General features: G+C 33.9%; 1 long non-coding RNA gene across 1 annotated transcript; it reads right to left on the bottom strand.

Annotated features, from left to right (window-relative positions):
- Positions 1–15,970: 15,970 nt before the first annotated feature.
- LOC134262812 (uncharacterized) lies at positions 15,971–62,661 on the bottom strand. The gene is made up of 3 exons (XR_009991113.1): positions 62,529–62,661; positions 18,756–19,278; positions 15,971–15,985 (listed from the first exon to the last, which is right to left on the bottom strand). It is a non-coding gene; the product is annotated as an uncharacterized LOC134262812 (long non-coding RNA).
- Positions 62,662–72,089: the final 9,428 nt, after the last annotated feature.

Genomic DNA, 72,089 nt, shown 5'->3' with positions numbered 1-72,089 from the left:
TGGCGTATATAAGGGGGGGGGGGGTTATAATCCAAAGACACTTTCTCAAATTTATGTCATTAAATAACTTACAATGTATTGATAAATACACGTTATATATTTTCACTAATGTTTTAAAGGTATGTAAAAAGAAAAATAAAGGCTTCACAAACTACTAGTATTTGAACTCTCTCCAAAGCTCGTGATAGGTGTGAGACTGAATGCGTTAACCCCTATACGCTACGGTGTCTTCTTGATGGTTTTGTGTCAGTTTGCTTAAAAAAAATGAATTGTTTAGACAAATAATATTTTTCTACCTATTATTTAATTTTTCCTGGGTCGTTTTTTTTTTTGGCTTGCTTCTTTCACCCAACTGTTATACCTTTGTTTTTATACTAATTTTGATTACGAAATGCTCCGTTCACTTGATAAATACATAGGGCTCACAGCGAGTGTGACCGATCAACAAGGGATGCTTACTCCTCCTAGGCACCTGTTCCAATCTCTGGTATTCCGTGCGGGGGGGGGGGGGGTCCGTAATAATGCCCTGCTGACATATTTGTATTGTTTGTAAAATTTTCGACATAAATCAATGCTCATTATCCTCACTTTTTTAACATTCCAGAAATATTCGACTTTTAAATAGAATGGGTTCAGACTCCATTTAGAAAAAACCCACAATGGGTTTACTTTTCCGTAATATAAGCACAAAACTTAGGATAGAAACTTGAACCATTCATACTCAGAAATAAATTCTTATGGCTGGAATCATTTAATATTTACGTACCCATTTTCAACTAAATAAGTTTAAAAAACAATTTTCAATTAACATGTCTTTGAGTACAATACTATTATATGAATCAAATATGTGGAAGATGACATTACCGACAACATAATTTTAGAAAAATCAAACTGTTCCGTCATAGAGCAGGTGATTGTCCTGGCCTTATACACTTTCTCTCTCTCTCTCTTTTATAAATCTATGATAACGAGATTATAATGCAACTTTTGTAATATTTCACCTATTTTCACACTATCATCAGATATCAGAACTTCGTTATTTGTAAATGAACGAAGCGGCATTAAGATTTGAAGCTGAATGCGTTTTAATCATTATGTTTTCTTATCAAAACTTTGCATGCATATATATACCACTATTATTTACAAAACTATGTGTATATATCAAGTCAAAGAGTTGAAATCGATCTTTAAAATTGATTAAGATTTTACAATTTGGTAAGCGACATTAATTTTTTTACTTTGGTATGTTTTTGTTGATGAATGACTGTCCTAAGTTGATGGAAAAAATGAGAATACCGGTATATATATGGAAGAATGTAGCTTGTCCACCAATTAAGCCGACCCCCTTCCCAACCATAAAGTAGGGTATTTGTGTCGGGATCTTTAAATGTTACATGTATGGACAACAATGTAATCCCCTCCCCTTCCCAAAGAAATTTATGCTGGATCCATCCTTTATTCCAGAATAAATAAAATGGAACTAACCATATTAATTAACGGAAAAAAACGCCATTAGAGTTGTTTCCATTAGAAAATAAAAAAGATGCTTTCACGAAAGGCCACACTACTCTTTCTATAATTTAAACAAATACATGTGTATCACACTCACTGACTGAGCATAAAACAAATGTAAAACGCTCAAGGTTAGCATATGGCACATAGACCTCCTATGGACTGAGCCAATTTTGAAATGTAAGAGGAGTCGGGGGAAGAAAATATTGTACAAGACTGTTGTAAACACAAGGTAACGTCAATAAATTATTTTACTAGGGGTTCTGGTGTTAGGGCAGGACTCTATTGATTATATACTGAAAATACATGAATTCTTTGAAAATCTTCTTCTCTGCTCCTAGGTATTAAATAAACTAACTAAGTACATAGTTATGATGAGCAAGAGTGCGCTAAACCAACAAACAAAGGTAAACTCCAATTTTCAATGCCTATATTATATGTATATAATTTAATTCTGTTTGTATTCTTGTCTCTCATTGGTTGATTTCCGAAAAGGAACGCATAACATTTTGTATAATCTGGTTTGGTATGGGGACACACCCCCTTGACAACCAGCTGAATCATCTGTATCCATCAATCCCCTCATTTCCAGTCCTTCGGATTCATGAAAAATTCCAGATTTAATGAATGTACCTTTAATTTCAAACAGTTGCTCGATCTTACCTCATGTAAACAAGCATCATGGCTGCTAGATCTATGTATCAGTTTTTACCTCCCCTTGCTTCCCATCACTTCCGTTACTACGGTTGTATTATTGCGCGGTAAATTTGAACTAATAAAAACAATACAATTTTACATCCCCAGTTGTTTAATTATTTTAAAATTAAATTATAAGGAATGACTCTAATTCTTGGCCAGACTATCGAGTATAATATGGTTTGGGTCAGTTTACGCTTTTTTATAATCCGCTTCGCGGATTATAAAGCGTAAACTGACCCAAACCATATTATACTCGATAATCTGGCCAAGAATTAGAGTCATTCCTTAAATATTTGCAAAATATACGAGCCCTTGATTGTAGGTGGCGCAAGCCTCGTTGACGTTCAACACTTTTCGTACCTCCAAAGTTAGAGAGCGCGGATACAGATCGAACTTGTGTAGCAAAATATAAAATCTAGTTAATGATGGCGAATTACGGTTCGTGGGACCTGCCTGCATTGAAAGGCGAACTACGAAAACGCAATGCACGAGTGTCCGGGCGGAAAAGAGAACTCGTGGAAAGGTCTGAGTGCTTTTTCATTTCCGTTCGAATTTTCTCAACTAAAATGTTGATGCGCGATTCTTGAGTTTAAACGGCAATAACGTAAAACAATAAAGAAGTAATTCACTGAAAATTATAATTAACTGTTATCTTCTATGTTTACCTTTGTTAGAATCGTAGAAATCGGCAGATTTATCAATACACGAGAAAATAAAACACAAGTAAAATCAAAATTCGAGAAAACTCTTGATTCTCGCGTACAGATACATGTTATGTATATTACTGTCGATTCTTATATGCCCAGTAAGGTGTCATGAATCTAAAATTCACAAAAACTCGCAATATTACTTTAGGAACTAATTTAAATATATCTTAAATAAATATTATATATGTTTCAGACTTGAGGCATATGATAGAAACTTTAATTTTGGTGGTGAAAGAGTTGAAAGAGAGTACAGCATGGAAGTACCAAGTTATGAGAAATATAAAGACATAAATAAAGATACAGTGATCACAAGAATAAGAGAGGAAGCTGTATGTGCTTACTTGGGAAAGATGAATAAAGAAATAGATGCAAATGTAAAATACATTTATGAAATTTTAAAAATTTATAAACCTGGAAACGCAAATTTTTAAAGTATGCAAGATTGGCTTGTGAGGATGGACTATTCTTTGTGAAAGCGGAGTGCAAGGCACAGATGAAGAAAACAGTGTCGTACAAGATTGATGCAAGTTTTGATGTTGATGGGTGTGTGCAAGAATGTCAGTGTGAGTGTGCCGTAGGAATGGGTCCAGTAGCAGCGTGTAAACATGTGTGTGTACTTTTGTTTGCTCTACAGAAGTTCAGTGAGAGTGGTGATTTGATCACAGAAGAAACATGCACTCAAAATTTACAAACGTTCCACCATGTGAAGCCATACAAGGGTAGTCCAATCAAAGCTAAAGACCTCCCTTTAGCAAATGATGCTGATGTCATTTATGACCCAAGGCCACGCGAGTTCAGGAACATGCCTGGTTATCAGGACACTTTTAGAAATGTCTGGTTAAACAACCCATCTGTTAACAAATTGCCTATAACACAATTATTTCCCATTGCAAACACAGTTGGTATTGACTCAGATCATGATTATTTTCAAGATAAACTTTCAGAAATTTGGCTCAAAAACTCAAACATTACACAAATGTCTTGCGAAGAAATAATGAAATTTGAAATTGAAACCCGTGGTCAAAGCACCAATCCTCTATGGCAGTCTGAACGGTGCAAGAGGATTCACTCCTCAAATTTTGGCAGAATATGCAAATGTACAGAAAGAACTGATTTAAATAAGCTGGCAAATCGTTTGACTAAATATGTCCCACAAATCCATGCCCCATCCATACTTCATGGCAAATGCTATGAATCTGTGGCCATAAAAAGCTTCGAAGAAAAATTTGATGTTAAAACAAAACAATGTGGTACGTTTGTGTCCAAGTCGCATCCATTTCTTGCTGCATCACCAGATGCATTAATTGATGAGAAATCTATTGTTGAGGTAAAATGTCCATTCACTGCAAAAAATGAACAAATATCTGATGAAACTGTTTCATTTTTGAAGAGTGTAAACGGTTCATTAGAACTTGACACATCACACGATTACTACTATCAAATTCAGGGGCAGCTGTACTGCACAGAGAGAACCAATTGCATTCTTGTTGTGTACACGTTCAAAGATCTCAAAATCATTTCTGTGCCAAGAGACCAGAAATTCATTGGTAACATGCTTGAAAAATTAGAGTTGTTTTTTGATAAACATTTCAGAAGTACAGTGTTGAACAAATTTTATTTTCAAATTTGAATGTTTTGATAATAGCACTGTAAGAATGGGACACATTTTATTCTTGTTATAAGGACAGTTTTGTTTGAAATCCTTTACTGCATTCACTGACAACACTCAATTATTCTTCAAAAATTCAATTAAATATACATTTTTAAAAAGTATATTATTTTGTTGTCATTTTGATTATAAACTATAAAATATTACAAATAGTTTGTAGGCAAAACAGCAAATGCATACATTGTACTCATCTGTTTGCATATCAAACAAAATATGTACTTGTAGGTCATCAAAGCACAAAATTTAATATTTGAAATAAATGTCTGTGTTCTAGCAATGCTCACAATAACATCAACAAAAGTCTCAAAATATCCTTTAACTCTTTATATGTAACAGCAAAGGATGACTGCACTTAACGCTGTGTTTTGGGTCCTTTTCAGTTGCTTCTGTAAATCTGCTGCTTTTTAAATCTTATCCTAATCTCACTTTTATGTATTTGATATAAAGATCTGTCAATTAGACACCCAATTTAAATGTTGAAGATATTTTTAGACTGTAACACAATAACTAATCAAATGGTTTTTGTCATTCTGATTTTCCAAATGCAGAGAATTTATACTTATCTGCTCTTGCTTGAACATTATGTATGAGAGGAGGAGCTGACATCATATGAATGGATCTAAAATTAGACTGGATGAATAACAATATCTATCAAAAAATACGTCGAGATCTTTATTTTTAACCTTCCTATTTTTTCTGTAATACACAATTACATTGTTACAAAGGTTTAAAACATATGAGCCCATTCATGAAAGTATAGAATATTATGGAACGCCGTCACTGCCTTATAACAGAACACAACAGTTGCATTGCGTCAACCTTCCATTACATTATGTCAACACTTTATGACATTTACTCACACTACTATTGCATTGTGTCAACCTTACATTACATTATGTCAACTCTTTATGACATTAACCCATTATGCTATTGCATTATGTCAACCCTCCATTACATTATGTCAACTCTTTATGACATTAACCCACAATGCTATTGCATTATGTCAACCTTCCATTACATTATGTCAACTCTTTATGACATTAACCCACAATGCTATTGCATTATGTCAACCTTCCATTATATTATGTCAACTCTTTATGACATTAGTCCACACTACTATTGCATTGTGTCAACCTTTCATTACATTATGTCAACTCTTTATGACAATTACACACACTACTATTGCGTTATGTCAACTTTCAATTACATTATGTTTAGTCTTTATGGCATTAACTCGCACTTTAATTACATTGCGCCAATCTTCCACTGCATTATATCAGCTCTTTATGACATCAAGTCAAAACAATTTTACGTGGTGTAAAAATGTTTTTATATATTTTCAACTCATTATTACATTATGTGCACTCTCTACTATTTGGTCTAAGTAGTTCATTACATGATGTGAATTTATCTTTAACTCAATATGAAGTCGCTATAATACGATGTCAGAATTTCATTACATGATCTGAAAAAATTGTCACATGTGGTCAATTCTTTTACTACTTTATGCCTTCAATATGCTACATGACGACGTGAATCAATTTCATGATGTGAATTTGCCCTTACTTTTTGACAAATCGTTATTACATTATGTCATTGTGTCTTTACAGTGTGTCAAAAATGCTAAGCCTCTTGTCAGCATACATGTATCTTAGGCTATTTCATCTCATATCAGATGTGGAAAGCTCATGTCATACTGTGCGCACTCTTCTACATTATGTCGATTCACTATTACGTTATGCGAACACGGGTATCCTCGGCCTTTATATGAGCGTAACGTATTCTCCGCATTCCGAAAGCACTAAAAATGGCGGGAGAGAAAACTGTCATAAAATAAATTCTCAGCGATTAAATGATATAAAAACTTTAAGCGAAAAATTATTAACAACCTTGAAATGTGCAAAGCCTTAACACTGCTACTGTGAATTAAAGTTACGCGTCGAAATTCAATGGCGTTTACTTTTATCTGATAATTAAATAAATCAAATATGAGTCGTGCAGCATTTTTTTTCTTTTGAATTGCTTTTTTTTTTTAATAAAAATCTTAAACTTCTGATCTTACTCAGAACACTGTCATAAGTTTTTTTTATCAGTCTTTAACTCTCCTTTTTTAAAGTGTAAACACATCGATCGAATAACACACGTGCACTGGCGGCTTGGGGAAGGGGGGGGTCAGAAATCCCGCCCTACCATCTTTAGTCACCAAAATATACATAAAATTAATAAATTTATTAGTTTTACATTGTAGGACATTGCATTACTTTCACATTAAGTTTAGCTGAATTATATTGAAAATTTTTTTCTATTAAACTATCAAGCCTGCCGGAGAGTTTTTCTGCTTTCCCCCTTTGGTCACCAACTCTATACCGTCCCCCTTCTTTTTTCAAGATACCCATATGCGCCACAAATATGTGCCCATGCATGCTTATTAAGGCATATTCAACTGATTTAGATGAGGGACTGGTAGATTTTTATAACAGAATTCTGGTCTTGGAATGGTTGAAAAAATTACAGTAACTAATTCCGTGACATAGCATTTATTTGAAAGAGGATGTCAGCCAGAAAAAAAAAATTATTTACCCGAAAAAACTTGACAAGCCAAAAAAATTTGTCCAAGCCCGAAAATCATATTTCGGAGAGGGGGGGGTCCGACTTTGATTAGTCATATATTTTTTTCAGTTATACTACATTACCCCTAGTGGACTATACTTCAACAATAAGTGGGGGTGGGGGCTGTACTTTCAATGAACATTACATTTTCTAAAATAAGGTTATGTCTGGGAAAAGAGGGGGGCTGATATTATGTGTCTATAATTATTCGTCCTACTCAATCGCCCCCCCCCCCCCCCTCTTACCAGTCATTAAAATACAGTCGTCAACATTCAGTATTATACTAGATATACAGCTTTCAGATAATGTAAATGTATTTTCACATCAGGTAATGAACTTTTGGAATCAACATGATAAAGAGTTAACACAATATAAAGATATTTTTTAAATCACATAAGAGTTGACATAACGTAATTATATATCCACATCACGGAATGGAGTTTTGACATAATGTAATAAAGTGTTGATATAATATAAAGATATGTTCACATTATGTTATACACTTTTTATACCACGTAATAAAGCACTGACATAAAGGTAAGATGTGTTCTCCTCACATCATGATGCTCTCGCCGTAATATAAAGATAAATCCATATCACGTAATAATGCTTTGACATAATAGACATATACACTCTCAAAAAGGAATGGACTTTTGACTTCATGTAATGATAAGTTTAATTATAAAACACAATTTACTTGACGTGATGCAATTTTGACCTCACATATTAAAGAAATGAAATAATATAAAGAAACATTCATTTCACGTAATAAAGTTTTAACACAATGTAAACATATTTTCACTTCACATAATGAACTTCCGACTTCAAGTTATAAAGTGCTGACATAATGGAAGAATGTGTTTACTTCATGTAATGCAGCATTGACATGATGTAAAGATATTTTTACATCACCCCATAAAAAATTGACATAACGTAAAGATATGTTCACATCACGTTATGATAGATTGACATAATGAATGCATAGTTTTATGCTATAAGGCAGTGATGGCGTTCCATAGAATATTTTAAATTGATGACTGACTATTTAACATGTTTGACTGTGGAGTTTAGTATTCACAAAATTACCTGAGGAAAGATATCACATGGTGGATTATATTATTCAACGTGTCACAGCCTATGGTTACAATAGAGAAAATGAGTGTAAGAAGAAGCAGTTTTTTCTCTTTTAAACCACGAGCGCATGTTTGTCTATTAATCTCCTTTTAACACGACATTACTAAATGCAAATAAACAACTACTATTAAAAGGAGAATAATATACAAACATGCCCTGACTTATTTAAGTCGGTAAAAAAGTGGGTGTCCTTATTAACGTACAGAGATTGAAGAAATTGTGATGACCCCTGCCTTAGCAAACAGATTCGTACATCGTAAATACATGCTTTTATTTATTGTAATTAAGTAAAGTTGTTAATTAGATGTTGTTCATCACTGCAATTAAAAGAAAAATGTATGTTTTGAAAGTTGATTTTGACGCATATTCTGCATATCCTTAATTGCAGTCATCCTTTTTAAATACTAGTACACTTTCCAACACGCCAAAGTTAGCTCTAGAATTTATCTTTTGTGCAGTCAAGCATGTTTTGGAACAATACATTTTCGGAAATTGCACAAAGTGAAGCACACAAAGATAATTTCACTAGCTAACTTTGTCAAGGTGCTATTCAAAGGGCCCTTCAAGATTTTAAAAGTTTTGGCTAATCCGATAATGCGTTCTATGTGAACTCTCTTACTCGATATCTTACGATCTCGCAGCACAGTTTTTCCGGACATTCGATTTTTCTTTTTAAAAAATGTTGGGATATTAATGGTTACATCTCTTGAAGCAAATAAGTCCTGTACGTTAAAACCCTTATCTGACATCAAGGAATCACCAGGCTCGCAAAGATTCATCAAGGGACTGCGTTCCACTAGTTGGCGGTCACTGGCAGAACCTCCATAGGCTGGAGAGATGAAAGACACAAGACCGCCAGGTGTCGAGCCAACAAGAACCTTCACTGTATTTCTGTTCTTATAAGTCGAGAAAGTCAATTGTTGGGCAACTGGTGGCTTTGGCTTCTTGACTGCAATCTCAGTGCCATCGATAATGAGACGTGTTGTTGGGAACTTTGAGAAAAAATCCCTAGGTGCAAAAAAACTCACCAAGTCTCTGTCAGGCCAAAAATTTACCTCTCGCCATTGTCTGGACATGAAGTTGATCCATGTCAGCCACACGTTTTCCACGGTTGTTGTCGAGACTGAAAATAACCTACTAAGCTCAAAGTTAGTTTTATGCTGTCTCAATTTTATAAGAGTTAGAAATAGCTGGTTTTCGATAGTAAGATTTTGCACTTGATTGTAAATGTAATTAAGATGAAATGCAGCCTCGCCTAAACTATACAGAACATGCAAAAAATCAGTGTATGTTCCAAGTCCTGTGTAAAACATCAAACCTTCGCTATCGTTCATGAAATTTTCAATTGACATTATTGGTAATGATACGGTTTGACAAGAAGTATCAGTATATACTGGCATAACTGCAGCTGAGTATTCACCCAAGCTGTCTGTACACTTGGAACTTTCTCCATTTGAATCACATGTAATTGTTTCAACAAAATTACCCACATTTGAAATGATATCGGCTTGACACTGATCACTTTCATCCTCACAAATGATTTCTTTAGGGCTACTACAAGTTTCCTCAACTTTCTTTTCACGTAAGATGCGTCTCTGGTTTCTTTCATCATGTGACTTTAATCTGTTTGGACTTTTCCATGGAAAAATTGAAGGCACTGCATGTGGCTTCCTTTGTCTTCTGAGAGGATCAGCACCTAAAAAGTCCATTCAACCAGTCAAATATAGGCAGTACACACTTTTAGACATTTAAAGATTTACAGGTATAGATTACACTGCCTCTCTTAGAGTTTAAAAGTCATTATGATACAAGTCAATTTAAAAATTTAAATACTAGATCATTTCTTAGTTATAGCATGAGAATCAAAAACACAAGGTAACGTCAATAAATTATTTTACTAATTGCACTAGGCCTAATAGCTATATGTATACTCGAAAAAAGTATAGCTGTCATGACAACAAAGATAGCCTTCTGAATATTTTCTACGCAAACCTAAAATAGCTCCGGAAAAGTTGGGTAGGTGCATATTTGATGTGATTGTCAAGATATAAAGAAGACCTTGTGGTCAAATTTGATAGCTAACGTTTGATTAGGATTTATATGAAGCATAACAATAATTTTTATTGAAGTAATGTCAGGAGTCCATTCAAGTGACTGATTAGTCGAAAAATGACCATCAGATGCGTGAAAAATGCGTGCTACCGATGTTTGAGGAAGGGTGGGTGACACAAAAACATAATAATCTTTAAATATACCAAGAAGAAGTATCATATTGGTTGAAGTAGTTTTATTATTAGTAAAAATACTGTATATAAAAGACATTTTTTGTCTAAATGTGCAGACAGAAACTTCGAATGATCCAAACAAATATAGCTAGTGACCCAAATCAAGTGGATTTTCGATTAGCACTTTGTATACAGTGATACATTTTAAATCAAATTCTGACTGTCATGCATATTTTAGCAAAGGCACCGGATGCATGGATTGGGCTTAATCCCCCCCCCTTTTTTTTTTTTAAATTTATGACCGGAAAAATTGCATGAAAATGTGTGCATCCCCTGCTCATCACACCCATACATCAATTCATACAATTATTTTTTCATTTTGGTCGTGTTTTAAAAATTATTTATTTAAAGATATTTTATTAAACTGGGTTTGGACGATTGGATGTTTGAATACACGTATAAAAAATACGTAAAATTAAAAAAAATATATACTGCATTGCAATTGTCACTTATTTGACTAAACTATTTTGCACTAAAGTCGGAGATGGCTAATTGTCAATTTTAGTGTGTAGATCTGTTTTGTAGCAATTTCATTTTTACACTTTATACGTTGAAACACAGAGCGTGCATGTATGCATCAGTCATTACTTGATTGAGATAAGATATTTGAATATGAATTAAAAAAAATAACAAAAATAATTTCGCTACATTTTTTTATTAAATCGGTTGAACCATATCTAATGTGTAAATAGCTAATGTTTGTACACAAAAAGAAAAAACAAACAAACAAAACTATGCTATCCATTTTTTTTTATTCAAATGCTGAAAACAATCAGAACATTTCATATAAGTGACTCGTGAACTAATAAAATTATTCGTTATCAATACATGTAAAGGAAAGGATATACATATTATATATATTATATCATCTCAATGTACATGCATATGTTATAATGGATATCAAACAGTTAAAACGATATTCAAACTGTTCGTGCATATAAAATAAATATATAAATACATGTATATATATGGAAGATAATTTCGTCATAAATTAACACTGTTAGAATTTTTTAAAATAATAAAACAATGTTCCGGAAACTATAATAAGAGGGGGAAGTCTCGCTATGAATGGGGGAAGGCTGGCTATAAAGTGAGCCTTCCCCCGGAAGAACGGCTACCAGGGTATATAGTGAAACTTCCGTGGGGGAAGTCTCACTATACAGCCATTCTTCCGGGGGGAAGGCTCACTATATAGCCAGCCTTCCGGGGGGAAGGCTCACTATATAGCCAGCCTTCCGGGGGGAAGCCTCACTATGGGGGAAGTCTCACTATACGACAGCGGAACTATCATGTCCTCCGCCATGACCACGAGAACACGTGGAAGTGCCAGTCGAAGTCGACAAACTCGACGACGAACGTAAGTTAGATGGTGTCTTCTCCGAAGACGATGATTTGTTCGGGGCTTTTTTCTTTCCCTTGACCGATGCTTTATCATCGTCAGGGTTAGCATGGTTAGGAGCGTCCGCCATGACGCACGTGATTTGAACTTTCAAAACCGATGAAAAAATATCTGACCACGTCAGACAAAATCGCCCCCGAATACTGATCTGACCACGTCAGAAACGATAATGAACTCTGAAAAAGTTCTAAGAATATATTGACCTCGTCAATATGTAAAAATATATCAAAAATGATCGAGCATGTAAGACCACGTCTACTCGCTCCGGCTACTTGCAGTTCAATGACTTGGCGGCTGCGCAGTACTATTCACATTATCTCGGAAGTGACGTTTACGAAAAATAATTATCAGTAGGTAAGGTAGATTGAGTATGTCCTTAATTAATATCTTACCTGGACAAATTACCGCTAAGCACTCATTTTTATGCCCTTGTAATCGAAGATTCGGGGTATATAGTTTTTCCCTGTTCGTCCACCTATCTGGCTGTTTGTCCGCAAAAATATTAACCTTACTATAACTTTTGACTGGGTGGAGCTATGGCTTTCATGTTTCACAGGTGTATCCCTTGTGACAAGACCTTCTTTGGGCACCACTAAATTTGACCTTTACACTTTGACCTTGGAGTTTGACACACTTGAATTCCAAACTATTACTTGTGCCATAAGTTTTGAACAATTGGTGCTAGGACTTTCAATCATTACTTTATTTTTTGTGGCAAAAACTTTCATTTGATACCAACAACTTTGACCTTTTGACCCGTTGGAGATCGTCCTACTTTTAAAACCTGTAACACTGACCATAACTTTTGAACGGTAAGGGCTTGGGCTTTCATACTTCATATATGTAATACTTGTGAGAAGACCTTTCATTGGATACTAACAACTTTGACCTTGACCTACTTTTTAAATCCTTTAACCTTGGCCATTTACATTAACGGTTAGGGCTACGGCTTTCATACTTCAAATATGTAATCCTTGTGACAAGATCTCTCTTTAGAAAGCAACAACTGTCCCTTTGAATTTGACCCAGAGTTTGATCTACCTTTAAAAACCTTGAATTGATTGTGTGTTGTTTAACGTCCCTCTCGGGAATTTTTCACTCATATGGGGACACCACCACTTGCCGGTGGAGAGCTGCAAATTTTGTCCTATACTAGGCACTCAGGGCCATTGACCAGGGAGGTTTTTTTTTCGTACCAGTACCTACTGCGACACTGGTCCTCGGTTTATACGGTCTCATCCGTAGGTCCGGTCCCCACGTCTCACAGTGGGATTCGTAAAACCCTTTGAATCTTGGCCATAACATTTGAAAAGATGGTGCTAGGGCTTTCATATTTCACAATTGTATTTCTTTGCGAGAAGGGATTACTTTTGGCACCAACTTTGAGAAAATTTAACCTTTGATTTGTTGCCATGAAGAGGCATCGGTGTTTCACAAACACATCTTGTTTTCTATAAGGAACGGCCAACCCCAAATAATTTTGCCGATGTATGTACAAAACAACAAAACATAACTATATGCTTGTGCCCCCTCAATATAATTTTCTTTTGCTTTTTTGGAAGTTCATAGTGCCCCCATTGAAAATATAACCCCCCCCCACCCCCGAAATTGATTACTACGTGCCTGTAGGCCTACTGGCAAGAATAACAAACGCATAAAAATGATTACTATGAGTCTGTACTGGCAAAAATAACAAAGGCATAAGAAGCATCTTATTTTATTACTATGTTTTTTTTTTTTGTTTTAGCTAAATGAGAAAGTATTTACATTAAAATACATTTAAGCAATTACAGAAAACTAAACTCATATGGTCATGAGATTTTTTTTAAATGCTTTTGTTTAATAAAATACATGTCAACACTATTATAATAAAAAAAGAAACTGAAGAAAGCAACATAATAAAACCAAGAATAAGAAAGTATGTAAATATAACAATTGGTATAAAAGGGTCAACTTTCTTTTTCAGATCAAAATGACTTCACATACATGTTAGAAAAAGGGGCTTCGGGACATTGATGGTCATCTGAGTATAAAGAGTATCTAGAGCTATGATCAATTTACTTCCGATCGAAACTTAAACTGAATTTAGAAAGCACGTAGAGAACCCATAATTCATGAAAGCATGTCTCCTGAATCTTTCAGAATAAAGAACATGACACACTGTTTATTCATGATCAACTTAGCCTCCTCCCCAGTTCCGACTGCTATACCCATGACATTAATTTTATAATTTTGGAGAGTTACGCGGTACAAACAATTTGCTGGTCATAAATCCACAATTAAATACACATTTTCAAAGATTTGACTTCCTTTTCGACCATCCCTACTTTTGGTATATAACCAACTTTTTCATAACTTGGGAAGTTTAGCTTTTATTTTCATCATGAAAATAGCTTACATGCTAATGTCCATGAAAAGAAAAAAATTAATTTGTAATGCATTTTACCAACAAGGCCCAACCCTACCGCCTGACAAATAAAAAAAGTGTCAGTAATTTGAAATTGTTCAAGTACTTTAAGAAGTTCATGGGCTAAATGTTCACTTAAGCCACAATATACCTCTCCTTTCTTGACCAACCTTCTTTTACCTACATATTTTATGTCAAACTTAGAATACATACTACCCTCTGGCTCAGATGAACTAAATACTGTGGGATCACTAAATCCAGGAAGCATGAATTTTAACAATTTTTCAAAGGTGTAGCACACTTCCAATTTTGACAACAATTTCACTGTTTAATGTTCAGGGGTAAAGATTTTTTTTATGAAGATAGCAGTTTTTTTTTCATGAAGATTGCATTCAGTTTGGGCCACACGCCTCAAAATCCTTGGAGGATTCATAATTACTGTAGAGGCTATGTACAACAAGAGGCCCACAGGCCACATCACTCGCCTGAGTAACTGGCCATTCTGTTCTTTACCCGACCCCCCGACCCACGTAATACCTATTGTGACCCACCCTACCCCAGAGGGTCATGAATTGGACAATTTAGAATCTACACTACACCAGGTTGCTTCCATGTAAGTTTAAGCTTTTCTGGCCCAGTGGTTTTTGAGAAGAAGACTTTAAAGTTTTTCCCTATATACATGTATTTCAATGTAAAATTCGGATTCCCTGTTATGGCGTCTGCCCTACCCCAGCGGCCACGAAGGTTTCCTATATATTTCAATGTAAAACTTGGATCTCCTGTTGTGGCTCTGTGCAACCTCCAGGGGTTATGATTTTTACAATATAGAATCCACACTACTTCAGGATGCTTCCAAACAAGTTTCAGATTTTCTGGTCCAGTGGTTCTTAAGAAGATTTTTACTATATATTTCTATGGTAAACTTGGATTCCCTATTTGCCTCTCCTTCCACCACAGGTCATGATTTTAACAATTAAGAATCTACACTATTGATACTTTCACACAAGTTTCAGCTTTTCTGGCTCAGTGGTCCTTGAGAAGAAGATTTTTTTATGGCCCCATCTTTTTATTTTTTTTGATTATCTCCCTTTGGAAGGGGGTTTGGCTCTTCATTTTAACAATTTACATTCCCCTTTACCAAAGTATGCCTTGTACTAAGTTTGGTTAAAATTGGCTCAGTGGTTCTTCAGAAGTTGAAAATGTGAAAAGTTTACAGACGGACGACAGGTTGATCAGAAAAGCTCATTTAAACTTTCAGCACAGGTGAGCCAAAATGAAAAAGTTCAAAATGTTGATAAAATACATACTATGAAAACAGATAGCAAGGAGTCGCTTCATGACTCAGGTGATGTAAATAAAGCATTACGCTACTCACATAAAAATTACCATGTCATAATGCCCATCTGAATGAGCAATAATTTTAAATGAATTTATAGCAAAAAATGGTCACTTAACATGATATACATGTAACAGTTTTTTGCTATTGTCATCAGATCTGTAAGCACAAATGTGACCCATCTGAAAAATAGTAGTGTGTAAGATGTCCGAATTAAAATCATACATCTGTGTAGGTTGTCACATTTTGTTTGAATATCACAACCAGAAGTCTCTGTCGAGACTGAAGCTCTACTGGTTTGAACTTATAGCAAAGGAAGAGAAAAGTACTTAAGCAGCTGGGATTTGAAACTAAATAGAATAATGATCGTTGATAAAGTCTCTTTATGTTCTTAGTGTAGTCTACTTGTGTGCCAAGTTATACTGAAATCAGATCAAAACTGTAGGAGGAGTAGCATTTTGAAACAATTTTACAGACATTTCTATTTTTAGTAACCACGGCAACACCGTTCATCAAAATTAAAATTCGATATACAGAATTATGTATCTTAGTGTATTCTACTTATGTGCCAAATCAAGACCAAAACTGTAGGAGGAGTAGCATTTTGAAACAATTTTACAGATATTTCTATTTTTAGTAACCATGGCAACATCGTTCATCAAAATTAAAAACCGATACACAGAATTTTGTATCTTAGTGTATTCTACTTGTTTGCCAAGTAATACTGAAATCAGACCAAAACTGTAGGAGGAGTAGCATTTTGAAAGAATTTCACAGAAATTTCTATTTTTAGTAACCACGGCAACACCGTTCATCGAAATCAAAAACCGATACACAGAATTATGTATCTTAGTGTAGTCTACTTGTGTGCCAAGTTATAATGAAATCAAACCAAAACTGTAGGAGGAGTAGCATTTTGAAAGAATTTCACAGAAATTTCTATTTTTAGTAACCACGGCAACACCGTTCATCAAAATCAAAAACCGATAAATAGAATTATGTATCTTAGTGTAGTCTACTTATGTGCCAAGTTATACTGAAATTAGACCAAAACTGTAGGAGGAGTAGCGTTTTGAAAGAATTTCACAGAAATTTCTATTTTTAGTAACCACGGCAACACCGTTCATCGAAATCAAAAACTGATACACAGAATTGTGTATCTTAGTGTAGTCTACTTGTGTGCCAAGTTATATTGAAATTAGACCAAAACTGTAGGAGGAGTAGCATTTTGAAAAATTGTTTACAGACAGACGGACAGCTAGACAGACAGCTAGACAGACGGACAGACGCCGGACACATTACTATCGCATAAGCTCTTCTGGTCTCTGACCAGTAGAGCTAATAAAAAGTCTTCCATATTATTCAGTACAGTGTACACTTAGTTACAAGGAAATTCCTACCATACTTCAAATACATTCTGCAACATATAAGATAATTTCTTAGGCACAAACAATGAAAAGGTTGTGAAGCAGTAGTACAAATCATGCACGTTATAAAAAGTTAGTTGAAAACATAAAATAATCAGAAAAGCTTTTCATCACTTTTAGCCAAACTGAGAAAAGGTAACTAGAGACACACCTCCTTTCATAAACCTTCTCAAATATAGGCTGAAATTTAAAAAAATTACACTCAATAAATCTTTCCTTTGGTGAAAATGCACTCTTAGTATTCAAAATTAATATCGAAACATAATGTAAAACAAAAGCAAAGTACAACCCATTTTTATTGCATGCTTTTGCATATTTTACTTTTCTATAGCAACAGTACCCAAAAATGTGCTTTCTAATATGTTAACAGTTTACATGTACCTGTAAAGCAATTTTTTCACATACTTTTCATACACACTTGAAGTGTCTAAATGAGTAAAATTCACTAACCTTCTTTCCCTCCGACAAAGTAATGCACATTGATCATATGATGTATTCATGTACATTATATAAATAAACCTTACTGGATCAAACACAACATTAAAGCCCTCTACACTGTTCTCCAAAGTAACAATGAACAAGAAACTGAGAACACATTCAAAGGTAAATAATTTGCACTTTAAAATGTCATCACTAACAACCATGTTTTTCATAGACAACCATATAACTTGGACTTTCATCTGTAATAATGGTATAAAACATTTTTGACTCTTCAGATTTGAAAATCACTCCATGAAAACAAAATAACAACAACAAAAAAAACATAGCACCCCCCCCAAGAAAAGAAAAGAAATAATCTGAAGCCTCCTTTTTTCTAACCCCCCCCCCCCATACAAGAGCTCATCTGATTTATTCTAAAGTGACTCAGACTAAAGTGATACAGTTGCTGTCTCCAATCAATCTTAATTTTAAAGAAACAAATAAACATTCCTTCTATACCAACAATTTTCATTTAGACCATCTAAAAAATACTCTTTGCCTTCCTAAATACAGGGTGAAAACAAATTAGGGGTAGATATATTACTCAATTTTTTTTTCAGAAATTTTAACATGAATGCTTAATTTCAAGAAATTCTTTTCAAATTTGAGATTCTGATTTTTCTTTCACATGTGCATATTTTGTACTTGCCAATATAAAAATTAAAATACAGTCTCGTGTTTTTGGGTGTGAAAATTTTGGTATTTATGAAAAATAATTTCTTTCAATTTAAGTCAGGATAATATAGTCCGAAGATGGCCCTAATAAAATCAAGTCAATATATAAACTTATATACTACAAAGGCGATAAAAGTTACTTCCTTTAAAGTCTAAAAGAATATAAAATGATGAGATACTATACTTTCCATATATACATGAACATCTGTGCTTTCTACATTGCGCTGATATGTCACAGGCTTTGCATTCATTATCAACTTTTGAAATGAAAGTTATTACACAAGAACTCTTGATATTCAACCAAGCACCAAAAACTCACTTATCTTGAAAAAATCCCTAAACATGCCAATTGATATAAGCAATAAGAATAAAAATAAAATTCATAACTGTTTGTTCCATACATCAAAAATCATACAGAATGAAAAAAAAGATTGACCTTGCTGTCATTTGCTGTAAAACATCTTCAAATATTTTAGCACTTAAACTTTCTACATCTGGTTCACATTCAATAATCATATTTTCTCATTGATTCGTTGACATGCCTAATTAAGTTTATTGCTACGCTTTTGTGTTTTTCTCCTCCCTTTGCTATTCCAACTAAGCAAGCTTTCACTGTATTCATTGCTACCAATAGATGCTTATCTTCCTCTGATTCAGCATCCTTCCGTTTAAAGACCAGGACTGGATTTCCACCATCTTCTACTTTTTTGAGAAAGGCGAACTTGGAATTCTCAAACTCTGGCCCATTTATATAAAAATCTGAGCTATCTTCATAGTGTGAGGCAAGTCGTTTTACTTGGGCTGGACTTGCAGACATTCCTGGTGACAAAGCCCATGGATTTCCTTCCTGATCATATATTCCACACTTCAACATAGTACTTCCATCACCCTTAAAGACATTGACATAAGCATCCCAGGAGCCCATTGTCTGTAGTTATCTGTAATAAGACAAAAGATTAAAAATACTAAATATTTCGTTAGCATCATTCCTCAAGTCCCCTTCATTCACAAGATATTTATCAGTTTTTTTAAACCTGTTATCTAATCATGAAGTAAACATGTTGAAGTTCCCCAAAATTATTTATGTGTGTACAGGATAATACGACGGGTGATCGAAAAGTTGCAAACTATCTCTATATCTACAAAACCAGAATTCAGATTAGGGAAAAAAATGGTACACATGTAGCCATACACAAGGTCTATAAATAGCATATGCTGAATAAAGCATTACTCCTCATTTGTGACGTCACAATGTAAAAATGACGTCACTATGCAGGTCACTTGTGATGAAAAACGGTTTTCTTAGTCGGACTTGTTCAACAAACAACTGTAAAATTTATGGTATATCTTAGAAATCCCTTGGAAGAAGCGTATACTAATTTTCACATACTTTAATAAGACGAATGACTTCTTATAAATTCCATCAATGATTGGATTGATCGTTTTAGTTAAGGAAGGCAGATGGTTAAAAATGATACTTGTTATTTTGCCCAGTGAACGCAAGTTTGAAAAGAGATGTGTATTTAATTAAGCAATTAGCTATCAAAGGCCACCAATTTACACTTTGAAAAATAGCTGAATATTTCAACAATAATATGATTATTAAATACCTACGATATCGTTTACTTTAGATTTTAAACATATTAGATATGTTAAAAAGGAGGCATCCATTCTCTATCCGCCTTGAATAAACGTCTCTCCCGAGGCAGAAGATTTGAGTTTTGATGGTCGCCATGCTTATTTTTGGAAAGGATATTCTTATCCACCCATTCTATTGCAGAGAATTGATCATTTCTAACAAATTAAATGGTCTTGTTATAAAAATTAACTTGCATGGAAAGAAATATAAAAATCAGAAAAATCTTTCAGCTTCAGTGACAGAATGCTGCGGAAGGGGTCAGGTGACTGGCTATATCACGTGATTCGTGCATGAGCAGAACGGTGGCAGGTGTGCATTAAAATCAGAGAGGACTAATTCAAAATATAATCAACACTGAAACCAAATATTGTGCCTTTTATGGAAGTTATTCAATTAGTTTGCGAACTTTTTGATCACCCCTCGTAAACTCTCAAAGTATTGATCATCAGCTGATTGACTTTCCATTGTCAAGCTTCACAGCATAGTCACTGATTAACGACAGTGTTTGTTTTAACACAGCCAACATTTCTCCATCTCAAGGTGCATGGCAGTCATAGTATAAACACAATTAACTACTCAAGTCATAAAAAACGTAGGTGTCAGGACTGAAATGCAATAGAATTTTATCATGGCGGCGGCCAATTTTAACCATGGGGCACATAAATTTAACCATGGCTCCCCTTGTAGAGAACCCTGCTTCATTCAAACCTTATTTATGATAGGTGGAGGAAAATGCATCATGTCGATACATTTCTCATCTTTTCTGCAGAAAGTTCTTTGAAAATTTTTCTTGATTTGCCCAATTTTTCACTGTAAATAGGTTTTGATTACAACATTATGTTAGTAAGCTTTGAAAGCAAAAACTAACTTAGTGTTGGGCGTATAACATTTGAATAAAATTCAAATTAGATCATATGACTGAATCTGCAAGATGGTAGAACACCTTTGACATCCGAGGTCAGTGTGCGAAGTATGAGCAACCCTGATGGAGCTCTGAGTGAACATGTCGCGCACTTGGAGCTCCTCAGGTGGCTTGTACCTTGCACACAGTTAGAAGTGGAGTATGTCAGCCAAGGATTGCTGATTGCAAGCACCCTGCATATGCGGCCATCTTTTCTGTGTTTGTGACTTTCAGCTGCGCATCCCGATCTTTAATAACTTTGCATCACACGGTTCACACTGAATTTTTTTTCAAACGGTCATCTAAACCGCTGTTTTCTTCAAAGTTATCGGTCCAAACAAAGGACAAGTCTCAATGGGGCTTATCTGTGGTCCCCGGTTACTCGTCAAATTTCGAACATTTTTCAAACAAGAGGCCCACGGGCCTTATAGGTCACCCGAGTATTATGTAACAACTTTCCAACAATCGAATTTGGTTCCGTTTTAAACCAGGGGCCATGAAATTCACAATTTTGAAAGAGGCACAATTGCTTATCATAATTATAAACTTAGCATGCTTTTAACTCTATTTACTTAAGACCCAGAGGTAGATCAGAGTTAAAAGGAAAAAATGCACTTCCACTCTGTAAACCGTTGTGCACCCCACCCCAAAGAAACCACTGACCCTGGAGCTACATATTTCAAAATTTTGGAAATTTTATCCTAATTTTACTTCATCATAAATGGTTGATTAATACCTAAGAGCAGATTTCAAAGCATTAATTCATTTTCAGACTATGTAACCCTCCCCCCTTACCCAGGGGTATGAAATTAACCATTTTGCTAGATGCACCTTTCTTCATCCTAAATAAATATACTTGGATCATTAGCATAACATACAGAAGCAAAGGAAAAGATTGTCAAAGAATTAATTAATCAAAAGAGCCCCGCCCTAACACCAGAACCTCTGACCCTGGGGCCATAAAATTCACAATTTTATAGGAGGCACTGTTGCTCATCATAACTATGTACTTAATTAGTTTATTTAATACCCAGAAGCAGAGAAGAAGATTTTCAAAGAATAAAAATATAGTGCATACTCACTATATTATCAACAGAACCCCGCCCTAACACCAGAACCCCTGATCCTGGGGCCATAAAATTCAAAAATCTGGAAAAGGCACTGTTGTTCAACATAATTATGTGCTTAGTTTGTTTATTTAATACTCAGAAGCAGAGAAGAAGATTTTCAAAGAATAAATGCATTTTCACTCTATAATCAACACAGCCCCGCCCTAACACCAGAACCCCTGACCCTGGGGCCATAAAATTCACAAATCTGGAAGAGGGGCTCTTGCTCATCATACCTATGTACTTAGCTAGTTTATTTAATACCCAGGAGCAGAGAAGAAGATTTTCAAAGAAATAATGCATTTTCACTATATAATCTATATAGCCCCGCCCTAGCACTAGAACCCCTGACCCTGGGGCCATGAATTTCACAATTTTGGTAGAGGACTCAATGCTCATTACATTCATGCCAACAGTTTGCCTGCTTGATGTTCAGGAGTAAAGAAGACGATTTTTAAAGATTGCAATAATTTTAGTGCTTTTCGCCCTACCCCTCAGGCCCCAGGGGGGCGGGGACCATGAAATTCACAATTTTTGTTTCCCTTCACCCATAGATGCTGTATACCAAATTTGGTTGAAATTGGTTCAGTGGTTTCAGAGAAGAAGCTGAAAATGTTCAAATGTTAACACACGACGGACGAAAACGGATAGCAATAGGTCACCTGAGTTACTCAGGTGAAATAATAAAAGCCTTAAAATTAAAATTCATTATTAATTAATGTCTTTATTATTTGAGTCATCATCTAAAAATGTCAAATAATAGATATTTGCGACATACCAAGCTGCGTGTTGAAGTTAGGGCCCTTTGATTTTCATGAATATCAAATCGCTGACAGGTACACACTTTAAGCTTTTGTAAGCACCCAGCACAGGTTTGTTCAGAGTCAAATTAGATAAAATGTGCATATATTATGTGTAAAGGTTGAGTTAAAATATCTTTGTTGAATAACCTTGTGCTCTATGTTTTCTAATTAAAAGTATTATGATTTTGAACCTCTTTGCTGTCTTCATTTACATGCAATTAACCAATTAATTAAATGACCTGTTTGGAATCATAACAAGCCACATGGATTTATGTCATTACAGGTAAATGCCCACAGTATAAATGTGCTTGCTAGCTCTCAGTTAAAAAGTAATCTGAATTTCATATCGGTCAGCTTGGACTTCTTTGTTTATCTGAGTTACTCAGGTGACCTAATAAAAGCCTTAAAATTAAAATTCATTATTAATTAATGTCTTTATTATTTGAGTCATCATCTAAAAATGTCAAATAATAGATATTTGCGACATACCAAGCTGCGTGTTGAAGTTAGGGCCCTTTGATTTTCATGAATATCAAATCGCTGACAGGTACACACTTTAAGCTTTTGTAAGCACCCAGCACAGGTTTGTTCAGAGTCAAATTAGATAAAATGTGCATATATTATGTGTAAAGGTTGAGTTAAAATATCTTTGTTGAACAACCTTGTGCTCTATGTTTTCTAATTAAAAGTATTATGATTTTGAACCTCTTTGCTGTCTTCATTTACATGCAATTAACCAATTAATTAAATGACCTGTTTGGAATCATAACAAGCCACATGGATTTATGTCATTACAGGTAAATGCCCACAGTAAAAATGTGCTTGCTAGCTCTCAGTTAAAAAGTAATCTGAATTTCATATCGGTCAGCTTGGACTTCTTTGTTTATCTTGTTTAAGTGTTTCAGTGCTCAAGTTTTGTAGATAGAAAATTGTATTTGTAGTTGATTGTGAATCTTGAACATATAATTCATCTATGAAAGGAAAAGATCATATATCAAGAATGTTCTTTTTATAGTATCTAATCTAAATGTCTCTGCCCATTTCCATGTAAAAGGGAAACCATAGTCTGATGGCGGAAAATGTTCTGGCATTCTTTAGTGCGATGGGTGTTAAAAATTGGCTTGTATTTTTTGATATGTTTAATCATTCATTATGAATAAACAATGCCTTTATTAGAAATACTTTGTTATTCACAATGTAATCAAACAAAATACCCTTTGCTTATGTCTAATCAGTAAACCAAGGGTGTAAAAAGGGACCATGCTACTATACTTAAGTAGAATACTCCTTTTTACTGGCCTTGCCAACAGGATCGCCTGATTCTGACAAGTCTGGTTAAGATTCTCACAGTCAATAAACAAACTTGAAAAGAATGGGTGGACTTAAACTAGCTATGGAACATGATTTTTAAAGGCACTTCTCTGATTAAAAAACAATGCTTTATATTTAAGAGCCTTCAAAAACATTTCAAAAACAGTTTCATTTTTTAAAATTCGTTAAAAAATAGAGAAGTTACGATAATTTTTATTTTTATGCTTTCACATGACTTGAAACAAAAAGTGTTGCCATTTTTTAAACAAGAGGCCCATGGGCCTTATAGGTCACCTGAGCATTATGCAACAACTTTCCAGTGATTAAATTTAATTCATCATAACAATACACTTAGCAGTTGCTTAGTTTGTTTACTTAATACCCATACACAAGGTAGGGGAACAAAAATGCATTTCAACTAATCAGTTATATTCAGCAATAATCAGTAGTGCCCCTACCACACATGAACCCCTGACCCTTAGGCCTTGATATTTGATTAATACCAAGGAGCAGATTTCAAACCATTCATTCATTTTCAGTATATAAGTACACCCCCCCCATGGTACCCCTGACCCTGGGGCCTTGAAATTCACAATTCTGGAAGATTAGGGCCCTTGTAGATCATAACTATATAGGTAGTTCATCTGCTTAATACCCTAGAGCAGAGAAGAAAATTTTTAAAGATTAAATGAATTTTCACTATATAATCTATAGAGCCCCGCCCTAACACCAAAACCCCTGACCCTGGGGCCATAAAATTCATAATTTTGCTAGAGGCACTCTTGCTCATCATAACTATGCACTTAGTTAGTTTATTTAATACCCAGGAGCAGAGAAGAAGATTTTCAAAGAATTCATGTATTTTCACTATATAATCAATAGAGCCCCACCCTAACACCAGAACCCCTGACTCTGGGGCCATAAAATTCACAATTTTGGTTGAGGCACTCTTGTTCATCATAACTATGCACTTAGTTAGTTTATTTAATACCCAGGAGCAGAGAAGAAGATTTTCAAAGAATTCATGTATTTTAACTACATAATCTATAGAGCCCCGCCATAGCACTAGAACCCCTGACCCTGGGGCCATAAAATTCACAATTTTGGTAGAGGCACTCTTGCTCATCATAACTATGCACTTAGTTAGTGTATTTAATACCCAGGAGCAGTTGCAGAAGAAGATTTTCAAAGAATTCATGTATTTTCACTATATAATCAATAGAGCCCCCCCCCCCAATACCCGAACCCCTAATCCTAGGGCCATAAAATTCACAATTTTGGTAGAGGCACTCTTGCTCACCATAACTAGGCACTTAGTTAGTTTATTTAATACCCAGGAGCAGAGAAGAAGATTTTCAAAGAATTCCTGTATTTTCACTATATAATCAATAGAGCCCCACCCTAACACCAGAACCCCTGACCCTGGGGCCATAAAATTCACAATTTTGGTAGAGGCACTCTTGCTCATCATAACTATGTACTTAGTTAGTTTATTTAATACCCAGGAGCAGAGAAGAAGATTTTCAAAGAAATAATGCATTTTCACTACCTACTTATTTAGCCCCGCCATAGCACTAGAACCCCTGACCCCAGGGCCATGAATTTCACAATTTTGGTAGAGGACTCATTGCTGATTACAATCATGCAAACAGTTTGACTGCTTGATGCCCAGGAAAAAACATAAAGAAGAAGATTTTTAAAGATTGCATTAATTTTAGTGGTTTTGGCCCCACCCCTCAGGCCCCTAAAATTCATGAAATTCACAATTTTTGTTCTCCTTCACCCATAGATGCTTTGTGCCAAATTTGGTTGAAATTGGTTCAGTGGTTGCAGAGAAGAAGCTGAAAATGTTCAAATTTTTAACGCACAACGCACGACGCACGACGACGGACGAAAACGGATAGCAATAGGTCACCTGAGTTTACTCAGGTGACCTAAAAATCAAAGGGACAAAATCTACTACACTACTGTTCTTCATTTAATGCAAAGTTCTTTACAATAACTATATAAACAAAAAAATATGTATTTAAATTGTTTTCTAGTGTATATGATATATTAATAACATGAAAATCAAATATTGTACGGTTGCCAGAACTTTCAAGATCGAAATGTAGTAATGTTTACACTTTCTTTTTCATTCTATGCGAGATAGAAACTTAAAAAATATCATGATCAAAGTAATTACAAGATTTATTTATATTCATGTTCAAGAAGATAAATGACTCAATTCTAAGTCCAATAATTTCTCATTAACCTACTTTAAATATACACTACATATGTTGTTCCTCTGACAGTCTGTTACGTGCAAAGTTCTCCTTGATTAATTGTAGTCTGTAATTTCTAAATTAAATCTGAATTATTTTTGATTTTTTTTTATTTTTATGAAGTAAATCAAATTGATCTGTACTGGTGTAGTTTGATATAGATAAGCTTGGCTTGAAAGGGTGGGCGGTGGGGGGGGGGGGGGGGGATGTTAAATAGAATGGAATTATCAAGTAAAGTTCATTTCTTGAGTGTGTATATGTGTATTTAGAAAACCATCTGAATTTTTGATAAAATTAATATGAAAAGTGAAAAGCCGACAATGTTATATGCTGAATACCCCCCCCCTTTCTGGTTTGACCCTCACCATCGTACGTCGCCTTACATAGTCAAAATAAACTACATTCTTGAAAGCAAGATATTCACATGGTGTTGTGAGAATTGCACCCTGCAATATAATAGGATCCTGACAGCAAAGGGCAAATAACCTTATCAGCCAAAAATAGTCCATGTCATCAAACATGATTTGGTGTTGAATACAAGAATTTAAAAGAATTTTTAAGTCAAATTCTCATAGAAATTACTTTACTGTTTTACTATTTTCATATAATGATACAGAGACTGAAAAAAATGTGGGGAGGGGGTATTTCTTACTGTTTAATAGCACCTTAAATAAATCAAAAATTTAGATTATGAAGAATTATTTTATTTAAAATTTTTCTTTTAAAGGGTTTCTATCACGCATCAAAATTTCTTTAAAATGAAAGAAAAAGTGAGCAAGCTCACATACCCCACGCTCCCCCAAAAATCAAAGTGCTGAAAATTCCAGAAAAAATGAAAGAATTGGAATTTCCCGGTAATATGCACATCTACAAATTGTTTCCTAAATATCTGCAAAGTTTGATGAAATTCTGTACAGCGGTCTATGAGGAGTTGCACTGACAAACTGTTCACCACTATATTCAAGATATCCCCAAAAATCTAAGTTGTAAAGTGCCAAAATTCCCAGAAAAATAATGGAATCGGAATTTCCTGGTAAAATGCACATCTATACATTAAGTTTGACGAAATTCTGTGCAGTGGTTTATGAGGAGTTGCGCTGACAAACTATTCATCTCTATATAAAAGGTATGGCCAAAGCCCTAGTATTTAGTGCGGGAATTTCCGGAAAAAATAATGGAATCGGAATTTCCTGGTAATATGCACATCTACAATTTTCTTGAACAGTTTAGGTGCAAGAAAATCACACCAACCTTGATTCTAAGATTTCGATGATTTTTCCATTCCTTGAAATATTTATCCATCCCCTGTGATCTAGGCATCAATTATAATAAATATTACATCACTGATAGATTTCTGTGCTGGTTGTGTTAAGCTTTAGACCTTGTCAAATGCCCATCATCAAATTAGTATTAACAACTTAATCTATACCAAATTAATTTTGAAAAGAAAAGGCTGGCCATCAAATGACATATGTTATAAACTGAACAGCAGTTCTTCTGTCTAATCCCCAAAGGGTACAGATAAGACTGCTTAATCATAGCGACTGAGACAGCCAGCCTTCCTACATTGAACTCATTAATTAATCTTTAACTGGATGCTTGTCTACTCATTACTACCAAGAGATGAATGGGTCTGCACTATCTACTATAATTTTTTTTAAAACATATAAAATACCAAAAGATTTTTTTTGTGGTTGAGATTTAACGTCCAACAGGTTTTAATATGTAATTCATATGGACATGCTTATTCCACCCCACCCCATAAAATTAATTTTTAAAATTTAATAATATTACATAATATCAGATTAGTCTATTATGCAATATCAAATTAGTTTTAATTACTTTTCATCAAATTCATTTTAAAACTTAAGCTAGTCAACAAGAGCTATAGCCTATTTTTAATCAAACAGGCTTACCCATTTGCCCAATACTCCAGGGATATAGATAACACCAATGCTCTGTCAGTTACCTCCTCTCACTCAAAACCCATTAATTTCTCTCTAATTTGACATGCAATTTTCTGTTATCAAAATTCTTCTTGACCAGTGCTTGATAATTACACTCATGGGAGAGGTAGGATTTCTCTAACTTACATTATATTTGTTATAGATTGCTGTCAAGTATATGCTTAAAAAAAATAAGTATTTTCTTGATTTAACAATTTTTTTAATAAGGACAGTGCAATACTCTTACATTATTTGGGATGTGTTAATGAATAGTAAAAAGACACTTTTTTTTTTTTAAATTTCACTTAAATTAAAGGTCACAGTGACCTTGAAATAGGTCGCGACACACCTTCTACCTAAGATGCATAAACTGGCCAAGTTTGATGATTGTAAGTCTTATGGTTTTCTTGTTATGGGCTGGAAAGGATTTTTCCATATTTGGCTATAACCTTAATTAAAGGCAGAGCGACCTACTTTTTGTGCGCGACACACCTTCTACGTAAGATGCATAAACTGGCCAAGTTTGATGATTGTAAGTCTTATGGTTTTCTTGTTATGGGCCGGAAAGGATTTTTCCATATTTGGATATAACTTCTTAATTAAAGGTCAGAGCGACCTACTTTTCGTGCACGACACACCTTCTACCCAAGATGCATCAGATGACAAAGTTTGATAATCCTAGGCCCAGTAGTATTAAAGTTATGAGCCGGAAACGAAAAAGCTAACAGACAGACGGACGGACACGAAGCCTATAACATAATACGTCCCGTCTTAAGACGGGCGTATAAAAAGTGCGGAAATTCCCGGAGAAAATAATGGAATTGGAATTTCCTGGTAATATGCACATCTACACATTGTGTCCTAAATACCTGCAAAGTTTAACGAAATTCTGTGCAGCGGTTTATGAGGAGTTGACAAACTGTTCATCTCTATATTCAAGGTATGGCCAAATGCCAAGGTATGGCCAAATGCCTAAGTTAAAAAGTGCCAAAATTCTCGGAAAAAATAATGGAATCGGAATTTCCTGGTAATATGCACATCTACACATTGTGTCCTAAATACCTGCAAAGTTTGACGAAATTCTGTGCAGCGGTTTATGAAGAGTTGCGCTGACAAAAAAAAGGACTGACTGACACTCTGACGGACGGGTCAAAAACATTATACCTCACGCAACTAGTTGCGTGGGGTATAATTAAACATTATTATATTCTTGGAACATATAATTATTGTTTAATTATGTAATGTTTTAAACTGTCGTATTTAAGCCATAATACGTCCGTAATGTACGGTCTTCAGATTGAAAATCTCCACTAATTAGATAGGGGTCATGTGGTACTGAAACGTCATAGGTGTCAATGGGCAATATTAGACCTCGTAAAGTGTATTGTAAGAAAACAGCTACCGTATAGATATTTGCATGAAATAAAAAGAATACACCACTACTAGGTTGTAAGAAATTTTAATATAAAACCTCAATGATATTGACAATATAATATACACTTATCTACTGGTTGTGAGTGGGATAGCTTTTTTATCAAACCCGCGACAGCAAAACTATTTTATTTAGGGCTTGCCCGAAGGGAATAGTTCCTGACAAGGATTTGATAAAAGAGTTATCCCACTCACAACCAGTGGATAAGCGTTTTATTATACTGATGTTTAATTTAATTTCTGAGTTTGAATTTCTTGGAATAAGATAATTCTGCAAGAATAATCTGAAGTCATTATGACTTCATCAGTTTAAAGATTTATCGCTTGAAATCAAAATTGGCAGCAACAATTGCATGAAAATTTTCCGAGGGTGGATCGCAAAAAACTATACCCCAGAGTATAGTTTTGCTATGCGTAGACTATAAAGGATAGTTATTTTACCTTCTGAACTTTATATAGGAAACATTTTAACAGAAGTATAATAACATTGGCTATGGATGCTCAATACTATATGTATTAACTTCTACAACAACAAAAATAAACAAAACCAGAAGTCTCTGTCAAGACTGTAGCTCTACTGGTTTGTACTTATAACAAAGGATAAGAAAAGAAGCCATTGCAATCAGACCAAAACTGTAGAAGGAGTAATGTTTTAAAGGAATTTCACGGACATTTCTATTTTTAGTACTAATGGCAACATCATTCATCAAAATCAAAAACCGATGCACTATTTAATGTATCTTAGTGTAGTCTACTTGTGTGCCAAGTTAAATTGAAATCAGACCAAAACTGTAGAAGGAGTAGTGTTTTAAAGGAATTTCACAGAAAATCCTATTTTTAGTAACCACGGCAACACCATTCATCGAAATCAAAAACCGATGCACAGAATTATGTGTCTTAGTGTAGTCTACTTGTGTGCCAAGTTACACTGAAATCGGACCAAAACTGTAGGAGGAGTAGCATTTTGAAAAATTGTTTACAGACAGACAGATCGAAATCAAAAACCCATGCACAGAATTATGACGGACGACTTGTGTGCAAGTAATATTGAAATTGGACAAAACTAAGCTCTTCTGGTTTCACAGAAATTTCTATTTATAGTAACCATGGCAACACCGTTCATCGAAATCAAAAACCGATGCACAGAATTATGTATCTTAGTGTAGTCTACTTGTGTGCCAAATTATATTGTAATTGGACCAAAACTGTAGGAGGAGTAGCATTTTAAAAGAATTTCTCAGAAATTTCTATTTTTAGTAACCATGGCAACACCGTTCATCGAAAGCAAAAACCAATGCACAGAATTATGTATCTTAGTGTAGTCTACTTGTGTGCCAAGTTATATTGAAATTAGACCAAAACTGTAGGAGGAGTAGCATTTAGAAAGAATTTCACAGAAATTTCATATTTTTAGTAACCACGGTTTTTTTCAACACCGTTAAATCATTAGAAATCATAAAACCCATGCACAGAATTTTTATTTCAGTTAGTGTAGTCTACCTGTGTGTTATCTCCAAGTAATATTGAAATTGGATTATTATTATTATTATTATTAGGGAGGAGTAGCATTTCGATAGAATTTCACAGAAATTTCTATTTATAGTAACCATTTTTTTCAACACCATTCAATTTTTGTGCGAAATCAAAAACCGATGCACAGAATTATGTATCTTAGTTTACTCTACTTCCGGTGTTATCGCCCTTTAATCGATTTTTATACTGAAATTGGACCAAAAACGATAAACGCTAGAAGGCTGAAATTTTCAGGAGTAAGAATTTCATAGAAATTTCTATTTTTAAAATTTCCAAGTGCCTAACACTCGTTATCGAAATCAAAAACTGATTTTTTGCACAGAATTATGTATCTTATTTTGTTAAAACATATTGAACAATATGTGTGACAATATCTTTAATATTATCACTGAAATCGACCAAAACTGTAGGAGGAAAAGTAGCATTCTTGAGCAAATATTTTATTATATATTATTGAAGCAAAAATGTTTATCAACAATCTACAACTATATATTACAATTTGAATGCACCTATACATAATTGCATAAGCTCTTTGACTGGTCTATATCCAAAGGGAAAAATATTTTGATAAGCAATAAACCAAAAGTTGTTCAAAATAATGTTCTGAACAATATGCAACCTTTCATTTTTTGCTAAACGTCCCCATTAAGGAGTTGAAGTGGCCCCTAAATTTTTCTTTTATAAATAACTCAAACGAAAAAGAATCTCTGAGGAGTTGTTGAACAAAAAGTGTTAAAATTTTAAGTGCTTTAAGTTGAGATCAATTTCTGGGTACTCAAATTAGTAACCATGGCAAAAATATTTAATCAATAACTCTTTAACAGTCAGTATTTTGTTATTAAATACTGAAAAATCCAATCTACAGAATATAATACAATTTGAATGCCGTATGTCATAATTGTGTGCCAAGTTATATTGAAATTTTGACGGTTTATATCTCAAAAGTGGGAAATGTTTTGATAAGCAATATTGAGCAAAAGATGTTCAACAGAAATTTCAACCTTTCATTTTTTGTAACCACCATTAAGGAGTTGAAGGGTTGGCCCCTAAAAGCAAATAACTCAAAACACAGAGATTATGTTCTTAGTGTGTTCAAAATCTGTGTGCCAAGTAATATTGAAAAGGGACTGGGCACTCAAAACTTAAGGGCTGCAGGGGTAAAATTATTTCGATAACTCTTTAACAGTCAATATTTTGTTATTAATAGTAACCAAATGTTTACACCAATCTACAACTATATAATACAATTTGAATGTCGTATGTTTCATAATTAGGGGCCAAAAGGGGCCATCTTTGACGCTTTATATATCAAAAGTGGGAAATATTTTGATAAGTGTATTAACAAAAGATGTTCAAAATAAAGTTCTGAGCAATATGCAACCTTTCATTTTTTGCTAAACGTCCCCATTAAGGAGTTGAAGGGTTGGCCCCTAAATATTTATTTTACAAATAACTTGAAAACAGAAATTTCTATTTGTTGAACAAAAAGTGTTCTAAATCAACAGCATTAAGATAAAATCAAAAAAGGAGCTGATGCCGACAGAATCTTTAATCGATAACTCTTTATCAGTGTATGTTTTGTTATGTGCCAAGCAAAAATGTTTGATGGAATTCTAGAAATTTTTTTCGTTTTTGATGGAATTGAGTTATGTTAAGTAATATATGAAAAGCTTTGTTAAGTATTTAAGTTCAGAATGGATCCTTTATATGTATATATATGAAAATGGGACTAAAGTGTATGTTGAGATGTGCCGTGAAAGTGGTATGAGAAGTGTTGTATTTATATATATGTTGGAAATAATGCCGCATAGTAATACACTGTTCCGTTCCGATTAATGAGTTGTCATGGTAATGATGACATATTCCGATAGAATTTGTTTTTAGTAAATGTGTAATATTCAGTTAGTGTTTAGTGTGTTGTAGAAGATTTGTTGTATGTTTGAGTTGATTTTGTTGGTATTGATTGTTATATGATTTTAGAAAGTGTTTTGGTGTTTCAGAAATGTCGTGAGAGTTTTAAGATGATATGAAGAAAAAAGGGCTGATCCCATATATTAGGGTGCATGAGGGGCCAAAAGTCTGTTTTTAAGTCTTAATGTTCAATGTCTGTACAGATTATGGAGGCAAAATCGTTCTTCTTCACAATCTTTATCATTATTTTAGAATGAAATTCTCAATCAAAATCTTATCTTATCTTATCAAGAATCTTCGGTTTCTTTTTGCTCGCAACGAGATTATTATTTTTCTTCTTTTTTCTTCTTACAAAATTTGTGCAGAGGATTTCTCGGAGATGGCTCGACCGATTTTATCCAAATTTTCATGGTTGATGCATTGACATCTGAAGTTAATTCCGGCAAGTCCTTTTTTGGAAATTCCTTTTCAGTCGAGAGTTATCGCCCTTTGATCTAAATTTAGAGGACCTCCGTGTCTGTCACGTTACTCAAAAACAGCTCAAGTTAGAAAGCTGATTTTTTCAGGGATGATAGAGGACATGTTGCCATGTTGCACCTGGGTCATGATATTTTCCGGAAGTGCATAGTATGGAAGCTCGGTAGGGGTCAAAATTTAGGACACGAATCATGACTGATTTTTTAAGACATTTTGCATCATATCTTTTAAAGTATAATTATTTTGTTAAAACGTACTGAACAAAATATGTGCAGAATGACAAGATCCTTAATATGATATCAACAATAAAGTGCTGACTCATCACTTTAGGGGCCAAAAGGGGCTAAAAGTCTTTTTTCGATAACTCTTTAACGGTCAATATTTTGTTATACATTACTGAAGCAAAAATGTTTATCTTAACAATCTACAACTGTATATTATGATTTTAATATCGTATGATACATAATTAGGGGCCACAAGGGGCCAGAATGCTAAATTTTTGACGCTTTGCATCTCGAAAGTGAGAAATATTTTGATAAGCAGTATTGAAAAAAAGATGTTCAAAATCATGTTCTGAACAATATGCAACCTTTCATTTTTCGCTAAACGTCCCCATTAGGGAGTTGAAGGGTTGGCCCCTAAATATTTCTTTTGGGAATAAGTCGAAAACAAAAAAGAATCTCTAAATAGTTGTTGAACAAAAAGTGTTCAAAATCCTAAGAGCTTTCAGATGAAATCCAGGAAAAGGGGCTGGGTACTGAAATTAGGGGCCAAAAGGGGCTAAAAGTCTTTTTTCGATAACTCTTTTACAGTCAATAATTTGTTATACATTACTGAAGCAAAAATGTTTATCTCAACAATCTACAACTGTATATTTTGATTTTAATATCGTATGATACATAATTAGGGGCCACAAGGGGCCAGAATGCTAAATTTTTGACGCTTTGCATCTCGAAAGTGAGAAATATTTTGATAAGTAATTTTGAACAAAAGATGTTCAAAATCATGTTTTGAACAATATGCAACCTTTCATTTTTCGCTAAACGTCCCCATTAGGGAGTTGAAGGGTTGGCCCCTAAATATTTATTTTGGTATATAACTCGAAAACGAAAAAGAATCTCTGAATAGTTGTTGAACAAAAAGAGGCCCATAATCCTGAGAGCTTTAAAATGTTATGAAGAAAAAAGGGCTGATCCCTGAATATAAGGGGCCATTCTGTTGATTTTAGAAGTCTTTATTTTCAATGTCTTTTTATACATAATGGAAAATCATTACTTTAGAATTTTGAAATCTAAAAATCTTATCCTGTTCAAAATCCCACTCGTAAACGAGATTTCCTATATATTTCTATTAAAACTTTTTCCCAAAATTTTGTGCAGCCCCGATTTCCCCCGGGGGTCGATGGATTGCTTCAAATTTTCAGGGTTGAAATCTACACTACCCAGGGCTTCCATGGTACAAGATCATCTGAAGTTTTTACCATGGTTGAAGGATTTTTTGAAAATCACTTCCGGTCTATATTTATCGCTTTTATTAAGATTCAGCGGCCCGTCTTGTCCGTCATTGATCTCAGAAACGACTTGAGCTAGACGCTGAAATTTTCAGATGATAAGGACTGTCCCATGTTAGTTTGGATAGTTTTCAAAGTTTTTCCTATATATTTCTATTTGATACCCTATAAAATTTAGAATCTACACTACAGTAATTTTTGGAGACATTTTGCATCATATCTTTTAAAGTATAAATATTTTGTAAGAACATTTTGAACAACATTTGTGCATACAAGATCTTTCATATGATTCCGTAAAAAAAGTGCTGACTCATCACATTAAGGGTACATTATAAGGGGCTTCCAAAAGTCTTTTTTCGATAACTATTTTACAGTCAATATTTTGTTATACATTATATGAAGCAAAAATGTTTATCTCAACAATTAAACTTTAAACAATTTGTATATTATGATTTTAATATCAGCTATGGTACATAATTAGGGGCCACAAGGGGCCACAATGTAAATACTTTGACGCTTTATATCTCGATAGTGAGAAATATTTTGACAAGTAATATTGAACAAAAGATGTTCAAAATCATGTTCTGAACAATATGCAACCTTTCATTTTTTGCTAAACGTCCCCATTAGGGAGTTGAAGGGTTTTACAATTTAAATTCCCCTTCACCCAAGGATATTTCTGTTGCAAATAACTCGAAAACGAAAAAGAATCTCTGAATAGTTGTTGAACAAAAAGTGTTCAAAATCTTAAAAGCTTAAAATTAAATCCAGGAAAAGGGGCTGGGTACTCAAATTAGGGGCCAAAAGGGGCTAAAAGTCTTTTTTCGATAACTCTTTAACAGTCAATAATTTGTTATACATTACTGAAGCAAAAATGTTTATTTCAATAATCTACAACTGTATATTATGATTTTAAAGTCGTACATTACATAACTAGGGGCCAGAAGGGGCCAGAAGGCTAAATCTTTGATGCTTTATATCTCGAAAGTGAGAAATATTTTGACAAGTAATGTTGAACAAAAGATGTTCAAAATCATGTTCTGAACAATATGCAACCTTTCATTTTTCGCTAAACGTCCCCATTAGGGAGTTGAAGGGCTGGTCCCTTAATATTTCTTTTGCAAATAACTCGAAAACGAAAAAGAATCTCTGAATAGTTGTTGAACAAAAAGTGTTCAAAATCCTAAGAGCGTTAAGATAAAACCCAGAAAAAGGGGCTGCACACTCAAATTAGGGGCCAAAAGGGGCTTAAAGTTTTTTTCGATAACTCTTTAACAGTCAATATTTTGTTATACATTACTGAAGCAAAAATGTTTATCTCAACAATCTACCACTGTATATTATGATTTTAAAGTCGTATATTATATAATTAGGGGCCAGAAGGGGCCAGAAGGCTAGATCTTTGACGCTTTGTATCTCGAAAATGAGAAATATTTTGATAAGTAATATTGAACAAAAGATGTTCAAAATCATGTTCTGAACAATATGCAACCTTTCATTTTTTGCTAAACGTCCCCATTAGGGAGTTGAAGGGCTGGTCCCTTAATATTTCTTTGCAATAACTCGAAAACAAAAAAGAATCTCTGAATAGTTGTTGAACAAAAAATGCTCAAAATCTTAAGAGGTTCAAAGTGAAATCCAGGAAAAGGGACTGGGTACTAAAATTAGGGGCCAAAAGGGGCTAAAAGTTTTTTTTCGATAACTCTTTAACAGTCAATAATTTGTTATACATTATGAAGCAAAAATGTTTATTTCAACAATTTACAATTTTATATTATGATTTTAAAGTCGTACATTACATAATTAGGGGCCAGAGGGGCCAGAAGGCTAAATATTTGACGCTTTGTATCTCGAAAGTGAGAAGTGTTTTGATAAGTAATATTGAACAAAAGATGTTCAAAATGATGTTCTGAACAATATGCAACCTTTCATTTTTCGCTAAACGTCCCCATTAGGGAGTTGAAGGGCTGGTCCCTTAATATTATTTTTCCGAATAACTCGAAAACGAAAAAGAATCTCTGAATAGTTGTTGAACAAAACGTGTTCATAATCCTGAGAGCTTTAAAATGTTATGAAGAAAAAAGGGCTGATCCCTAATATTAGGGGCCGTGAGGGGCCAAAAGTTGATTTTAGAAGTCTTCATTGTTCAATGTCTTTTTACAGATAATGGAAAATCATTATTTTAGAATGAAAATCTCATTCAAAATCTTATCTCATCTCATCAAGAATCTAACGGAAGACCCACTCGTTGTTCACAACGAGATCGTATCTAGTTATTTTATTTTTCTTCTTCTCGGGAAAATTTTTTCCGCGAATGATCTTGTAAAGTACACATCCGATTAAGGGGAAACCTTTTTAGGATAAGTAGGCATGTTATGTAGATTTGCGGAACGAAGGTCATTTTGCGCGCACGTGCTTGCAAGAGCGCGCACGTGCATCACGTGAAATGACCAATATACTAGAAATTGCTGTAACTTTTACATTTTTTTGATGTAATGCTTTGATATTTAGAATATACAGACATATTATAAATGTAGATAAGATGACAATGTCAACATGCCATTTTGTGTGCACGTGCTTGCAAGAGCGCGCACGAGCAACACGTGAAATGACCGATGTAATTGATATAGGCGTAAATTTTTACCTTTTTGATGAAATGCTTTGAAACTCATAATATAAGGATATAGTAGTAGCATAGACAATAAGACATGGTCAAAATAGCAAGATCTCACGCTCATGCACGTGCGCTTCGCTCTGATTGGCTGAAACTAAAGTCTCAATATCTTTCTTGTTTTTTGATGAAATCCTTTGAAATTTTGAACATAGCCATGCATTAGGATATCCTAAACATAATATATAACAATTTTCATGAAAACACGTGCATGCACGTGTGCTGCAATCTGATTGGCTGAAACTTTAAATAGCTATAACTCCCTTGTTTTTCAACCAACCAGAATGGGATTTAGAACATAGATAGATATAATGAACTTCTACAAGAAGGTATGGTCACCATGCACTTATGCACGTTCCCTTAGCTTGCACGTGCGTGCACGTGAAATGGCTAAAATAAAAAATACACTCGAATGAGTGCATTTTTTAATACTTTTGGATTAAATGCTTTGAACATTAAAATTTTAATGGACGTTACAAGATAAGATGATCACCATGCAAATGAACACGTGCGTGCAATGCCTATTTTTTTTTAATGCTTTTGAATATATTTTGTATTTTTCTATGGAAGACCTTGATATGGTCAAGTGCATTCAAATTCCATAAAGTATTGAAAAGAACTAGTTTGTCTTATATTTAATGGATTTCCACAAGGAGATATGGCACCAAAAGTATGCACGTTTGCGTGCACGTGAAACGACTAGTAAAGTCAACAATACACTTGAATAAGCGTATTTTTTAATGCTTTTGGAATTAAATAAATATTTAGAATAACTATATATATAGACTGGTTATATTTTTTTATGGTCAAACATGCATTCACATGCGCACGCGTGCAATGCTAAAATTTGAGCAATCATTGGTACCCACTGGGTAATATTTTTTAAGGTAAAGCCTCTCAACTCAAATGATTGAGGAAGAGTTGAACAATCATAATATATCCTATAGTAGTCACATTATATTTTTTAATTTGCAGGAGAAGTAGGGGTTGGAAAAATCATTTTACTGTATCCTTGAACGAAGAATTTGACAAGGTATCCACAGAAAGAATGAAAGGTTTTGAATTCAGCCTAGAATATGAGTAATTAAAAGGACAATAAGATAAATTTTGGAAAGAGACAAGAAATCAAGATTCCTTATTGAAAAATGATAGCCATTTGAAATCAACGTATAGTCGGCACCATGAGTTGTCTTTATTATTTTTCTATTTTTGAATTCCACTCAGTCAACTGAGTAAGATATCTGCGAAAAATAACTATACCTTTTTATCAATACTGTAAACGTATTACACTTGGTTGTGTATTCCTTTTAGCGCCTTTCGCGGAAAGAAACTTCCGCTAAATCAAAATCTAGTACACCGCTAAATGACTTGCACATATATGCATGAAAGAGAACATTAAGAAATGCGCCATATATCAGAATGGGCATGCATAAAGGAAAAACCAATGTCCGCCAAAAATCGTACACGCCAAATAAAATAGGTTTACAGTAATCCGATTTTAAATTGAAGACAAGATTTTAAGCAGAATGAACTTTAATAAGTGTTGCCCCCCCCCCCCCCTGTACATTGGATTTTTACGATTTGATATCTCTTTACCAAACTTTGATGGAGAAATATTTAATTATGTTCTTAACTTTAAAAAGAAAGTATCCAAGGTGTAAAAGTCAGCGCTTATACCAACTGAGCTAGTCTGACAATAAGAATGAGTGGCATAAATTTAAAGCAGGTGATGAAAATCAGGTTTCCGTAAATTTTGTAGGTTTTTTGTGAATTTCGACAAAAAAATGTACCTTACCCTTAATTCATTTCTTAGATCCTAACCTATCAAAATATCGCAATTTTATTTAGGGGCAGGCCTGCCCTGAAGGACTTCAAGGCCAAAATTCATGAAAAAATCAATGCTTTTATGGACAAAATGGTGTTTCAGTCAACTTTGAAGGTTTATTGTAAAGTTGTAAATAATAAGTTTTAGGTATCAAATACAAATTTGAAAAATATAGACGTATATACGGTAGAAAACAACAAATGAAGATTGATTTTTAAATGTCGTTTGAAATTGTTCTCTCCTATAGGTCAATTCTTTTGTTAAAGCGAATACATCCTTTCTATTTTTAGTAACCACGGCAACACCATTCTTCGAAATCATAAACCGATGCACAAAATTATGTATCTTGGTGTAGTCTACATGTGTGCCATTATACTGTATATAGTTCTTAAAACTGTAGGAGGAGTAGCATTTTAAAAATTGTTTACAGACAACAAAATGGACGACGGACGCATTACTATCGCATAAGCTTTGTCTCTGACCAGTTTTTTTTACCGTGAAAGGAGGATAGGGCATTGAAGACGAACCCGTTAATGACAACTCCTTTTTTCGACTTCTTTTGGTAGATCGAATTATTAACGTTTGACTTCTAAAATAATTATAAAAATGGTCGTTACACGTTTTCGTTCTTCGTTATTTTAATAAATTATACATAAACAGATCTTGCGTATCTTCTATCTGTTCAAATGACACATCATTTGATAGAAAGGACACTTCGATCTTCAATGGCATTGTGCGCCATTACGAACTTCACAACACTTAGTGCATGATGTGTATGCCGGACTTTTAAAATGCCTATAATTAACCAATTATCATTTATTTAATTTCTAGTAGGGTTTATAGAAGAAGCCATTAAGCCGTTTTGTAAACACAATAAGTACTTCACTTGACCAGGACTAACACATATGACGTCAGAATGGCGATGGCGCGCAACATCGGCAATCAAAATATGCATATTGAGAAATTTAAACTTTGAATCGCTGAAACACCTAAAATATTAATTTTCTAACAAAAACAAGAGGCCCATGGGCCACATCGCTCACCTGAGTAACTTGGGTGATGCAGTTTTCAAACTTTTCAATGATATACTAATTTCTGCACTAGCCACAGTGCTCAGGTGAGCGATATGTCCCATTGGCCTCTTGTATATTTCATATTTGTATTTCTTGTGGAAAAACCTTATTTTAGGTACCAATATATTTAACCTGCATTTGAGAAAGTTTAACCATCGCTATGTTGGCATCAGTGTTTCACAAACACAGCTTGTTTGACACAGTTTTCCTTTAAGTACTTCTATTCCCTATATTGATTACACATTCATGGAGGATGCATCTATTGTGTTTCATTGTACTGGTCTCAGTTTCAGATGCTGCAATTTCAGCAAAGGAATGACCAGATTAAAGTTTATGGAGCAGGTTCACATTTTTGATGTAGTTAGCTCTACTAGTTTTTGGTCAGGGCAGTCACTCCCCTCAAATTTGGACCGAATTCAGCCCATTCCCAATGGCGCAAAGTGTTAGATTTTCCCAATTTTGTACGTAATAATTTCCCAAACACGTGTTTTCTCGTATATAAGACCTATTATTATACCTCATTGTAAATATTTTAAACAACGTGTTATCTGATTGGTTCTAAGTTATCACGTGATCGGGCCGTAAAACTTCATATTTCCCGGCCGTCGGCATGCTTTTCATCATATTTCACTTCTTCGGATACTTAGTGCATTATCCCGCAAAAACATTTCGTTCGTTTAAAGAAAACTCCCGAGAGTATAGTAGACGTCACAATAACGTGGTTTACGTCACAAAATTGATGATAATGTGTTGACCAAAGAGTTTTAGTAATTTTTTGTTAAAAATGAAAGTGAATTTGAGAGCGGTGCCGAATTTGAAAGTTTATGTTTATTTCAAAGGTTTTGCTTGTTTCGGTATAATAAACAATTCATTGCATGAATGTTCGGGAAATATGAAGACTTATTCAGCCAAGAAATATCATATTCTTCTAGGGCGAAGCCCTCGGGGAATATGATTTTTCTTGGCTGAATAAGTCTTCGTATTTCTCTCACTATCATGCAATAAATGTATAATATCCCACACATACATCCTTTATTTAATCCATTTAGCAGCAATGCATGCTTAATTTTAATCTGCAACAACCCTGTCATGATCATTTATTTCTAATTCGAATTTCCTCTGTCATGGAATAGAGATCTATAAGTAGGTCATACGTAGATTGGGTTGGGGAACTTATTTTCATTATTAAACTAGTGCTAATTGTAACGGGGACCGTTACAGATGTTCCCCAAACGCTCCCCAACTCCCTTTTGTGCCTAATTCCTGTAAGACATTTTTAAAATATGATCAGTATTGACGGATTTCATCAAAGAATTATAAAAGCTACAATGATATCAACTAAATGTCATTTAATGCATTGTACGCGCAATCACGTGCATGCACATGCAAGATGATCATGGCATGTTTTTTAAACCATTAACATATCTATATTTTGTAAGAATCAATAAAAAAAATGTTTAAGATATACATGCTACTGTTTCTTAAATATATTGGTCATTTTGCGTATTTTGCGGGCGCACGTGCATGCATGCATGTTCGTGCATTCAATTTTGATAGTACCATAATGTAGGAATCAATTATACCTAATCATACTCTAAATTTCATCCCGTTTTGTTGAAAACTAAGAAAGTTATAGGCATTCAAAGTTTCAGCCAATCAGATTGCAACACACATGCATGCGCATGCTTTCATGCTTATTCTTATATATCATGCTGTAGATCTTCATAATGTATAAGCATGTTGAAAATTTCAAAGGATTCTTTCGAAAAACTAGAAAGATATTAAGACTTTAGTTTCAACCAATCAGAGAGAAGCGCACGTGCATGGGCGCGAGATCTTGCTATTTTGACCATGACCTCTTGTCTATGCTTCTAATATATCCTTATATTATGAGTTTCAAAGCATTTCATAAAAAATTATAAAGTTACGTCTATATCAATTATATTGGACATTTCTCGTGTTGCACGTGCGCGCTCTTGGAAGCACACGTGCATGCACATGCTTTCATGATAATTCTTATATATCAGGATGTAGATCTCCCCAGTGTATGACTAAGTTCAAAATTTCAGAGTATTCTGTCGAAAAACAAGAAAGATATGGAGACTTTAGTTTCAGCCAATCAGAGCGAAGCGCACGTGCATGCGCGTGAGATCTTGCGTTTTTGACCATGTCATCTTGTCTATACTACTTATATATCCTTATATTATGGGTTTCAAAACATTTCATCAAAAGATAGAAAAGTTACGGCTGTATCCATTATATTAGTCATTTCACATGTTGCACGTGCGCGCTCTTGCAAGCACGTGCGTGCAAAATGACCTTCGTTCCGCAAATCTACATAACATGCCTAGTGACCCTAAAAAGGTTTCACCTTGATCAAATGTGTAGTTTACGTAACAACAGGAAAAGATTTTCCCAAAAACCTATATAAATAATTATGTGTCAAGACTGAAGCTCTACTGGTGCCAAGTTGTATTAAATAAAGAAACTGTAAAAAGCAGCAGTTGGGATATAAAACTTTACAAAAGCAATAAATAGAGTAATGACAAAAACCGATATACAGAATTATGTATCTTAGTGTAGTCAACTTGTGTGCCAAGTTATATTGAAATCAGACCAAAACTGTAGGAGGAGTAGCATTTTAAATGTATTTCAAAGAAATTTCTTTTTTAAGTAACAACAGCAACACCATTCAGTGAAACAAAAACCTATATAAATAATTATGTATCTTAGTGTAGTCTACTTGTGTGCCAAGTTATATTGAAATCAGACCAAAACTGTAGGAGGAGTAGCATTTTGAATGTTTTTCACAGAAATTTCTATTTTTAGTAACAACGGCAACACCGTTCTTTGAAATCAAAAACCTATATAAATAATTACGTATCTTAGTGTAGTCTACTTGTGTGCCAAGTTATATGGAAATCAGACCAAAACTGTAGGAGGAGTAGCATTTTGAATGATTTTCACAAAAATTTCTATTTTTAGTAACAACGGCAACACCGTTCATTGAAATCAAAAACCGATACACAGAATAATGTATCTTAGTGTAGTCTACTTGTGTGCCAAGTTATAATGAAATCAGACCAAAACTGTAGGAGGAGTAGCATTTTGAATGATTTTCACAAATTTTTCTATTTTTAGTAACAACTGCAACACCGTTCATCGAAATCAAAAACCGATATACAGAATTATGTATCTTAGTGTAGTCTACTTGTGTGCCAAAGTTATATTGCAATCAGACCATAATACTGTAGGAGGATAGCATTTTGAATGATTTTCACAAAAATTTCTATTTTTAGTAACCATGGCAACACCGTTCATCGAAATCAAAAACCGATACACAGAATTATATATCTTAGTGTAGTCTACTTGTGTGTCAAGTTATACTGAAATCAGATCAAAACTGTATAATTTATTACTAAGAAAGATTCCATAAAGAAAAGATAATTTTTTTTATTTATTCAATCACTTCCTGTGACAACCGGAAGTGACGGCGGACAATCTTAACCCAAATGGATTTGTTATCATCAAGATCTACCACCCCTATAAGTTTGGTGTCTTATCTCTTACCGTTTACGAGATCTAGCTATGATAATTTCTAATTTTGACAAGGAAATCACGCGACCGGAAGTGGATTTTAAAAAGATATTTGACTTTACTGTAGACATATGCACTCTGAATAAGTTGTTTTTGTCTCCAGTGGGATTGGACTATTTTGAAACTACAAATAAAATGCTATAATTTAATCATTACAACCGGAAGTGATACTTTGTCTACTTATCTATATAAGTTTGGTGTCTTAAAATCTAGCTATGATAATTTCTAATTTTGAGGACAGGAAATCATAACATACAAAAATCATTACAAATACTTTATCTATAAAAAGTATTTATGGGAAAGAAAAATACTCAAATTATGTAGTTTTTCTCTCTTATAACCGGAAGTTGTTGTGTTTCTTTTCAGTGAGACTGAAATATTTGAAAATTACAAATAAGATGCTATAATGCAATGCAAAAAAGTTTCATGAAAGAAAGATTGAAATTTTCGATTTCTTTGATCACTTCCTGTGACGACCGGAAGTGACGGCTGACACTCTTATTCCCGACAGTTTTGCATACTTATCAAGATCTACCATTCCTATAAGTTTGGTGTCTTAATCTCTTACCGTTTACGAGATCTAGCTATGATAACTTCTCATTTTGAGGACAGGAAATCACGCGACCGGAAAAGAATTTTAAAAAGATTTTTGACGTTACTGTAGTCATTTGCAGTCTGAATAACATATCCAAAAATCAATCCAAATACTTCATCTATAAAAAATATTTATGGGGAAAAAAAAATACTCAAATTATGTAGTTTTTCTCTTATAACCGGAAGTTGCCGTTTTTGTTTCCGGTGGGACTGACATATTTCAACACTACAAGTAAGATGCTATAATGTGATGCAAAAAAAGTTTCAAAAAAGAAAAGTTGAAATTTTCGATATTTATGAACACTTCCTGTGACGACCGGAAGTGACGGCCGACAATCTTAACCCAAATGGATTTGCCTACTTATCAAGATCTATCATCCCTGTAAGTTTGGTGCCTTAATCTCTTACCGTTTCTGAGATCTCGCTCGGATTAAATATTTTTGAAAAAAGCGGAAATCGGACATATCTGACGACCGGAAGTGAATTTCGAAAAAATGAAGAAAACGTCTCGAGGTATTTTTATTCTCTATCATCCCTGAAAATTTCAGAAAAATCCGTCCAGCCATCTCTGAGAAATCTTGCCGACAAGATTTGGGAAAAAAAAAAAATAACTAAGATATGAAACTCGTTGCAAGCAACGAGAGGTCTTCCGTCCGATTCCTGAAGGAAAACGTTAAATCGAGCAGAAAAATTGAAAAAGATTTGCACACAAGGGGAGTTGAACACAAGTCGCCAGCATGAAACTCCAACGCACTAAATACTATGCCATCGCGACCTCTACTCTAAATCTACTTGTATATATGTACAAAAGAGTGCTTCTGTCTTAAAATTATGAAAGGCTGGTCACTATTCAAAATTCAGCGATAAATGGCAGGAGTTAATCTTTGTGCCTTTTCTTTGGAATGTTCTATTAAATAGGTGTGATAGCTTCAATGAAGTTAAAAAAAGAACGTTCTTATAGTCTATTCAAGGTTTAGAAAGTATATTTAACACATTTTACAAATTCCATATTGTATACATGCATTTAACACTAAAGCGGTGAAACAGTTATGAATTTTTAAACTTTTTTCAATTTCCTTTGTATCCCCAAAGTGAACTATGCCGATTAATTAGTCGACAAATGTTGAAATGTTTCGCCGAAAAACATGGCTCGTTCTACAACGGATTCATACAATGGAATCAGATATCATTCTTGCTCAATAACTCTGAGACAAGAATGCTAAAATAAACTCCATGAAGCGATCTTTTAAAAAAAACATGTTATTTTTGTCTTATTTATTAGTTTAATATGACACAAGTGTGCATAGGAAAAACAGTGGTTAAGATTTATACTTAAAATATTAATTGATATTCTTTTTTGAGAAAGCATTACTTATAAGCATGATTAAAGATCTGTTTTACCATGGTGCACAAAAGATATTAAGTGTCGAATTTCCTTTGCACACTTAGTCTTTTACCAATTACAGAAGACGTTAGTTTGACACAGAACTGCAACAAAACTACGACGTGACAATCCAAGTATTCCTTAACATTTCATTTATCCTTATGTTACTTTCTTTCAAGCAAACGCTCGGCTGCCTCCGTAAGCCGCTATTACGAAATGTCGGCGTTGTCAGAGACAGCCGCCATTTTGGACCCGCTTCAGATTTTTGAATGCTTATATCTAGAGTTTAGATTTATCAACATTCGAACAAATTATATAGTAAGCATTATAAGGAAGACTTCTATTAACATACCAAAAATAAATGAAAAATACTGAAAAACAAAAAAGTTAGAAAATACGATTTTTTTTAATTTGCATCTCGTAACGACCGGAAGTACTGACGACGCACGAGAAGGTGATTCCGCAAACCACAAAGAGACAAACTATCGTCTCCAATAAGTCTCCAGTTCATATCTTTAGCCATTTTCGATAAAAAGGGGCGACAAAATTGCATTTTAAAATCAGGAAATTGTCCATAACTTGGCACCAGAAGTGAATTTTCCAAATTTCTCTTCGGAAGTAACAACTTCATATAATGACACATACTTTGTGAAAGTTTCATTAAAAACCGCTGAATAGTTTTCGAGAAATCGCCTGCACAAAATTTTGTCAAATAAAGTGCCACGCCACAGCATGATACGCCCGTCAAAAAATTACAATTATCTTAAACAATGAAAAGTGCAAGAAAATCATGTCAACTTTGATTTTAGATTTCCATGATTTTTCAACTCCTTAAAAAATTTGTTTATCCATCTCCTGTGGTGTAGGCATTAATTACAACATATACATGTATTGCATCATTCATAGATTTCTATACTGGTTGTGTTAGACCTTGCCAAATGCCTATCATATTAAACAATATCAAATTAGGCTTAACAACTTAATCTATACCTAATTAATTTTGAAAATGAAAGGCTGGCCATCAAATATAAAATGACCAACAGTTCTTCTGTCTAATTCCCAAAGGATACATGGTCAGTTAAGATAATGCTCTGAAGAAATAATTGAGACAGCTATAGCCTTGCTACATTGAACACATTAATTAATCTTTAACTGGATGCTTGTCTACTCATTACTCCCAAGAGATTATTGGATCTGCACTATCTACCATAAAGCATATTTAAAACATATAAAACCTCAATGATTTTTTTTTGTTAGATTTAATGGCACACAGGTTTTAATATGCAATTCATATGGACATGCTGATTCCACCCCACCCCCATAAAATTAGTTTTTTTAAAGCTCATAATTTTATGTAATATCAAAACAGTTTATTATGCAAAATCAAATTAGTTTTATTTACTTCTCATCAAATTCATTTTAAAACTTATGCTAGCCAACAAGAGCTATTTTTAATCCAACAGGATTACCCATTTGGCCGAATACTCAAGGGATATAGATAGCACCGATGCTCTTCCTCACACTAAACTCATTAATTTCTCTCTCTAATTTGACATGCAATTTTCTGTTATCAAAATTCTTCTTGACCAGTGCTTGATAATTAAACTCATGGGAGTGGTGGAATTTCTTTAACATGCATTACATTTGTTATAGATTGCTGTCAAGTATATGCTAAAAAAAATAAGTATTTTTCTTGATTTAACATTTTTCTAATAAGGATAGTGCAATACTTTTACATTTTTTGGAGTGTGTAAATGAAGAGAAAAAAAGACATTTTTTTTTTAAATTTCACTTAAATTAAAGGTCACAGTGACCTTGAAATAGGTCGCGACACACCCTCTACCTAAGATGCATGAAGTGGCCAAGTTTGATGATTCTAAGTCTAATAGTTTTCAAGTTATGGACCGGACAGGATTTTTCCATATTTGGCTATAACTTTTTAATTATAGGTCAGAGCGACCTACTTTTTGTGCGCAACACACCTTCTACCCAAGATGTATCAGCTGACAAAGTTTGATAACTCTAGGCCTTATAGTATTCAAGTTATGAGCCGGACACGAGAAAAGCTAACAGACGGACGGACGGACAGACGGACAGACAGACGGACATGAAGCCTATAACATAATACGTCCCGTCTTAAGACGGGCGTATAAAAAAGAATAATAATAATAAGAACTAGATGCGTTCTTGTTGCTGGGGCAACAAGCAGGTCTTCCGACCGACTTCTCTTTTGCAATTTATGCTCTGTCATCCCATGGAATAGATTTCTTAATGTATTTTTTTTGTTTACGTTCATTTACAGTAGTTTCTCAACACAGATCGTGATTGGTCCAGGTATTTCACGAAATATCTCCAAATATAGCTTTTAAAAATCGGCAAAATCTTCCACACGTTATAAAAGAGTGAAAAGTAATTTGCAACTGAAAAAAGACAAAAACAAAGAAAAAATTGGAGGAACGCCCCTTAGCGGGACGGTAAGACAAAGTTTGGTTCCGGCATATCTTTGCAATAAACGCACGCATGAAAAAAATGAAAACAAATATAGATATGGTTGAAGACGCTCTATAAACCCTGTAAATCCAAAAGAAAAATATTGAAAAACAAAAAAAGTTGAAAAATTAGACTTTTTGAATTCACTTCCGTTTGCGACCGGAAGTAGGCACGACAAAAAATGAAGGACGTTCAGCACATCTACATGTGATGCTCTTTTATGTCCATCAGTTTCAATGTCATAACTTTAGCCGCTTTCGAGAAAAGTAGTGTACAAAAATCCATTTAAAAAATACAAATTTCCCCCAAAATCGCGAATGGAAGCAAATTTTGAAAAAATGAAAAACACGTCTGGAGATATTAAGCTGATGCATCTTTCCTGTAAAAATCTTTAAAATCCGTACAGTCACAGCTGAGATATCGCCATAAATATGAAAAAAAGAATAATAATAATAACTAGTTCTAATTGTAACGGGGACCGTTACAGATGTTCCCCAAACGCCCCCCAACTCCCTTTTTGTGCAAATTTCCTTTAAAACTTTTTTCAATATGCTTAGTATCGCAGGATTTCATAAAAGAATTTTAAAAGCTACAATGATATCAACTTTTTGTCATTTAACGCATTGTTCGCAAACGCACGTGCATGCACATGTAAGGTGATCATGACATGTTGTCTAAACCATTAACATATCTTTATATTCCAGAAATCAATAAAAAGTCATAAAAATATAAATTTTACCGTTTTTCAAACATATTGTTCATTTTACGCATTGCGTGTGCGCATGTGCATGCAAGCACCTCCTTGCATTCAATTTTGATAGCAATATCATGTAGGAATCCATAATACCTATTCATATTCTAAACTTCATCCTCTTTTGTTGAGAAGCAAGAAAGATATAGGCATGTAAAGTTTCAGCCAATCAGATTGCAGCACACGTGGATTTATGTGCTTTCATGATAATTCTATATCATGCGGTAGATCTTCATAATATGTGACAAAGTTCAAAATTTCAAAGAGACTTTAGTTTCAGCCAATCAGAGCAAAGCGCACGTGCATGCGCGTAAGATCTAGCAATTTTGACCATGTCATCTTGTCCATACTACTACTATATTCATGCATTGTGAGTTTCAAAAAATTCCATCAAGAAATAGAAATGTTACGGCTTCATCCATTATCTTGGTAATTTCACGTTACACGTGCGCGCTCTTGCCAGCACACGCGCATGTACGTGCTTTCATGAAAATTATTATATATCATGCTTTAGATCTTGATATTGTGTGACTAAGTTCAAAATTTCAAAGGATTATGACGAAAAACAAGAAAGATATTGAGACTTTAGTTTCAGCCAATCAGAGCGAAGCGCACGTGCATGCGCGTGAGATCTTGCTATTTTGACCATGTCAACACGTCTATACTACTAATATATACTTATATTATGAGTATCAAAGCATATAATCAAAAAATAGAAAAGTAACGGCTGTATCTATTATTTTGGTCATTTCACGCATTGCACGTGCGCGCTCTTGCAAGCATGTGCGCGCAAAATGACCTTCGTTCCGCAAATCTACATAACATGCCTACTGACCCTAAAAAGGTTTCACCTAAGTCGGACGTGTAGTTTACAAGATCATTCGCGGAAAAGATTTTCCCAGGAAGAAGAAAAATAATAATAACTAGAAACGAAACTCGTTGCGAGCAACGAGAGGTCTTCCGTCCGATTCAGAAAAAAAACAACGTAAAATCAAACTGAAAGAGTGATTTTAAAAATTGGACACACGGGGGATCAAATCCGGGTCGCCAGCGTGAAAATCCATTGCGGTACCCATTACACCTTTGGGAACCCGCTTCAAATTTAACATTCGAATATCGCAAATTGCTTTTTTTTATTCCAACATATATTACATTTTTTAAAAAATTCAGTTTGGAATTGTAAAATGACAGCCAGCTTGCCAAACTTTTGTCAAGATGATCACATCGGAATTTGTTACTTGAATTTTAACAGTAATTTTTAGGATAGAAAATCTATTAATGACGAACAGATGATACAGTTTTCTTTCCTTTTTTCGATATGTATTCAACTTTTTATCCCACGCAACTCCATATACAGGCATGCCAATGTTATATATTTCTGCACTATTGTCACCATTTGTCTACTACTAAGTTGGGTCATGATGCAGTATTTTGTGCCAAACGTCACAAGTAGTTCTTAACGCTATTCCTTTGAAATGTTTGATTTATTTAATGGATGTGATAGCTTCAATGAAAATTAGAAATGTATGTTCTTATAACCAGAATTTCGAGTGTTAGAAAGTACGAGAATATTTATCACATTATACAAATATAATTTCGTATACGGCCAAGTAACAATAAAGATGTGAATTCGGTAAGATTTTCCACGAATTTTGTATCCTGTTTACCCCCAAAGTGGAGATGAGTTACACGTTCATGAAAAGACTGGAATGTTTCACTGAAAAAAAAAAATCACTCGTCCTCCGACAGTCAAGGAATCTGATACTATTTATGTCAATAACTTGCATTTATTACAAGAATATTTATAAAACCTTTAATAAACAATCTTTTAAAAATGTTTTTTCTTATTTTTGTCTTTTCTATTCATTCAATATGTCACAAGCCTGCGTAAAGAAAAATAAACAGAAGTCAAGTCATACTTCAGAAACATAGTGCATGAATATTAAGTCAGGCAAGTTTCTTGAAAAGTATTATAACCATGGTTTAGGATAAGTTTTCCCTGGTGCAAAATAAAAGACTGAAGACATCGTATTTCCACTTGTAGTCATGTTGTATTCTACTTTTAGATGCAGACAAAAGCGATTTCAATAGAAGTTTGAGGAAACCTCATGTTAAAAGTATACTCAATGCAACGTAATTGCGATGTAGCAATCCAAAGAATCCTTTACATTTCATAAATCTTTTTGGTAGAAGCTTCGTTCATCTAAACGCTCAGCTGACCTTCTAGAACCCGACTTGCTTAATGGCGGAGTTTACCGAGACCGCCGCCATCTTGTACACGCTTCAGATTTTTAAATGCGAATATCTAGTGTGTGGATTGATCAATTCTTAGATAAATTATATATTAGGCCTTTCCAGTAGGGTCTTAATTACCATTAATTATATCAAAGAAAAATATTGAAAAACAAAAAAAGTTGAAAAAGTGTACATTGTGAATTCACTTCCTGTAGCGACCGGAAGTATTTACGACGCAAACGAAGTCAAAATTGCACATCTATAACTCATGGTCTATCATCTCTAACAAGTCTCCAGTTAATATCTTTAGCCGTTTTCGAGAACACTCGAAGACAAAATTGCATTTTAAAATCAGGAAATTGCCCATAACTTGGCATTGGTACCGAATTTTCCAACAAACGGAATTTTATATAAAATTCATATAATGACCTATAATTCCTGAAATTTTCATTGAAATCCACCGAATAGTTTATGAGAAATCGCCTGCACAAAATTTTGTCTAAAAAAAAAGAATAATAATAATAATAATAATAATAAGAAACAATAGAATCACTATAAGGTCTTCCGTGAAGACGGAAGACCTTAATAATAATAAGAAACAGAGTAAAAACAATATGTTCCCCAACTTCGTTTGGGGAACATAATAATAATAGGAAACCGACGGAAAACAATAAGGTCTTCCGAAGGAAGTCGGAAGACCTTAATAATAATAATAAGAAACAATAGAATCACTATAAGGTCTTCCGTGAAGACGGAAGACCTTAATAAGAAAAAACAGTTGAATCACTATAAGGTCTTCCGTCTGAGACGGAAGACCTTAATAATAATAATAATAATAACTAGTGTTAATTGTAACGGGGACCGTTACAGATGTTCCCCAAATGCTCCCCAAATCCCTCTTTGTACCTTATTCATGTTAGACTTATTTTGTATTTGCTCAGTATCGAAGGATTTCATTTAAGAATAAAACGTTACAATGATATCAACTTTATATTATATAACTTTTGCATGCGGGCGCACGTTCATACATATGCAAAATGATCATGGCATGTGGGCTAAATTATTAACATATCTTTATATACTGAGAATCAAAAAAAAAATAATACAAATATAAAATATGTTACCATTTTTCAAGCATGATATTTATTTTGCGTATGCGCACGTGCATGCACGTCCTTGCATTCAATTTTAATAGTAGCATAATGTAGGATTCCTTTATACCTATTCATATTTTAAATTTCACCCCGTTTTGTTGAGAACGAAGAAAGTTATAGAAATTTAAAACTTCAGCCAATCAGATTGCAGCACACGTGCACGCACGTGCTTTCATGATAATTCTTATAATTCAAACTGTAGATCTCCATAATGTATGACTATGTTCAAAATTTTAAAGGATTATGACAGAAAACAAGAAAGATATTGAGACTTTAATTTCAGCCAATCAGAGCGAAGCACACGTGCATGTGCCTGAGATCTTGCTATTTTGACCATGTCATCTTGTTTATACTACTAATATATCTTTACGTTATGAGTTTCAAAACATTTCATCAAAAAATAGGAAAATTACGGCAATATCCATTACATTGATCATTTCACGTGTTGCACGTGCGCGCTCTTGCAAGCACGTGCGCGCAAAATGACCTTCGTTCCGCAAATCTACATAACATGTCTATTGACCCTAAAAAGGTTTCACCTAAGTTGGATGTGTAGTTTACAAGATCACTCGCAGACAAAATTGTCCCAGGAAGAAAAATAATAATAGTAAGAAACAGAGTAAAAACAATATGTTACCCAACTTCGTTTGGGGAACATAATAATAAGAAACAGAGTAAAAACAATATGTTCCCCAACTTCGTTTGGGGAACATAACAAGGATTTCCATTATAAGTTAGTTCATAAAATAAATATCTATATATTTTAAAGTGAATTATAAGTTAAAATAAAATCTTGGACATTATCTATTTCATTTGCATGAGTCAAATGACTAGAAAAATTTTAGGCAATTTTATTCTAACCTTTAAAGGGTTTTTAGCTCACCTGAGCTGAAAGCTCAAGTGAGCTTTTCTGATCACATTTTGTCCGGCGTCCGTCTGTCTGTCCGCCTGTCTGTAAACTTTTCACATTTTCGACTTCTTCTCAAAAACCAATGGGCCAATTTTAACCAAACTTGGTACAAAGCATCCTTGGGTAAAGAGGAGTTCAAATTGTTAAAATGAAGGGCCAAGTCCCCTTACAAGGGGAGATAATCAAGAAAAGACAAAAATGGTGTGGGGTCACTAAAAAATCTTCTTCTCAAGAACCACAGGGCCAGGAAAGCTGAAACTTATGTGGAAGCATCCTTGGGTAGTGTTGATATTAAATTGTTAAAATCATGACCCCCGGGGTAGGGCGGGGCCAAAATAGGGAATCCAAGTTTTACATAGAAATATATAGAACAAATCTTTAAAATTCTTCTTCTCAAGAACCACAGAGCCAGGAAAGCTGAAACTTATGTGGAAGCGGGTAGTGTAGATATTAAATTGTTAAAATCATGACCCCCGGGGGTAGGGCGGGGCCACAATAGGGAATCCAAGTTTTACATAGAAATATGTAGAACAAATCTTTAAAAATCTTCTTCTCAAGAACCACTGGGCCAGGAAAGCTGAAACTTATGTGGAAGCATCCTTAAGTAGTGTAGATTCTAAAGTTTTAAAATCATGACCCCCTGGGTGTAGGGCGGGGCCACAATAGGGAATCCAAGTTTTACATAGAAATATATAGAACAAATCTTTAAAAATCTTCTTCTCAAGAACCACTGGGCCAGGAAAGCTGAAACTTATATGGAAGCATCCTTAAGTAGTGTAGATTCTAAAGTTTTAAAATCATAAAAGGGAAGGGGGTAGTGGGGCATGATAGGTATAGCAAGGGGGGAATCTGAGAATGTTTCCATATAAATACATGTATGACCAATCAGGGCTTTGCTATTCTTGAGAAGATTTTTTAAAGAATTTTACTGTATAATTCTATGTTATACTTTGGTCAGCCATTGTGGCCCCGCTCAACCCCCAGGGGTCATCATTTGAACAAAGAATTTACATTAACTGAGGATGCTTCCATATAAATATGATCAATCATGGCTTTGCTAATCTTGAGATTTTAAAAGAATTTTCCTATATATTTCTATGTAAAACTTAGGTCGGCCATTGTGGCCCCGCCCAAACACGGGGGTCATGATTTGAATAAACTTGAATCTACACTACCTGAGGATGCTTCCATATAAATATGACCAATCATGGCTATGTTATTCTTGAGAAGAAGATTTTTAAAGAATTTTCCTATATACTTCTATGTAAAACTTTGGTAGGCCATTGTGGCCCCGCCCAACCCCCAGGGGTCATGATTTGAACAAACTTACATCAAAAACTGATGCACAGAATTATATATCTTAGTATAGTCTACTTGTGTGCTGAGTTATGATGAAATCAGACCAAAACTGTAGGCGGAGTAGCATTTTTATAAATTGTTTACAGACAGACGGACGGATGACAGATGCATTACTATCGCGCAAGCTCTTCTGCTCTCTGAGCAGTAGAGCTAAAAATCTAGCATGATAGTTCTTAAATGCACAAAAAACCTCCACACATAGTATAAGACTGCAATAGAGTCTGTCAATCCCCCCTAAAAATATGATTCCCAAACTTCAAATAAATAATTTAGTTGAAATAATCATAAATAATAATTATTAATCATTTTACATGTTAATACATATTTCAAAGTCTTTACACCAATTGTGACTCTACACGACCTGTTGTGAGATCCGGCTCCAGATGTTTTTTCATAATATTTAAATATAAGTTGAAATAATCATAAATAATAATTATTTTACATATTAATACATATTTCAAAGTCTTTACACCAATTGTGACTCTACAAGACCTGTTGTGGGATCCGGATCCAGATGTTTTTTCATAATATTTAAATATCAGTTTGTGTGTGCATGGTTACTGAATATCATACAGTTTCAAAGAACTGTATTATGAGATCATAAACATGTATAAATGTTAATTATCAACATCAGCCACTCATAATTCAAAAGTTAAATTAAATTGTCTGGGGTATTCTTTGTCAAGTAGGTCAAAGGTCAAGTGAATTGTAATGCTGGTATTTTTCATTATGTTACATGACAATCAGCACACATGCTAAATAGCACAGAATTACTCTCAAATGTCAAAAATATGCTGTATTTTGGCACTTTTATCTTTTTTGTAAAGTAGGTGTGACAGACAGACAGCAAATAGAAGAACAGTCAGTCACAGATGCCAGGTAATGTGATCCCTTAGTGCCGGTCTGCTCCGCAGGCGACAGAAAAAGTTAATGTAGAGCCCTGTTACTATCTGAAAACCAAATATTTCTATCAGTCATTCGGATTGATGACTTAATGCGTTCTACCAGTCCGAAGCATATCCTATCAGTCCGAATAAATTTTAGAATTTACAGTGTATGTTTCATGATGTAATTCAAAAGAAAATGGCATTGAATGTGTAAATCTTTTCGTGGCTCATCAACACTGATTGTGATACCAAGGTTATGCAACTATAAAGAATTCTAGCATGGCACCAGCCCACAAAGGCTTGTGGCAGCAATATCACTAGCCCCAAGTAAATGTTGGGGGAAAGAAACAACTAATATGAAAAAAAAATTATTCTTGAAAAAGCTAATTTCTTAGGTTACTACTATTCTTTTTTATGAATAAAAGTTTAATTCTCACTTGCAATATAGATAGATCTACAAATACAAATATTTATTGGCAAAAACACAATTACAATAATTGGCAAACTAGGCACATCATATTATGAACATTATCAATTGTTCATTTAAACATAAATAGAAGTTATGATAGAAATTCAAAATAAAGATAAATTGAAATTATCTTCACGTTTTCTCAGTGGACATTGCACTCCATGACCTATATATACTGCATGTGTTTACCATTAACAGAGGAATGGAGAAAATTGGGATTAGGAAAAAACGATCTTTTTGTAAGTAAATAATTAAGTCAAGTAGAATTGCAAAATGAATAAGATTATGGATATTTACGAGGTATAGCAGCATGCTGCATTGAAAATTTTCATTTATGAAGACATCGCAATAGATCAGAGTACAATAAATTAATCAGAACAGCTAGGCCCTTAACAAAATCGGTCACATGGACTGGTACTGTAGCGAACTTCATCGGACATTTCGATTTTCTATCAGTTTTGCCGGTAGGACTGATGGTTTTTGGATACTGTGTGTAGCATATTAGACACAAATCAAAACATAATTTGACGAGAAACGTGGGGTGTTTTCCGCTTATGTTGACCAAGTTTGGGTACTCAGGGATATACTGTGACAAGTCTTGTGGAACGTCCTTAATGGGAACTTCCTTTAACTCAAAAGTATAATGAAGAATATGTAAACAGACTGGTAAAGATTGGATAGGTAACATGGAATGCTATGGAAATTAACTTCTCCATTTGAAAGGAAATAATAATACTAAATGATAAAATTAGGGGTGGGACGATATACCGATACACCGATACATATCGATATTTTCCTCTAAGATACGGTTTACGATACAAGCATTCAAATATCGGTAAACTATACACGAACGACCTATCCAAAAATTGAAAATGAAGGTAACCTGTTCTTGGAAAATGGCGGCTTGTACAAAGCGAAGAGATGATAATGATATTAAAAACATACTGTAGAACTAATAAGTCATTGATTAGGGGTAAAACGTTTTCACTTTTAAGCAGCCTCGGAGGATTGGACAATAAAAGTTCAGTATGTAAAGCATGCTATACACACAGCACCGCGAGTGGAGATGAGTAGTGAAATAATTTTCTTTTCCCATTAATGGTTCATCAAAATAATTTTACCATGTGAAAACGATGGTATCGTTTCCAGAACATTTGATATTATAAATTGTTAGTCCATCTCGTGCATTTTTGTAATCTCAACTAGCCTACGGACTTTCAGCAATTGATTATAATGTAAATGTGATGTTTTTTTAATGAAATTTTAGTCAGTGTTCTTTGATGAACTAAACAACTGTTTGTAAACAACTTGTAAATAGAAATTTCGTAACAATAATATGTACATGTATTATTGTTTTTGTAAAGTTTTAGTCAATGAAATTGATGAACCTCAAGTTAAATTTCAAAGCACACATGATTTTATATAGTCTAAGAATAATTTGTTGATTTAATGTCAAGACATAACAAGAGGCCCATGGGCCACATCGCTCACCTGAGCACTAAGGGTAGGAAAAAGTAGAAAATGGCTTTTTATTGTAAAGTTTAAATCCAAAAGTAGTCCCATGACCAATCATGGATTTGCTATTTTTTAGAAAATGATTTTTAAAGAACTTTCCTATATATATCTTTAAAACTTTGGTCAGCCATTTTGGCCCCGCCCTACCCCGGGGGGTCATGATTTGAACAAACTTGAATCTACACTACTTGAGCATGCTTCCATATAAATATGATGAATTATGGCTTTGTCATTCTTGAGAAGAAGATTTTTAAAGAATTTTCCTACATATTTCTATGTAAAACTTTGGTCGGCCATTCTGGCCCCATCCTACCCCCGGGGGACATGATTTGAACAAACTTGAATCTACACTACCTGAGGATGTTTCCCCATAAGTTTCATCTTTCCTGGCACAGTGGTTCTTGAGAAGAAGATTTTTAAAACATACCACCAAATTTTCACTAATTCTCAATTATCTCCCCTTGAATGAGGGCGTGGCCCTTCATCTGAACAAACTTGAACCCCCTTCACCAAAGGATGCTTTGTGGCAAGTTTGGTTGAAATTGGCCCAGCGGTTCTTGAGAAGAAGTCGAAAATGTGAAAAGTTTACGGACAGACAGACGGACAGACGAACGCCGGACAAAATGTGATCAGAAAAGCACACTTGAACCTTCGGATCAGGTGAGCTAAAAAGTGAAATGAAATACTTATTCTTTTGAATAGTTTTATAATTTATCATGTAGCAGTTGATTTAATGTCAAGACAGAAAATGAAATAAAATACTTTTTAAAAATAATTTTATAATTTATTATAATATCGAGATACGTATCGTATCGTGCTAATATATCGAGATACGAATCGTAAGATCTGTGTATCATCCCACCCCTAGATAAAATGGTGACAGTCTTTATGTCTATGTCAGGTCCAGCACAATACCCCGATAAAGGTACATAGCTTGATTAAGCCAGGCCTTTCAAAATCTGCCGGTACCCGGTACTTTTACCCGGTTGGATTCATTTATGGTACCGGCCAAAATATTCAGTGGAGAAAACAAAATCGCATGAAAATACGATAGGCCCTACTTTTACAAAAGTTGTGGTTACGTAGCTTTGTATTATTCTTAGTCCGTAATGGTATCTAATAACGTTTTTGATTGGTTAGTCAAGAAGATCATTAAAGCGTTTGAATAAATGAAACAAAAGAGATAACATTGCGTAATGCGTCTTGTAGATCTTGTCGAAAACGAAAGTAGATTTCGATATCAAATTCCACCATCACTGATTTTCACAAAAGCTAAATGACTATGAATATCTTTAAATAAATACAGCCAAAAAAATAAAAAAATAAGAATCCAGGTGTCAGAAATGATAGTGTCAATTTAAAGCCATGGTAATGAGTTTCACAAAAGATTTTAAGATGCAAGGAACTAGACCGCGGAAAGTCTTCAATACAATTGACCGATAGAGAGACCGACATGAACAGTAGATAGTTCTTTGACCACCTCTGTACACTTTAATAGCCTCAACTCTTCAAATTTAAGTGTCAAAATCCACAGCTGACGTTATAAATTACTTACAGTCTTAAATATCTGCAACTTTCGGATGAAACAAAAGGACATAAAACAGAAACTATTTCTTTTGCCACACATTTAATTCTTTGATTCAGCAGTTTTCTAGTGGTCAAGAGAAGGACCTTGCGGACGTTTACTTTCTTCCAAATATTGTAACCATATCCAGTAAAGTGAGGGAGTCATATCTAAATCTAAATCTTTGTCTAATTTACACATGTATATTATTTTACATGTACATGTACCAGTGCATGAAAAATATGCTGAATTTATTGGTACATGCTATGCATCATGTAGTGCTTCTTCTAATTTTTTTTTTTAAATCTGCACTTTACTGTAGAACAGAAATGAATTTAATTTAATGCAAATACAATTTCATTTCTCTTTTAGTAAATTTAAATTTTGAATTTCCATGGCATTTCCTTTCGTGACTCAATAATTTTTTTTATATTTAAAACATAACACTTACAACTCAAACCTTGCCAAATTTTTTTGAACAAATTTATATAAACAAATATAGCATAGAACTTTGAAGTTTTACCTAAATCTTATTGTTACTTTGCTCAAATAACTAATTTTTCTATGTAATTCCACCCATCCAGTGCTAAACTTCACACGTAATGTGTATTGACCAAAAATAAACTTTGAAACATGGCATAAAAATAACACTGATAGCAGCATACTTCTATGTGTCTAGAAACCAGGAAATGCTGTCTGGTGGCTTCTAAATTTCAAAATTTTTCCGAGGGGGCATGCCCCCGGACCACCCTAGCAGGCTCACGCCTTCGGCGTTCGCCAAGTGGTACCTCCTATTTTTGATAAAGTACCACCTGGTTCAAATCTTTTTGAAAGCCCTGTTAAGCTATATAGCTTTATCAAAGTATTTAAAATACCTTGATCAAGGTATTTTATGCAATGAAAATTCAAAAAAATTCTTTAAAAATTAAATACTGAAAGTCGAGTTCTGAGTTTTTGTCAGTGTGTCTACTCGTGCATGAAAAACACTCTGGTATCAAAAAGAAAGCATAAAATAACGTCTCCTCACACAACACATTTCTATACTGATCTGTTTGTGTTTGAGTACTTTACATGCATGGTCATGGGTGAATTTACTGACAACTCAGAACTCAACTTTCAGTAATTAATTTTTAAAGAATTTTTTTTGAATTTCCATTACATAAAATACCTTGATCAAGGTATTTTAAATACCTTGATAAAGCTATATAGCTTTATCAAGCTATATATCCTGGCGTATTGTATTTTCGACCTATTTAGATGTTAATTATTAATTTATTGCAAACTTTATAGAATCTTAGAAAATATGGGCTTAAAATGTTAGCATATGTGTCTGTAAATAAAATGATATAACCCATATTGCAGTTTTGTGTTTATTTTATTTATATGCCATAATATGGAGAGGGTGCAGTTTTCCTTACAAAAATATTAGCGTCTTGTGTTTTCGACCTAAAAATAGTATTGACGCCCAATCAGTAATGGCTATAAATATCCATTGGATATTCCAAACAATAAAAATGCGATTGTCTGTCTTTCAAAAAAACATTGAACAAGTTGCATATTATGGTTGCAAATACATTTATTCGTTGGTTGAAGCCATCTGTTAGTATCTGTGCATTTCCACAAAAAATCAATGAAATTACGTTGCATTTTTCAGTAAAAATCTGTAAGAAAAAAGAATGTTTGATCCACATTCAATATTCATGCGTCTCCTTGAGATCTTAAAGAAAAATGTCAAAAAAATCTCTCTAATTAACCGATTATGGCTTTGATTAATCAACAGATAAAATGTGCCCATTCATTTCAATATTGTGCTTCAAAGGTATTTTTCCAAGTGTAAACTGAAAATAATGTTCTACCATACGGTATCTGACTGGAAGCAATAAAAATAGGTCGAAAATACAATACGGTCGAAAATAGGATACGAGACGATATACTGGTGTCTCGTTATATCGCGGTACTTAATCCTTTTGCATAAAAAGTGTTATTCCAATTTTTTTACTTTAACTTTCATCAAATACAATCAATAAACCAATCTATGGCCTAACTTTTTAGTGTCAAATTATTTCTCAAGTTTGCATTGTTTAATTTGTTGTCTATTTTTAAAACGGGAAGTCTTATTTACCTAATAAATTGGAGAGTCTCATAGTATCGCGGTATAGGAAACCATGGAAACTTGTGGCTGACATGGACTTCAATTTTTATTTTTATATTTACGATGTAATTCTACATTAAAAAAAAAACAATTATACAAACTTAAGACTTTCGAAACATGAACTTTATTATGGCTTTTACTAGGTTATAAAATCAATGATCTAAATATGATAAAAACGGAAACTGAAATCCGTAAAATTACGTTTTATTTGAATAAAAAATTTACCGACGCATGTTCTATACTTTTTAATCATCACAAAAGTTTACATTTGAACGACAATGAGATAGTATTTTAACAGAAAGGATGTCAGCTATGTATCTGAATTTTTGGATTATACCGCGATACAATGGAACCCGCGATATAATGAGAAGCGAGTATACCTTTATCGGGGTATTGTTCTGGACCTGTATGTATGGAATGATGATCTTTTTTTATACACACTTTTTTAACATCGGGGATTTTTTTCTCCAAAATTTCACTGGAGAGGTTGATTTTATCCATTTGGAGAGGCTATTTTCAATTTTTTCCAATAGAATAAAAAGAACCCTTATTCTATGCCGATTCACTGCACAAAAAACAAACCAGAGAAGGCACACACCACACCCCTTGCCAATGTGATTTTTTTTTCACCGGCTTTTAAGACAATTATTATTAGCTTTCTAAATATTTCAAAAACCCAAGCATTAAAAATCTCATACTTATACTTAACGATTGTTTACATACCAAGATTCTGAAAGATTAGAGCTAAACGAGTTCTTTTTCTCTCTCCTTCACCAGACGGGCACCTTGTTAAAATTCAAGATGGCTGAAAATTCAATGATTCAGAAACTCTTCGGGATTGTTCGGTGGTAATCGTTTATAAAAGCATAAACACGTGGTGTATGAATCATCGCATTACTACGCTATAATCAAACTCACATTATTTAATTCTTTTTAACATGTTCAAGTGTCTCAAACAATTAGGCCTAATAGTGATATAAGCTACAATATTGATGATATTTCTCTAAACAATACATTGTTCAATGTTCTCAGGCATGTGTGTGTATATAGACCTTTGTAAAAGGAAAGTTGACGTTACCCTATAAAGGAAGGTGTCGGGTGGTTACGTTCCGATTCCGTGTTCGGCCCGCGTGGTTACGACACGAGTGGTTTCGATCTATTATTGGGTGCGTTCACAGTTCTGCCATTGGTAGACAAAAGTTGCTGTTGGTAAAATTAATGGGTACAAGTCAAAACGGCACTTGGTGAAAACGGCACTTAGGAAATATGCAAAACGGCACTTGAGAGTGGTCAAGACGGCACTTTTTTTTATTTTGAGAATTTAATATTGTTTATACAGAAAATGGATCTTTACATTAGGCCTACATTTATAGTAATAAATGTGTATATTATTATTGATAAAACGTTTTAAAAATATTGTAGGAAAAAATAGACTAATTCATTTGAAAATTATTATTTTCTACAAAAGAGATCAAATTAAATGCCAATATGAATAGATTTTATTCTTTTCATATTCTTTTTAAAAGTATTTAAGGAAGATTCTTGCTTTTAAAAATTAAAAAAAATATTTATTGTTTATTAACAAATCATCAAGTACACATATACGGCACACGGCAAACAAAATGAGGTGGGGATACCAATAAATTGTGTATGCACGACTTCCCCAAATACCTTTTAGTTGTACAAACCTAGGCCTGAACAGTTTTTAGATTCAACATTTTCTTAACACTTAGCATTCTCTAAAGTCTGCCTACGATGTTTTATTATTTAATCCAATAAAAAAATCACACACAGCAGGAGATTGCTAAAACTTGACCAGCTGTCATTTTCCTCGTCTATTTTTACTAAGTTAAAATCTCTCTAAAAATTTGCTCATGCCAGTGATGGTATGTGCTCTTTTTTCTTCTCTGCCCCCTCTACATTGATAAAATATCTTTTCCTTACATATTTAAAAAAACTGCTTTTATTGCCGATTTTTTCGCCATTCTTCACATGGCTTTTGCTATAAATAGCGACACGCGATTTTTAATACAGACGGGAGATAACTCTTAAACTTTGACCAAAATTCTTGCTGAATAAAAATACATGAAAATACTTTTCACATACAAAAAATCAAAATAAATTAGAGCAAAGCTCGTTGCAAAGCAACGAGTGGGTCTTCCTTCTTAGCGATAAGCAAAAAGTGAAATGTTTCAATTGTCAACTTTGCTACCATTCTTTATTTCTTTGACTCAAATAACAAAACCCCTTTCTTAAAGTCTGAATCTGGAGTGAGCACGAGGATAAATAATCCAATGGTAATCTCTCCAACAGCATTGAAACTGTACCTACAAAACTTATACTCCCTCATATTTTGACTTTGATTTGTAGACATATATAATCTTTGATGCAATCATGTTAGTGAAGTGTGGCATACTATGGAAATATCAATTTTTAATACATCAACAGCTTAAAAATTGCTTTAAAAACATTTACACAGCATAATTAGACAATGAGTAATCCCAATGTGTTACTGATGAACTATCTCCATTTTTTGTCAATCAGTAAGAAAACCAATACTTTTACAGAAATACAAAGGAATGTGTTGTGTATGTCTGATTTGCAGAACTCCATTGCCAAATGGTGGTATTTCAATAAGAGTGTAGTAAAATTCTCTGCACAGGACATTCAACAAAGATATCTCCTTTTGAAAGCACTGCCCTTCATATGAACAAATTTTATTCCCCTACATTAAAGAATGCTCTGTGCCAAGTTTAACTTAAATTGTCCATTGTTCTGAGAAGAAAATGAAATTCTAAAGAATTCAATACAAAGATGATAATGGGTGACTTTTAATTAAAAAAAAATTACTACAGCTTTAGCTCATATGAGCTAAACTGTATACAGATTTAGTGCATTGTTGACTTTGAAATGTGATTGGACATTTCTTTGATCTTATGTTTGAATCAACATGTACAGGTCCTTTGTGCTGACAAATGAACATGTGTTAATGCTTTAATTGTTTATGCCAAAATAGTAACTTTCCTTCAATTATACTGTAACAATATACATATTAGACCTTATATATTGCTGCTGAAGACACTTCTTTATCACCTTAACCATTAGCATTGGTATGTCTTTCCTTGGAAACGCAAGACCTCAATACAGATGTAAACATGCAAGATCTGACACATATTTAAAAAGAATATTCATTCTAAACTAAACATAGATTCTTTAACAAAATCTTTTTCTCTTGAAAAACTGAAAGCAATTGATATGTTCATATTTGTGGATTTATGTCTGTTTCTCAAATCAAAATTCAAATATCACCGTGTATAGGGGCACATGTGGGGTTTCGGTTAAGTAACATATGGGGTTTCAACTCCGAAGCGGTGATTTTTTGCATTTGGAAAATATACTTGTAACAATCCTTTGCTAATGAATTCTTCGGGGCCAAATGACATGCGCACGGGTTGTAAGAATGTATTACCTTCCAATTTAGTGCAGTATGCTGGTTGAAAGCGTTACGGATTCTGCAAACACTTCTGGACAGTTCACTTGACTGAGAAAAGTTGTAGTATCGCTGACATTCTTTGCTCCATAATTTTCAAAAGCGGACCTTTAAAGCTCATTTTAAGAATGATAGATAAAGATTGATATAAAAACAATCCATGAAAACTTTTTTCACCTTTAACAGTCTCTTTTTCTGTAAGAAATATAAACTTTTGTGGCCAAATTCTACTGTGCCTAACGGGGTTTCAAGGTCTGTTAACATAGGGGGTTTCAACTCAAAGGTTTTTTCTATGTTTTAATCTTTGGATTTGGATTCCTGGCTTATTCATCACGAAGAAAAAGTGAATGCCATATGGAAGGCAAAAGATTTATTTTTCACCGGTGTGCAAAGACTTTTAAGCAACTCAAATTCTTTTTTTTCTTTTTTTTGATATCGCCGGTCCTATAACAGTGCCAAAAATCCAAAAGTAGGAATCAAATGCTTACACTATTCTTCTCTAATTTTCTCTCTATATACTCAGTAATTGTAAATTTCACCATACTTTCTTATGAATTTAGCGCATGTCAGACCTGACGTACATGTAAGAGCCGTTTGTGACATAGAATGTTAAATGCAGGGGGGGGGTGACTTACAAATATTATATTTTTTTGATAAATTATTCCATTGATTTTAATTAAATTGAGTCAAAACAATGCACATTTTAGCGTTCCAAGAATATTGCTAACTCCTACTATGTACGTATTCTACCGCGCAGAGATAAGGTTTGGTGTGTTTGATAGTTTGATAGGATATTGAATGCAATTAAATAAGAATTCCAATGGATTTCAAAAAGAAAAAATATTTTGAATGTAAAAATATACAGACATGAATACTCACTTTAATCTCTATCGGCTACCTATCAAATCTAGGATATCATTTAAAATTCTGACATTTGTATAACTGTTCAGTGGGCCAAGCACTTAATTAATGGAACTTTTGTCAAAATAAAATTCAAATAAACAATTGGGCTTTCCAGAATTTCCGAAGACTGTTATACAGTCCCATTGAATGTAAGAAAAGAGTTCAGCGACCGGAATTTTAGTAACATTGCACATGTACCTAAAATTATAGAACGAACTACCTTTGCATTATTAATCAATAAAAATTTATTGATGTTTTCAAAACTAACTTTTAATCATTGCTCTCCATGTATATTTAAGGAATCACTGTCTAGTTAGTATAGTATGCCAGGGCATCAACGATAGTGGGAAACATGGCATATTAAACTAACTAGACAGTGATTCCATATATTTTCATTTCATTAAAAAATAAAATTGTAGATTTATACTTTAAAAATTTAGACATAGATTTAAATTAGACGAGGACTCCCATGCCGATTTCAATAGTCCTCGCCCACTGACCTTAAACACAAAGGCAGCCGCACGAGATTTACATGCATATTTGGCCTCCTTAGCATTAGATACAGAGACAGATACGCACGAGATTTGCATGCATATTAGGCCTCCGTAGCCCCTGTCTTATCGACCTGCCTAATTTACATTCCGGTAAAATTATCAAGAAATCAACTCTGTTAACTTTCAAAGAGATATCACATAGAAAAAAAAATTAGAAATGGAAATATTTGTGTACAATGTTACTGCGTGTACAACGCCATTGAATACATTTATGTAAAAGAAGGCGTTTAATCAAATAAATCAGTCTCACAGAGAGGCACATTGCGTCTCATAAACACGGAACTGGGTTTCCTTTAGGAAAATGTGGGAAGGAGGTTTAATTTTGAATCTGGTAAAGACGCACGAGAGGAACAAAACATATTTCTATGGCAATACTGGGACATAGCATCCTTATTTAATTTTTAATAGGGGTCAGATAAAAATACTCATCGAAAAAAAACTCTGCACAAACAAAAAGATTTTTTTTCTATTTTGTGAAGGAGGCGGGGGGAAGCAAATTTTATTCATGTACTTAGTATACTCTTCGATACCGTTATTTGACGTTACCGTAACAAAAGAGGGAGTTTTCAATGAAGAATTTCAAAAGTAAAATTTTATGCATAGGGGAAGGGCTCCCAATGCTACGTGCAAATTTGTTCCCATATTTACTACAGGGAAATTTTTCTTTGTGTATGAGACGCAACCTGTCTCTTAAGTGAGCTTTCACATCAGTTCATCTTTACACGTAGGTGACAACCTAACTTTTTGCCTAACATATGACTATTCATTTTTGTTTCGTGGTAAATGGACGAAATTCATATTCTTGAAAGAAAGCAAAAATTTAAACATAGAAAAAAACCTTTGAGTTGAACCCCTCTATGTTAACAAACCTTGAAACCCCGTTAGGCACAGTAGAATTTGGCCACAAAAGTTTGTATTTCTTACAGAAAAAGAGACTGTTAAAGGTGAAAAAAGTTTTCATGGATTGTTTTTATATCAATCTTTATCTGTCATCCTTAAAATGAGCTTTAAAGGTCCGCTTTTGAAAATTATGGAGCAAAGAATGCCAGTGACACCACAACGTTTCCCAGTCGAGTGAGCTGTCCAGAAGTGTTTGCAGAATCCGTAACGCTTTCAACCAGCATATTGCACTAAATTGGAAGGTAATACATTCTTACAACCCGTGCGCATGTCATTTGGCCCCGAAGAATTCATTAGCAAAGGATTTTTACAAATATATTTTCCAAATGCAAAAAATCACCGCTTCGGAGTTGAAACCCCATATGTTACTTAACCGAAACCCCACATGTGCCCCTGTACACGGTGAATATGATATATTTAAAGTCATCTTCTTAAACTGAGACTGTTTCACATGACTGTTTCAATTTCATTATGCTGTTTATTCTTTGTCATCTGATCTCCCAACAGAAGCTCTTCTGGCAAATCAAGATCATGCTTGGCATCAAATTTCAGTACTCAGATGACAGTTACACCTATCAAAAAGAAATTGAAATTTCTCAATCTCATTGAATTTTTTTTAAGTGCAACTTATATGTATTATTTGTAAAACTACTCTATAATTATCTATGAATATAGTTTTACAGGCAGTCATTTGAAGATATTATAAAATAACATATTAGTTTTTCATGATTTCAAATAAAGGAAATGTACATTACTTGTTCATGTCAAAATTTATTAGGAATGGTAACGGTTAGCAGTTTTTAACGGACTAATCAGTCAGAAAGATTGTATCTGGTTATGATTTTTTATGTGTCAAGATCAGACCATTTAAGGTGGTTCATTACATCCACAGTTTATTTTAGATTTCAATACAGCACCACTTATAATGAAGCTGTCCAATATCCAGATGGGGGTATTGATATCATAAATATTTTTTATAGAATTTTTTAGTTTTTGTCTAATTTTAGTGAAATGTTTTATTTCTAGTTTATTATTAACAGAATTTCAGAACTTTCAGTGTCAAATGATGGGCATCTTCTTAAGACAAGTACACACAGTGAAAATACCTCATAATACCTAATAATAATTTTATTAGAAAAAATAATTTTCTCCTAAAAAACAATTAATGTCATTTTCTTTTTAATCTATGCATAAAACATTAGGAAAATGAGTTCTGAAGAGACAAGGAATGTATAACAATGAATTAAATGTGTCAAATTGAATGAAAAAGTCCACTTTCAAGAGTTACCTTTCCTAATTACCCAAGACTCAAAACACTAAGGAACGTTTGACATTACATCTAAAATTCAGAACAAAGCTTTAAATTGCCAGAGTATACATTTAAATAAATAAAACAAATATATAAATTAACACCAACACAATAAATAGTGCAAGTAAATAACTTTTTTAATTTCAACAAGGTTGAAGATTTTAATTCCGAATTTCCTCCATACAAACATGTCGTTAATAGATAGAGCTCACTGCATGCATCGCTATGAAATTGACATTACTTGTTTGACGAAGATTTGACTGTTGTTTTCTTTGGTTTCTGCGTAAAAGCAATTCTTCTTGGTTTATGTAAAATGAATCCGTTACCTTTGTTTTCACTGTTTATATATAACACCGCATGTTTCATCTATTTTTAAAGCGTTTTAAAGGTCAAGGTCATATTATATAGGTACCTGTACATTTCGTCCCCAAAGGGAACCGGTTGACACAATGGAGGTTTATTTTTTTGTGTAGAACGTCATCAAAAAGTGGTGTAATGAGCCTCCTTAAAAAGGTGTTACAGCACATAAGGAACAATGGGCTATAAATGAAGTGACAAAACACTATCGCATAAGGAATGATGAGCTGATGAACTGTAATAGATATCAAATTGAAACTTTCAGGGATGATAGATCGTGGTTATTACTATCCGGGTGTCGCATAATATTCGTTTCGGGTGTTTCGCGTTCCGGCCGGAACCTTAAAATCATAATATTCGTTCCGGATTTTACTGTAATATACTAGGTTCCGGCCATGAGTTCAATCTTTGAATCGCGGTATCTGTCCAGATTTCATTCCACATTGAGTCATGGAAGTAGTGGGGTTTTTCTCTTGAGGTTTTAGCATGACGCCGCGACATTCTATTTTCTTGCGTCGCGCAATGTTTTGTACTTCAAGTTAGCAATTTTAAAAAAAATAGATGAATAAATAGCCTGATGATACTCTTTCTGATACATTTGACTTTGGTCGCATTATAAGGTTTTGTTTATCTTATGTATACAAATCGGTTATCTACAACTCAATTCCTTTTGTTTATTTAGTGCATGCCAGGTGTGAATCTCGCTTCAATGCACGCAAACCCGTGAAGACAGGTAAAGAGCATGGTTAGGAGATAAACAATTTAAGACCGGGTTTACGAAAGACTAACATTTAAAAAAAACACAATGTCAAAGAATTAATTAATTGATAATTTTTTTTTATTTCAGAATTCGATAAAAGTAAAGAGCAAATATTGATAATTATATATTTACGGAATTAAATTCTATGTTTAAATGATATTACACGTGTTGACATTTCACCAAGTCGAGGCTCAAACACGGCTTCCATTCCTCATAATTAAAGATTTTTTTTTCATAATTAGATATTATTGATGAAATAGCATGATAATATGGTTTATATTCCATTTGAAATATGTATATGATTCACTGTTGAAGAATGTTACGTATATGGTTTATTTTCTTCTAAATTAATCTTCATACTACATGTAGGTACAGTACATGTATTTCATGATGATGTGATTTACTCTGTAATGAAATAAACATGAAAACATAAGAATACGAGTATGGTTATTTCCTTTAATACCAAAAAAGCCAAGCACGTGTAATTAATGAAAATGATAATTTTTTTAATCGTCGGAAGAAAAAAAAATAGTAATTGAGATATGAAAAATAAAGGCAATATATGTTAACTGGCTCAGTTAGCAGTTGGCAGTAAGCAGTTGGCTGTCGTATATGGCATTCCATACTGGCTCGGCTTTTTATTTAATACGATCAAGTTTTAAAAAAAAATCATTTTTTTTTTCTATTTCTTTTCTTTCGTCTTTTTTTTTTTTGGCTATTTGTTTGTTTTAAGGGAATTAAAATGCACATTAGTGTTACCTCGACAATGTCCTAACCACCAACCGCTTAAGATATGTGGTAAAAAAATTATTTCTGCATGGGTGTTTGAATACTATAATAACACGATGAAGTTGGTAAAAATATGATTGTTTTATACATGCCATTCATAGGCGTCGGAACCGGAGGGGGTGGGGGTAGGGAGGCTTAGCCCCCACATTTTTTGCAAAAATAGACATAATATAGACATCGTACATTGGGGCGTAGGTTTAACCCCCCCCCCCCCCTCACACACACACACTTTTTCAACCGACACGTTGCAGTTGAGTTTAAAAAAGGGTAAATGGTAGTGTTTGGAAAAAATACTGGCACTGGAAGAAGTTCTATCATAACACCCCCCCAACCCTCACGAAATAGAGTTTTCGTGTTTAGACAATTGACACATTTTCTTTTTTTTTTGCTTGTCAAGTTTTTTTTGTAAGTTTGATTTTTTTCTTTCACTTAAGCCCCCCTTTCAATTTGCTTCTGACGCCAATGTCATTATGTTGAAATAATCTCAACTGCTTCGGAGAAAAATATCAAATAAAACCATGAAGGTTAAAAAATGTACATTTACACAGGTACATGTAGGTTAAAAGTAAACTGCAATAATGTTCATGTAGCTGCGCTACGTGTTTTAAAAATCTCACCCCTTTTCCAATTTAAAAGAAAATGGAGATTATATTTCAACAGCCCCACAAAATGAAAAGTTGTTTATCAATGATGACTATGATAACTCGGACTGGAACCCAAATTATGGTCATATTTCTGGGTGACTATTACTGAGAGTTATTTTAAAAATCTTTTGCTATTTTGAAGTTCCTTTTCCACTTTGTGTCGAAGATAAGTTAGCCCGGAACCAAAATTATGATCATATTTAACGTTCCGGATAAGCATTATTTGGCGCAATTTCAACTATTTTGCTACTTTGATGTTCTCTTTCCTTTTTATGACGAAGATACATGTAAGTTAGCAGGGAACCAAAATTATATGATCATATTTAACGTTCCAGGTTAGCATCACTGGGCGCATTTTTAACTATATTTGCTACTTTGAAGTTCCTTTTCCACATTATGACGAAGATAAGTTAGCCCGGAACCAAAATTATATGATCATATTTAACGTTCCGGGTTAGCATTACTGTGTGCATTTTCAAGTATTTTTGCTACTTTGATGTTTCTTTTCCACTTAATGACGAAAATAAGTTAGCCCGGAACCAAAAATTATGGTCATAATAAACGTTCCGGGTTGCAAT

This window comes from Saccostrea cucullata, unplaced genomic scaffold (assembly GCF_032062105.1).
Source record: "Saccostrea cucullata isolate Sc308-1 unplaced genomic scaffold, CSIRO_AGI_Scuc_v1 ctg744, whole genome shotgun sequence".
NCBI classification, from domain to species: Eukaryota; Metazoa; Mollusca; class Bivalvia; order Ostreida; family Ostreidae; genus Saccostrea; species Saccostrea cuccullata.
Note: the sequence above shows the minus strand (reverse complement) of the source record. Positions and strands in the feature narration are given on the sequence as shown.